This window comes from Olea europaea, unplaced genomic scaffold, assembly GCF_002742605.1.
Source record: "Olea europaea var. sylvestris unplaced genomic scaffold, O_europaea_v1 scaffold204, whole genome shotgun sequence".
Taxonomy (NCBI): domain Eukaryota; kingdom Viridiplantae; phylum Streptophyta; class Magnoliopsida; order Lamiales; family Oleaceae; genus Olea; species Olea europaea.
The window spans coordinates 216,448-288,536 of record NW_019238304.1 but is presented as its reverse complement, the minus strand read 5'-3'; the positions used below and the strand labels follow the sequence as shown (position 1 = coordinate 288,536).

Here is a 72,089-nt window from a genome sequence, read left to right as displayed (position 1 = left end):
ACAAAAATCAAAAATTAGTTACAACAAACTGTTAAAGATATATTAAATTCATTCAATCTTTTAACAATGTAAAAATTATATTAACATCAATCATACAAAGATTTATTAATGACAACTAGACATACGTGGATATGCTTTAAATAAACGACAAAAAGAATAGTAAACAATAATGTTTAAAAAAAATTAACTATACAAATAAACAAGCAAACAAAAATGAGTTGAAAATACACTAAATTTTTTAACTTTTTTAGATGCTTAAACTCATGCTAGACAATTAAAGTACTTGTTCAATTCCCTTGCCTTTTAATTTTATGGTTGTTTCAGCTTTTAGAATCACATCCTAGAACCATTTCTTTCTTACTTCATTGCCTATACACAAAATACCCTACTCAACAATTACATAACTAACATTATAAACCAATATTGCCCAAAATCACTTAAGGGTACACACTATAATAATTTAGTTGAAACAAAAGACAGAAAACAAATTAAACAAATAAAAAATTTGAAATTTAAGAGGATTCACCTTCCAAAAACACATAGTTTAAATATAACTTTTCAAAACTCTCATTATTCTTATATCAAAAATCATACGCAAAATTTTTTCCGTTAATCCAAAGTATTTATAAGTACACGGTTAACAAAATACTCATTCCCTAGCCAATATTTTTATTCTGACAAACTGCATTTAATGCTTTCTTCTTTCTCTACTTTTTCTAATTTTTATTCATCCACTTCTATAATAGATAATGTCCATACACAAAAGTAAAAACATTTGAAAATGTTATTCAATCTATCGTTGTAAATTTCTAAATGCCTAAAAAAATAGTTCACCATATCATCCTTGATTATATGTTATTTCTTTTCATCGTGTTCATTCTAAACTATTTTATAATTCCATCAAATGACTATTGCAACAAAATATTTATTAATGCACTACAAAAACAAATTAATAAATCTTGAACAAAAATTTCAACAAGTCTTCAATCACATAAAATAGCACTCACAAAATTTAGCAAAAATTCATCACTTCCTTGTTTTCCAAAATCATGAAACAGATATAACTGATATATAAATAACCATTACAGTTTATCAAATATTAAGAGAAGTGTGAAGTAAACACCATTTTCAAAAATGAAAAACCCAACAAACAAATTTAGCAACAAAAGGTTAAAACTATTTTTATGAGACTCAATAATGAACAAGTTTGAAGGGAAGAAAAAAGTGAAAAAGAAAGTTCTAGGGAATTCACCTTAGACTTCAACACCTCAATCTCTCGCTTGAACTCCCTTTCCTCCGTTGATAGAAAACCTTCTTTCATAGAATTCTACTTCTTTTTGCAGTTTGGTAGACCGTCCAAAGAAGGAGTAATTATTTTAAAAACAATTTACGGCTTTTATCAAGACAGAAAAATAGTCTTCCTTTCGTTGAAGAGAGATTTCACGGAATTCGGTTCTCTGTAATGAAACCAGTTTGCTCATTTTGAAAGTTTTCTTTCATTTATGGGCTATATATATATATATATCCAACTTATATGTACATATATGTACATATATGTACATACATATATGTACATATATGTATATATGTATATATGTACATATATGTACATATATGTACATATATGTACATATATGTACATTTATATATGTACATATATGTACATATATATATATATATATATCCAACTTACATAAAACAAATAAATCCAATAAAATAGTGTCATTAATTCATTTATATGAATTTCTTTCATTTAAAAAATGAAAAGTACAAATTTGAGGCCGTAAAATCAACAATGAAGGCTAAAAAAAAATTTCTGTCATATTTTGCGAAGGACTGTAAAGTCAACAATGAAGGCTCAATAAATGTTTTTCTCTGACATTTTGGGAACGGGTCTTGCACAAAAGCATTAAATACTCTCATTCATTCATTTTTTTGAATGCATTTTAGCATAACCAGTTTATCTACAGTACGAAACTAGTTCCGTATGAATCATCTAACTCAAAATGAACAGTACTTGAAAGTGTTGGTTTTTATTTAACTTGGGTAAATTTTTGTTTGTTCAGTGATGGACCTATTTCTAAGCAATTAGAAAAGAAAAATGGGGGAAATCAAAAGTATGAGGGCTAAATTGTAACATTTCAATAGTTGATTCAGACCACAAAATGAAGATTAAAGATGTTGCTGGTTCAATTGGATGCAATTAAAAGTCGAAGGGTTAAAAGGGCAAGAGAAAAGATTTGAAAGAATCAAGAATTGAATTCGGGGACTAAAATGTAACATTCGAAAGTTTTTATAACTGGGCGATAGCCCAGTTGTTTAGAGTGGGGGATTGCCCTACATCAAGTAACAATTATCGAGGTGAAAAAGTTAGCCTGGGCGACTGTCCCGGTTTTGCTTAGGCAGTCATCGCGGCGAAAAATTTCTGGTTTCCTTAACTGACTAAAATTCATATGGAAACAAACTCTGAGAGGTATTTTAAAATCCTAAGGCTATTCCTAATCATTCAACACACATTATAACACATTCATAAGGATTTTTAGAGGGGAGAACGAGGCAAGAACGTGAAGATTGACATCAAGATGCAATAATTCAATTCAAGATTTAAATTGGTGATGTCTTTTCTTTATTATTCGATTTGTTTTCTTCTTCACACCATGCTAGGCTAGATTTGTTTGTGCTAGGAGAACGATGAACCATGTGATATGATTTTTTAATTTTTAGTTTTACATTCTTTACATTAAAACACGTTTTTGGAACTTGAATGGTTTATATAAATTTATTTTCTCCACAATTATTGTGCACGTGATTGTGTAAATTTGGTAGCTTGTTTCATGCATTCGAAAAAAGAAAAATAGGTTCAACATGGTATAAATCATCGTAGGGTCCGATAAAGGATAAAAATATACCGCTATGCTCTATGTGAATCTTTAAATGTTCATAAAAATTCATGCATTCTTGAGTATTTGCAGTTGTCATAGAAGGATAATTCTATATGTACATTATGATATCCGTAAGGGTGTCCATAATGTACCTGTGGAATTCTATGAATGAAGGTTGAAAAAACTATTTTTTAACTCTCCAATGATATTATGTCACTTATACATTATGGACATCATTATAGACACCATAATTTACATGTAGCATAACACGTTATAGAAATATAGTCGAATCGTATATGAGAATAGATTTTTACATTACTCGAGAAAGATTGTTGAATAAAATAGGAACATTGATTAGTCAAAATTCAATCCTGTTGTTTAAGTGTAAAATTAAGTTTAAAATGGATTGTTGCATGGGAATTCGCGATCCTAGAACATTTGATATTCATTAGAACACATCAATTTACCTCAATCATAAATTGCATTTAGTTAATTAAATCACTTATAATTGCATACATAATTTAATTTAGTTATAATTTGCATCATAACAAACCCTTTCATTTTTATTGTTTCATTTAAAGTCACGGTAATAAAAATTGAACTAAATCAATCTCTGCGAAATGATATTGGACTCAATTTTCACTTTATTGCTTGTTAACGAACTATACACTTGCGATGTTTTAGATCGAAATATATTTTTCCTGAACAAGTTTTTGGTGCCGTAGTCGAAAATTGAGTTTTAGTTTGATTTTATTTATCTTGGCACTAATTCGGACTTCTACCTATATTCTTGTACTATTATTTTCGTTCTATTTTAGTTTTTTTTTTCTTTTTCTCTCTTTTTCAGGATATATAAACATCAAAAAGATAAAAAAAACAAAAAAAAAAAAAAAAAAAAAAAAAAAAAAGGGCAATGACAAATGGCTAACGAGGAAAACAACCCTATAATTTGAGCTAATGAAGAGGAAGTTGTGGACGAGGGAAATATGTTTTTTGTGAAATTTATGACCCCACAAATCATTCAAAGCCAATCTAGTATTGTGTATCTACCATTTGGGTAGCCAATTTTCCAATTAAAAACCAACGTCATACACTTATTTCAGAATAGACATCAGTTTTAAGGCAAAACTATTTAAAACCCACATACGCAAGTCTCTTAATTCCTGGAAATGTGTCAACACTTTAAATATCAGCATCTCTCAGATGATACTATCAGATTGAGACTGTTTCCACATACCTTGTGTGACAAAGCAATTGAGTGGCTAGATTTTCAACCAATCGCCAGTATTACCATCTGGAATAACTTAGCGCAAAAATTTTGCACAAAGTTCTTCCCATCCGCCAAAATAGCAAAATTGAAACATGACATTTCTATCTTCCGTCAAGGTGACTTTGAATCCTTCAATGAAGCCTGGAATAGGTTCAAGAACATTGAAAGTGTCCCCATCATGGGATCGGTAAGGGACTCCAGGTCCAATATTTCGATGCACGTAGAAGCTCGAGAAATAAAATGAAATTAGGCAATTATTTTATGATGATCTAGCACCACGAGCATAACCCATTCAAGAAACAAGCTATTCAAGTCCAACCCATTTAAAATTTTAAAAGTCCAACAATTTAAGTTATTAAGTTTAAGTATATTTAATTACAAAGATTTAATGAATAACTGGGTTGCCTCAACGGTCATCTACATAGTATTTCCTATAGGAAACCTAGGTTTGAATCACTATGTAAATGTTTTTATAAAACTTTTTTATGAATTATTTTTTATGGCATAAAAATTCTTCAAATTTTTAGTTAAAGATCAAATTTAACAAACTTAATGAATATACAACCCCATTTAATTTTTCATTAAAAAGCAATATTACAAGAAGTGGAAAGTCACTTTTTCACTACACCCCTCATCAAATTCGAATTTCCTCTTATTTTCTATCAAAAAAAAAATATTTCATGTCAATTTAAGCTAAGGAAATAACAAGGGTGAGAAGAAGAAAGGCTTTCTACGCATTTTGTTCTTTGATATCCAAGAAAATTCAATGTAGGTAGATGTGCAAGTGTTTACTTCGTTTCAAATTATGATTTTCGATAAATGTTTGAATAAAATGGTACTTTCGAGAATGGTGCTTAGGCACTATAATAGTTTGAATGATCATTCTTCGGCTCTACATGTTATAATAATACTATAGTAATTGAATTTTTTCAATAATCCATCTACGCGTGATGGTATGAATTTATGGTTTGAAATTTTTAATTTGACAACTACATGCACCAATAATATCTATTGAGTTTTAAACTCATGGGTTAATTCCCTTCCTACAGGTTGAATGGATTTTTCTTGGGGCGTAGATGATGGTAAAGGATGATGCGACATGTTATGGAGAAGCCGGTGAGTTAATATCTTTATTTGATTATGAAACGTTTACGTTTCTCTTAAATTAGATTTCTATGGATGTCATGTGTGGATCTATTCTATGAACATTCTTTATGAATAAATTTGTTTGAAAGTAGATACGTGTCATAAGAATGAATTTACAAATCACCGTTTACAAAAAACATGTTACCGATTTAAAGTTTTGCTGTCTCTTTAAAAAAATTCAGATTCTGTCTCGTCTTTAAAAATTCATAACTCCTTCATTACTTGGCATTTTTATACAAAAGTAGTGGCGTTGGGTAGCCTCATAAGTTAGCTATTGAATGAACTTGGAATCATGTTAATCCGATATCAGTAGAATTTTATATGTTGCATAAAGTAAACTGCACTAGATAGAGTCGCTGTTTTTTCCAGCTTCTGCCTTGACTTCAAAAATTCATAATTCGACCGTTACTTGGGATTTCTGGATAAAACCAATTGGATTTGATAGTTTCATGGATTAGCTATTGAATAAATTTAAAATCATGTGGTTTTGATATTTTGGAATTTTATATATCATTTTAAGTGAATTGCACCGGTTTACCTTTCAACCAGGTCGCTACTGGGTTTTGAAAAAATATTTTAGTACCACATATGATACCAATGTAAGCTAATTTTTTACTATGTCATATTATAAGGAGTTCCTACTTTGCATTAAAATTTGATGAAGTTTCAAGGTCGATAGTTATGCAAACAAATTTGTTTTGATAATTATCATTTGAGATAAAAACTGAAACAGCAATATTACTTTCAAAGTTTTGTAAAATTTCACGTCAATAGTGGTTACATGCATATACGGTATGATGCAAATACGATATGCTGTAAATACGGTATGTTGCATATACGGTATGCGTTAATCCAACATATAAAATGCATATACGGTATGAATGAATTCGATTTTTTTTTTTTTGAAATTGTTTTCTTTTTTGTATTAAAATATAAAAAAAATTAATTCTTTATACCTTTCACAAAAAACAAGTTAAACAAATTTACAGATAAAGTACAGTTAATTTAGTGACGTTTCAATCCATACGGGTCGGGGCGTTACAGCGTGGTATCAGAGCACGAGTTTAGTCGATTCTGTAGACTCATCATTTTTTTTTAAAATAATATTATTTTATGTGCAAGTGAGAAATTTAAAGATGAGAAAAATGAAATATTTAAGGCACTCCATAACATCTTGCATCCATCAGTCGACCTCATCCTACGGCCAAGTATGTTTAGCTAAGCAAAAAAAATTTCTTATGAAACATTTTATGATTCTATAGTTATGTTTTCCATGTTTCACTACATTTTATATTTTTCTTTATGTATACCTTATATGTAAAGATAAATGTAGTTTGGAAAAAAAAAAAAAAAAAAAAAAAAAAAAAAAAAAAAAAAAAAAAAAAAAAAAAAAAGCTATTCAAAGGACATGTATTGGGCTAGAACTTGAAGTTGTGGGTCACAAATGTCAAATGAAAGTCAAAATTCCAAGGAAAATAACCATATTAGTCAATAGGATATAGATATCCGAGCTTACCCAAATTTTGAGATAGACGAATTTATGGACGTTGACAATTACATACGAAATGTGTACCAACATTGACTAAATGCAAAGAATGAAGATTCTAGGATTAATGAATGACAAGTAATAGGTCATTTGCTAGAAACTCTATCATCTCATGAGAAACGAATTGGGAAGCTTATATAAGAAAATAGGCCATCTCAAATTTTGGAAAGTGAACCTAAGCAACTTGACTTTGAGGTTTTTGCAATGCCTATATTTATAATTGGGAGACTAAGATTGGTGATGTTATCTCCCACATGGGATCCAAATAGGTAGTAACTTCAGATGATGGAGTCAATTGTGATAAATACTAACAAAGAAGAAGAGGAAAACCTAGAGGAAGACCAAGAGTGAAATGAGTAGAGATTACTCGTTTATTAAAGAAAATTAATTATTAAATTTTTTGAAGGCATAAATCCATACTTTCAATGGAGCATCTAGTCCACTAGTAGTTGAAGAATGACTTCATAAGTTAGAGTAAATTTTTCGACTCATCGATTGCACTAACGCCCAAAAGGTCCAGTGTACAGAATTTATGTTTACCGGTGATGCGAGCCATTGGTGAGATTCGATGTGCTGAACTAGGACTCCGAAATAGCAATTGGCATTAACTTGGAAACAATTCAAAGAGGAAGTGATGGACAAGTATTTTCCTCAGTCTCTAAGGAATTTTAAGAAGAACGAATTCCTTCAACTCAAGCAGGATAATATGTCCCTAATTGATTATGAGCAAAAATTTGAGCAACTATCAAGGTATGCTCCACATCTGGTGGACATGGAAATTAAGAAGACTCGAATATTTGAGCAAGGGTTAAAACCAGACATAAGTATGATTCTTATGTTGCATCATTTCACATCATACCGTGAGATACTAGAATGAGCTTACACTATTTGGTATCAAAAGGCAAATGCAGAGCAACACCATCAATTGTACAACCAGCAGAACAAAGGACAGGTTAGAAAGAGAAAATGGAATAGTCGAGACAAAGGAAAAGGCAAATGGCAAAATAAGAAGGCTAATACTAGACTTAGTGCTAGTAAGGACATAGTAGCTGCAGTAGCGCCATGTCCTAAGTGTGGTAAGTCTCTTCGTGGAGAATGCTTGTATGGGAAGAATGCATGTTTTCGGTGTGCAAGCAGGACATAGGATTGTCCCATATTTGATCAAAAGAAGGATGGTAACAATGATCAAAACAAGAAGGGGAAAGCACGAGTGTTTACAATGACTCAGAAGGATGCAAAGGAGAACACAAATGTGATAGCATGTATGTTACTAATATCTGATACACCGCTTATGTACTGTTTAATTCAGGAGCTACTCATTTTTTTGTATCAACATCTTTTATTGCTAAATCTAGTATTAATTGTGATAAGTCAAAGAGTACACTAGAAGTTAGCATTTCCTCAGGCAGAACATTGAAGGTGAATCTTAAAATTGAGGGAAAAACATTTGAAGCAAATTTATATGTGATAGAGATGAAAGATTTTGATGTGATTTTGGGCATGGATTGGTTAGGATATAATTATGCAACCATTCGTTGTAGAGAAAGGGAAGTGTCTTTTCAGAAACCAGGAGATGAACAATTTTCTTTCCCTGGAATAAAGACCAAACCCCACCTCCAACTGGTATCGACCTTACAAGTCGAGAAAATGCTGAGAAATGAAACATCTCAAGGATTTCTAGTTAATATCTTTGGAGAAAAACTAGCAACGATAAATATTGAGGATGTAACAGTTGTATAAGAATTTATAGATGTGTTTCCAAAAGATCTACCTGGTATTCCACTAGATAGACAAGTCGAATTTACAATAGATTTAGTTCCTGGGCAGCACCAGTATCTAAAGCTCCATACAGAATGACCCCAAAGAACTTCAGGAATTGAAAATCCAGTTACAAGAACTGTTAGACGTTGTCTTTATTCGACCAAGTGTATCACCATGGGCATACCGGTATTATTTGTAAAGAAGAAAGATGAAAGTATGCGGATGTGTATCAACTATCGGGAGTTTTGATTATAAAGAATAGTTATCCTCTCCCGAGAATCGAGGATTTGTTTGATCAATTGAAAGGGGTTAAGGTATTTTCCAAAATCGATTTACAATTTGGATATATCAATCGAAGGTTAAGAAAAGTAATATACCTAAGACACCTTTCAGAACTCGTTATGGACATTACGAGTTCACAGTTATGCCATTCGGATTGACAAATTCTCTGGCAGTGTTTATGGATCTGATGAATAGAGTATTTCATCAGTATTTGGATAAATTGTTATAGTCTTCATTGATGACATTATAATTCACTCTAAGAGTAAAGATCAACATGAAGAACATCCTAGAATAGCGTTAGAAACATTGCGTAGGGAAAATTTATACGCCAAATTTAAAAAGTGTAAATTTTGGCTTGAACGAGTTGGATTCCTCAGTTATGTAGTTACTGCCCAAGGAATTGAAGTAGATCCGGTAAAGGTGGAAGCGGTAACTAATTGGAAGACACTGACTAATGCTAGTGAAGTTGGAAATTTTCTGGGATTGACTGGATACTATCGGAGATTTATGGAAGAATTCTCCAAAATAGCTGGGAAAATGACATAATTGACAAGGAAATGAGTAAAGTTTCAATGGACAGATAAGTGTGAGCAAAGCTTTTAAAAGCTAAAACAACGATTGATTACAACACCTGTATTAATCATACCTAAAGGTTCAGAAGGATTTGTTATATATAGTGATGCATCCAAACAAGGTTTGGAATGTGTACCGATACAACATGGAAAAGTCATTGCCTATGTGTCAAGACAATTAAAGTAACATGAGCAGAACTACTCGACGCATGATCTAAAACTTGCAGCGGTGGTTTATGCATTAAAAATATGGCGCCATTACTTATATGGACGGAAGTGTGACATTTACACGGATCATAAGAGTCTCAAATATTTCTTTACACATAAGCAATTGAATATGAGACAAAGATGATGGTTGGAGCTAGTAAATGATTATGATTGCACTATTCATTACCATCCTGGTAAGGCTAATGTTGTTGCTGACGCTCTAAGCAGAAAGTCGATGGGACAGTTAACATCATTACCTACTATTTCGATGGAGTTGATCAAAGACTTGAAAAATTTGCGAATCGAAGTGATTACCACACCAGAACAAGTCACTGCTCATTTAGCAACTTTGATGGTTCGACCACTCTTAAAGATTAGATCATAGAAGTACAAGGTAAATATCCATTTTTGTAGAAGATGAAGAACAAGATTGGTACTGATAAGAGAAAGGATTTCAAAATCGCTTCTGATCAGGCACTAATGTTTAAAGGAAGAATTTGTGTGCCTAAGGATGAAGTTTTGAGGAAGGAGATATTGAAGGAGGCTCATTCCACCTCGTACACTGCACATCCTGGTGGTACGAAAATGCATCGAGACTTTTGAGATACATCATGGTGGAGGAACATGAAAGGAAGTATAGGCTTATTTGTGGCAAAATGCATAGTGTGCCAACAAGTTAAAGTAGAACATCAAAGACCAGCAGTGTTATTAAATCCATTGGACATACCTGAATGGAAGTGGGAAAATATCGCAATGGACTTTGTGGTAGGATTTCCAAAGTCAGGAAGAGGACACAATTCTATATGGATAATAGTGGATCATCTAACAAAATCTGCTCATTTTCTTCCTGTAAAAATGACATTTAGTCTAGATCAGTTGGCACAGTTGTACATTAGAGAGATTGTAAAATTACATAGTGTCCCTGTGTCCATTGTGTCTGACAGAGATCCGAGATTTATGTCAATCTTTTGGAAGAGCTTACAAAAAGCTAAGGGAACGAAATTGAATTTCAGTACAGCGTATCACCCTCAATCTGATGGTCAATCAGAAAGGACCATTCAAATTTTGGAAGATATGTTAAGGGCTTGTGTTTTGGATCTAAGAGGTAGTTAGGAATCGTATCTACCTTTAGTAGAATTTGTATACAATAATAGTTTCCAAGCAACTATTAGAATGACATCGTATAAAGCTTTCTATGGTAGAAGGTGTATATCACCTGTTCATTGGGATGAAGTTGGAGAAAAGAGAGTTTTGGGACCAAATATCATTGAAAGAACAGTTGAAACCATTGATAAGATCTATACCAAGATAAAAGTTGCGCAAAATAGACAAAAGAGCTATGCAGATACCAAGAAAAAGACTTGAAATTTGAGGTTGGAGAGAAAGTTTTTCTAAAGATGGCATCAATAAAGGGTGTACTTAAGTTCGGCAAGAAAGGCAAACTACGACCTCGTTATAACGGACCTTTTGAAATACCTGACAGAATAAAAAATGTGGCTTATTGACTGGCTTTGCAGCCTGAGCCATCAGCCGTTCACAATGTGTCTCATATATAAATGATCAAAAAGTATATGAATCATCCTGATCACGAGGTCAATTATCAATCTTTGAAAGTACAAAAAGACTTATCTTATGAGAAATTACCGATTAAGATACTGGATCGAAAGGTACATAAATTACGAAATAAGGAGATTCAACTGGTCAAAGTGTGATGGAATAAGCATGGAATAGAAGAATCTACTTGGGAAAAAGAAGAAAAAGTGAAAGACAAATATCCAACATTCTTTGCAAATCCATAATGTAAATTTCAAGGACAAAATTTTCTTTAAGGTGTAAGGGATGTAAAAGCCCGAGAAATAAAATGAAATTAGACAATTATTTTATGATGATCTAGCACCACAAGCCTAACCCATTCAAAAAATGATCTATGAAAGCTCAATCCATTTAAGATTTTAAAAGCCCAACAATTTAAGAGATTAAATTTAAGTAAATTTGATTACAAAAAATTAATGAATAACTAAGTTGCCTCAATGGTCATCTACATGATTTTCATATAGGCAAACCAGGTTTGAATCACCGTGTAGATGTTTTTATGAAAACTTTTTATTAATTATTTTTTTATGGCATAGAAACTCTTCGAATTCTTAGTTAAAGACCAAATTTAACAAATTTAATGAATATACAATCCCCCATTTAGGTTTTCATTAAAAATGAATGTTACAAGAAGTGGAAGGACTAGGTTGCCTCAATGGTCATCTACATGATTTTCATATAGGTAAACCAGGTTTGAATCACCGTGTAGATGTTTTTATGAAAACTTTTTATGAATTATTTTTTTATGGCATAGAAACTCTTCAAATTCTTAGTTAAAGACCAAATTTAACAAATTTAATGAATATACAATCCCCCATTTAGGTTTTCATTAAAAATGAATGTTACAAGAAGTGGAAGGTCACTTTTTCACTACATCCCTTCTCAAATCTGAATTTCCTCTTATTTTCTCTCAAAAAAATATATTTCATGTCAATTTAAGTTAAGGAAATAACAAGAGTGGGAAGAAGAAAGGCTTTCTATACATTTTGTTCTTTGATATTCAGGAAAATTTAATGCAGGTAGAGATGCAAGTGTTTACTTCGTTTCAAATTATGATTTTCAATAAATGTTTGAATGAAAATGGTACCTTCAGGTACTGTGCTTCTGCACTACAATATTTTGAATGATCATTCTCCGGCTCTAGGTGTTATGATAATGTTATAATAATTGAATTTTGTTGGAAATCCATCTACGCGCGATGAATGAATTTATAGTTCGAAATTTTAAATTTGACAACGAAATGCACCAATGATATCTATTAAGTTTCAAACTCATGGTTTAATTCCCTTCCTACAGGTTGAATGGATTTTTCTTGGGGTGTGGATGATGATAAAGGATGATGCGACATGTCATAGAGAAGCCGGTGATTTAATATCTTTAGTTGATTATAAAATGTTTACGTTTTCTTTAAATTAGATTCCTATAGATGTCGTGTGTGGATCTATTCTATGAACATTTTTTATGAATAAATTATGTTTGAAATTAGATATGTGTCATAGGAATGAATTTACACATCACCGTTTATAAAAAATATGTTAGCGATTTAAAGTTTTGCCGTCTCTTTAAAAAAATTTAGATTGTGCCTCGTATTTAAAAATTCATAACTCCTTCGTTACTTGGCACTTTTATACAAAACTAGTGGCGTTGGGTAACCTCATAAGTTAGCTATTGAATGAACTTGGAATTACATCAATCCAATGTCGGTAGAATTTTATGTGTTGTAAAAAGTAAACTGTACTAGGTAGAGTCGCCTTTTTTTTTCAGCTTCTGCCTTGATTTCAAAAATTCATAACTCGACCGTTACTTGAAATTTCTAGATGAAACCAATTGGATTTAATATTTTCATGGATTAGCTACTGAATAAATTTGAAATCATATTATCTTAATGTCTGTAGAATTTTATATGTCATTTTAAGTGAATTGCACCGATTTACCTTCCAACCGAGTCGCTGCTGAGTTTTGAAAAAATATTTTGATATCTCATATGATACCAATGAAAGCTAATTTTTGACTATGTCATATTATAAAGAGTTTTCTTATTTACATTAAAATTTGATGAAATTTCGAGATCGATAGCTATGCAAACAAATTTATTTTGATAATTATCGTTTGAGATAAAGACTGAAATAGCAATATTACTTTTAAAGTTTTGCAAAATTTCACGTCAATAGTGGTTACATGCATATACGATATGATGCAAATACGGTATGTTTTAAATACGGTATAATGCAAATATGGTATGCTGAAAATACCGTATGTTACATATGCGGTATACGTTAATCCAACATGTAAAGTGTATATACGGTATGAATTCGATTTTTTTTTTTGAAATTGTTGTTTTCTTTTAGTATTAAATTATAAGAAAAAAATTAATTCTTTATATCTTCCACTAAAAACAAGTTAAACAAATTTACGGCTAAAGTACACTTAATCTAGGACGTTTCGATCCATGTGAGCCGGGTCATTACAATGAAGGATTACTACCATCCTTCAAGAGTATAGTTGATTCTTCGTCTAATGGATCACTGTCAACAAAAACCATTGACGAAACATTGAAAGTATTTGCAACAGTGGCTACTACTTCATCCGTGTAGGTGTCAGAATAAGCTGTTCAAGAAAAGGTGACAGGTGTGTATGAAATGGGTGCTTATTCAGCCCTATCTGCAAAAATAGATTCTTTATTCCATAAGGTGGAAAGCATATTAGAGTTAACAAATGCAATACATGCACGGAAACCAAGTTGTAAAGAATGTCAAAGCGAATCACAGTTTAGCAAAATGCCCAATTTTGTCACGGGAAATGGAACAAGTAGAGTATGTGCAATGGGGACAACGTCATCAAAACTATCTGACTCCAAACACTTATAATTTCGATTGGAGAGAGCATCCAAATCTCTCATGAGGTGGTAATCATAATCAAAATCAGAATAGACCTCAGGGGCAATTTCAATAGGAGAAGACATTTCCATTGGAAGAGATGTTTGCGAAGTTCATGGAAAGAACTGATAAACTACTATCCAAAATCAGGGTGCTATAATTAAGTACCTGGAGATGCAGATGGGACAGATGACACTTTCTATGACAAGAAGGGCACTAGATACTTTGCCAAGCAATGCTAAAGTGAATGCCAAGGAGTATTTTCAAGCAATTACTAAAAGAAGTGGGGTTCAATTACCAGAAAACAATGTGAAGATATCAAATGCAGATAAGGAAATAGTACCTCCTGCTAATGAGGAGCAGACTGAAAAACTAGAGAAACAACTACCAAAGAAAGTTCAAATACAACACAAGCTAAAGCAATTGCTCTTGTCAATCCATACGAACCCCCAATTCCATGCCCTTGGAGATTGACGAAGTATAAGATGGATTAACAATATATGAAAATTTTGGAGATCTTCAAGAAACATCACATAAACATTCCGTTAACTGAGGCAATTACCCAGATACCCAAATATGCCAAATTCTTGAAGGACGTCCTATCCAACAAACGCAAGCTGTAGGAGCACGAAATGGTGATGTTGACAGAGAAATGCAGCGCTAGAATTCAGAAAACGTTACCTTCAAAGCGAAAAGATCCAGGGAGTTTTACTGTACCCTGCACTATAGGGAATTGCTACTTTGATAAAGTTTTATGTGATTTAGATGCTAGTATTAACTTGATGCCACTCTCTATTTTCAAGAAGCTGGGTCTGGGAGAACATAAGGCAACTACGGTAACTCTACAGCTGATCGATCACTCGCTCATCCACGAAGAATCATTGAAGATGTTTTAGTAAAGGTGAATAAACTTATATTTCCAGCGGATTTCCTAATTCTAGATATGGAAGAAGACAAAGACATGATGCTCATATTGAGTCGACCATTTTTGTCTACTACAAAAGCTCTTATAGATGTACAGCAAGGTCAGTTAATTCTGAGGACGGGGGAGAAGCAGGATTCTTCTAGTGTTTTCAAAGCAATGAAATATCCTAACGAGTCAGACAGCTGTTTCCGGATTGACGTGGTTGATAGCATAATTCACGACTTTTAAGTTGTAGAACCCGTCAAACGTTTTATGAGCCCTGTATTATGCATTCTCAATCCACTCTCACTGATTTGGAGGAGATTGAGGTATATAACATTGATTTCCAAATAGATGATGAGGTGAAGTCACACTACTTGGAAGAAACAGGGTTGAAATTTGGCAGATGGCTGCAATATGGAACAAGGTCATATTGAGCCAACCAAGCAAGACTCCAAAGCCATATTCAAAGTGCCATGACACCCATGTGCCAAAAATCGAGCTCCAAACTATAAATCGAGCTCTTCATGGGAGGTAACCCATTTCTCTATCTCTTTTCACTTATTTTGATTAAGTATTGCACTATAAATAAAATTTTAGGGATTGCATTAGCATTTATGACCATATTTAGGAACTCATGCATCTAGATGAGTTTTAACATATTTTAGGTAGTATTTTAAAGATTTACATTAGTAACCTAGGCATTTTTATACATTGAGTTCCATTTACTTAGCCTCATCGTTAACATCCTAACATCATGTTGAGCTTACATTGATATGATATGCATTCTTGAGCTTGCACTTAGATTTTAATCTCCAAACGAATTAGAAAAACTTATCTTCTCCTGGTTATAGGATTTTGTGAGGACATATGCTCTGTTAGATAGTTTTTCTAAAAGTTAGAAGATTAGAAATTTTATTATTATTATTATTATTATTATTATTTGTGTGTGTGAATTCATTGCAAATATTTAAACCTTATATGCTATCACTAATATTTATTTTATACTCTTGGAACAACAAATTAAAGCCTAGCAACAAGAAAAAATGGCAGTTATTATGACCTCTACCAGTCGGGTTCGCTTGATCCTTTTACCTATTAACATCTACCCAGCAAATTTCTAATCCTTACTCCTTTACTTTGATTATTTTTGCTCTTACATTGGAAATCATATAATATTTTAGTTTGGGGGTGGATAGGTATTAGGATACTTGAAATACATATTTATTTTTCTACTGCTAATCGGGTTTGTATAACTGCAAAAATAAAAAAAACAAAAACAAAAAAATAGTGTCTAGTTAGCACTAATGACTTGCCGCCTACGATGATGTTTATTTGTTTGAATGGAACACATATTTAGTTAGATGCTGGACAACACCATAAGTTATGCTTTTACTTGAAAACTTAATTATGTTAGATTTGATTATTTGAGCATATAGCCATATTGACTTATCACTTATGTTGGGACATGACTTAATTAAGTAGAATTAATTGTTAATGTTGTTGACCAATGTTTGAATATAAATTTTCCAAGTCCTTCATATAAAAACCAAACTGCTATAAATCAGTTTGGGGATGAGAATGTTAGTTCTTGTTTTCATAGAAGTGTGATGGTTTGGAGTTTTTAAATCATAGCGTTAGTTGAAAGAATTTGAGTTAAGGAGTCTAAAATGAGAACTGTTCGTTTAAATGAAAAAAAAAATCAAATGTCATAGCATCTTTTGATTGTGCTTATAAAAATTAATTTTGATACACATGACAGATGATTATGCTTATAAAGCCCTTGTTTGAGCCACATTATATTTTCAAGAATACATTTTTAAATAGTGTATTGATGAAAAATGTGTGGTTAAAAAATATAAAGAAAAATTTTGAATTTGCGTGTAATATTATTTTATTAAGGAATGTGTGATTGAAATGATATCAAATCATTGTTTAATAATATATATATATATATATATATATATATTTTTAAAAATGTGGCTCAAAACATAGCCAAAAATGATTACTTTTTAATTAATTTACTTTGATTTTGATATAATTATAAATTAAAGATAAAAGAGAGAAAAATAGAATTTAGCTAATAAACTTGTATGTTTTCTTAAGAATCGTATTTTCATATTTATACGAAAGAATTAGGGTTACATGGAATACAAGAATTTTAATGATTAGGACTGTATGAATATGAGAATTATTTATAAATACTACTATATTTAAAATATTATTAATTTAAATTTAAATTTAAATTTTTATCAAACAGGTTATATCCCAACCCAAATTTTTCCCTTTATTTATTTTATAAAAAAGTTACTTGCGTGCTGCCCAATCCTCTACAGTTCCTAGAAAGTCCAAATTCTTTGAAGCCGACAAGAAAAATAAAATAAAAAAAGACCTTACCACGTCAGATTCCTCTCAAGTCTTCTGCTTCTTCGCTACGTCTCTCGCTACCGTACCCACGCTCACGTCACACATCTGACATCTCTGCATGATTCGTTAAAATTATAATTTATTTTTCTTCTTTTCATCAACCAAATATCTCTTATAAAATAATATTAAGAGGGTGGTTGAGCCACATTATTTTGGTAATAATACATTCTTAAATAGTGTATTGATGAAAAATATATGGTTAAAAAATAAGGAAAAATTTTTGATTTACGTGTAATATTATTTTATTAAAGAATGTGTGATTGAAATGATGTCAAATCACTATTTAAGAATACTTTTTTTGAAATAATGTGGCTCAAACAGGCACTAAAGATAATCTTAAAACTTTTTCTCCCTTTTTAACTATTAAAATAAAATTTCAAATAATGGGCCATATTTGTTTATATATAACCCACTGAAACATCACTCTGTCACCATTAACCCATAGCTTCGATTTCGATTTCGATTTCGATTTCGATTTCTCTGCCATTCTCAAAGGCAAACAAGAACCTTTCAATAAATCAATCCAAAATATTTTTGTTTGTGAAATATGCAGTCATTTGGTGAAGTGCAATCAATGGCTTCCAATATATTTTCAGCCTACGCATCTGTTGCAGCATCAATGATGCTGTTCCGATCCTTGGCACATGATGTTATCCCGGAGCCTTTAAAATCGTACATTATTTCTGCTTTCACTCGAATTTTCAGCTATTTTTTCGCTCCGTTATCGACCCAAATCACGATGGTGGTGGACGAGAACACGGGCATGACGCGCAACCAAATCTACGAATCTGCGGAGATTTATCTACACACGAAAATCAACCCAAATACTAAGAGATTTAAGGTAAGCAAGAATCCCAAGAAGAAAAGTATCAGTTTAAGTATGGAGAAGGATGAAGTTGTAACTGATACTTATAACAACATTGAGCTCACATGGCAGTTTGTTTTGGAAGTGCCGGAAAATTCAAAAAATAGTTTCCAGTCGGAAAAAAGGTACTTCGAACTCAGTTTTGATAAGCAGCATAGAGAAACTGTATTGAACGAGTATTTGCATTTTATTATGCAAAAGGCCAAAGAACTTAGGGAAAAAGACAGGAATGTGAAATTGTACACAAGGGATTGTCCATATTCTGACTCCGATGATGATGATGGGGGGAGAAATGTAAGTGGGGTTTGGGGCAGTGTGAATTTGGATCATCCTGTGACTTTTGAGAAATTGGCAATGAACCCACAATTGAAAGAACAAATTATTGACGATTTGGACAGATTTGTGAGGAGAAAAGAGTATTATAAGAAAGTAGGAAAGGCTTGGAAAAGAGGGTATCTTCTTTATGGGCCTCCCGGGACTGGAAAATCGAGCTTGATTGCAGCGATGGCGAATTACTTGAAGTTCGATATCTATGATTTGGAGCTTACAAGTTTATATTCAAATGCTGAATTGAAAAGGACTTTGCTTTCGACTGCCAATCGATCGATTATTGTGATTGAAGATATTGATTGCAACGCTCCCATGCTCAACCGGGATGTTGAGCCTGAACCTTCTGATAATAAGGTTAGTGGACCTTTACAAGTTTTATTCATGGCAGAATTTGATTAATTCCTTTGCCTATATTATTTCTCTGCTTGCTATTGGTGGTGTTCGCAGCCTGGAATTGGATTAGTCCCCTGTTAAAATTCATATTTTTAAATTTAAAAAATAAAATAATAAAAACATAAACATAAATCCATATGTTTTGGATTGAACTCAAAACACACTCAATCCAAACGATGCTCAGGATTACTTAGAAATTAGATTTAAAAGGAAGTTTATAAATTTTGATGTTCATGTTCTATGCAGTTAACTCTTTCGGGTTTGCTCAACTTCATGGATGGACTATGGTCTAATTGTGGAGACGAACGCATCATAATTTTCACAACGAACCACAAGGAGAAGATCGATCCTGCCTTGTTACGTCCCGGTCGAATGGACATGCACATTCACATGTCTTACTGCACGCCTGCTGGATTCGACGTCCTGGCATTGAATTATTTGGCAATCCATGATCATCCGAGGCTTTTTCCCGAGATAAAGGACCTAATCCAGGAAGTACAAGTCACTCCAGCTGAAATTGCAGAACACTTGATGAGAAATGAGAATGCTGAACCAGCACTTGAAGGTGTGGTTGATTTGCTTAAGAGAAAAAAGGCTGAGGCTAATGAAGAGAACATTAATAAGAAGGCAAAGGCTGGAATTGAAGTTAAAGGAGAAGCAAAAAAGGAGGCGAAAATGGAGAAAATTGTTAAATCTTTAAAAAGCTTTAGGAAAAATTCGAGAAGAGGAAAGAGCAAAAGAATGTGATGATGAGAAAAATGATATTATCTAGTACTAATGATGCACCGCATTTGATATGTTCAATTAAACAAATTACATGGTATTGTATTTAAATGAGTCTATCATTAATGTTATACAGTTGTCGTACTAATTAATTCTTGCTATTGGTGGTATTGAATAAAATTTAGAGTAATTTTATTGGTAGTAAAAATTATCGATAATCGTCTTACGTAATATATATGTAATGATTTGTGATTTAATGCATACTAAGTAAGGCAATTATTGATCGTTTTTATTATTCATAATTACTCTAAAACTTTATCAATTAATATATTTACTAATATAACACGCCGCCTTACTTGACCTTGGGAATGTGCGCTTTGCTTTTATATCAATAATAGAGCACAAGATACTTTTTAGTTTCAAGTTGTTCATCGTTGTAGTTTTTTGACTCCTCAAATGCATTGAACTTGACTTGGAAATAGATCCATGGCTTTATGTGTTATCATAACATGTCAAGAACAATTATTTTAAATTTTTATTTTCAAACTCTTTTTCAATTCTGCATTTTCACGATAAAATATTTTTTTTAAGTAAATTTTTTTTTTATTACTTTTAACCTAACATTCTTAAAAATTAAATTATTTCAAAATTCATTTTCACTTATAATGACAGACAAATAGGAGCTAAATCACAGTTAGCTCAAACTTCAAATGGAATATTTGGTTGGTGTAAAAAAGGCTCTTTCTTTAGATTAAAATAATCTTGAACGCCAAATGATATATTTGACCGATGTCAGAAAGAATTTTTCTTTAGCCTAAACACGAATAGGGTGCTTCACCCATATTTAGATAGATTTGTGATTGTTTTTATTGATGATATATTGGTTTATTCTTGCAATCGTGATGAGCATGCCAAGCATTTGAGGATTATTTTACAGACTTTGCGAGATAAGCAGTTGTATGCTAAGTTTAGCAAATGTGAATTTTAGCCAGATAAAGTTGTATTTCTAGGTCATGTTATCTCAGTAGAAGGTAATTAGTAGACCTTAGAAAATTGAAGCAGTAATAAAATGGGAACGCCTTATTAATGTTACAGAAGTACGGAGTTTTCTTGGGCTAGAATGTTATTATCATCGGTTCGTAGAGGATTTTTCCAAAATGGCTCTTCCTCTGACTAGTTTGACTCGAAAGAAAATCAGGTTTGTGTGGACTGAAGAATGTGAAAAGAGTTTTCAAGAGTTGAAGAGAAAATTAGTTTGAGCTCCTATACTTACTCTTCCATCTCCAGGTGAAGAGTTTGTGATTTGTAGTGATGCTTCACGATTAGGATTGGGTTGCGTTCTAATGCAGAATGTGATAGTTGTAGCTTATGCTTCTAGACAATTGAAGAAGCATGAGTCAAAATACCCAACTCATGATTTGGAGTTAGCTGCAGTAGTGTTGGCATTAAAGATTTGGATGCATTATCTTTATGGTGAGAAATGTCAAATATTTAGCTACCATAAAAGTCTAAAGTATATCTTTGATCGGAAAGAACTGAATCTGAGGCAGAAGATGGTTGGAATTGATAAAGGATTATGATTGTAAGATTGATTACCATTCGGGGAAAGCTAATATAGTTGCAGATGCTCTTAGTAGAAAGACTGATTCTTTCTCTCCATCTAGTGCAGTATATGCTTCCTTGATTGGTGAGTTCAAGAAGTTGAATACTCTGCTGTAAATTACTACTTCTGGGGCATTATTAGCTCATTTTCAGGTAAGGCCTACTTTAATTAATAAGGTTAAAAAAGCTCAATCACAAGACCCGACATTGAAAACATTGAAAGTAGAAGTCAGTGGTAGGCTAAGAAAGGATTATGTGATTAGAGATGATGGCGCATTGGCTATGGGTAATAGATTATGAGTTCCAAATATTCTCGAATTAAAGAAAGAGATTCTGGAAGAGGCACACAGTTCTACTTATGCTATGCATCCAAGTAGTATTAAAATGTATCATACATTAAAAGATCATTACTGGTGGCTTGGAATGAAGAGAGAGATAGCAGATTTTGTATCCAAATGTCTTATCTGTCAGCAGGTAAAGCCAATTCATCAGAAAACAGCAGGACTTTTACAGCCATTGCCTATTCTAGAGTGAAAATGGGAGCACATTACTATGGACTTTTTATTTGGTCTTCCTCGTACCCATAATGATCATGATGATGTTTGGGTTATTGTGGATCATTTGACCAAGTCTGCCAGGTTTTTGCCAATTAAAGCCACTTAAACTTTAAATAAGTTGGCAAAGTTGTATGTGGACGAGATAGTGAGCTTATATGGCACTCTATTATTTATTGTGTCTGACAGAGACCCTCGTTTTAAATTTAAATTTAAATTTTGGCTTGGTTTACAGGAAGTCATGGGTACTAAACTACATTTTAGTACATGTTTTCATTTTCAGACAGATGGTCAGTCGAGAGGACCATACAGACTCTTGAGGATATGTTGAGGGCTTGTGTTTTAGAGTTCAGAGGTAGCTGGGATCCACATTTGTCGTTGATGGAGTTTGCTTACAAAAACAGTTAACACTCGAGTATAGAAATGGCTCATTTTGAAGCTTTATATGATAGAAAGTGCAGAACATCAGTTTGCTGAGATGAAGCTAGTAAGAGGAAATTAGTAGGCCCTGAATTGGTTCAAATAACTTTAGAAAATGTGAAATTGATCAGAGAAAATTTGAAAGCAACACAAGATAGACAGAAAAGTTTTGCAGATAGGCGTAGAAAAGATCTGGAATTCGCAGTTGGAGACAAAGTATTTCTAAAATTGTTGCCTTGGAAAGGAATTTTGAGATTTGGCAAGTGAGGAAAATTGAGTCCACGATACATTGGACCATATGAGATTATTGAGCGGATTGATCCAGTTACATATCGATTAGATTTGCCAACTGAATTATCTAGAATCCATGATATTTTTCATGTCTCCATGCTCCGCAAGTACATTGCAGATCCTTCTCATGTTCTAGAGTCTCGTCCAGTTTACTTGAAGGAGAAATTGACTTATACAGAGGAGCCAATGAGAATTCTAGACAGAAAGGTGCAAATTCAGCAGAACAAGACAATTGCACTCGTAAAGGTGCTTTGATAGAATCAGAAGATAGAAGAGGCAACCTGGGAGCATGAGGATCATATGCGCGTTCAACATCCTCATCTATTCGTTACCTAATCAGATGCCAGTTGAATTTCGAGGACGAAATTCTTTTAAAGAGGTAAGATTGTTACAACCCAATTTTATGTAATCAAAATTCAAAGATTGACTCATCAAAGCCAAAGTCAAATAGGAACTAAAATAAAATAAATTATTTATTGGGGTTTAATTTGTATTGAAAAATAATTGGAAGGTTTAAGGTGGATAAAATTTAAAGTCTAGGATTTACTTTTATACTAATAGAAGTTAGAAGGACTAAATGTTATTATAAATGGAACATGGAGGACTTTCTTTGCAATTTGGGAATAGTGGCCGCTTATTATATACAAATAAACCATTTTTTCATTTCAACACACAAAGAGGAACTAGAAACGGCCAGAAGCTGCGAGAAAAAGGGAAAGAAAAGAGGGAAGAAAAGGAGAAAAAGAAGAAGAAGGAATGAGGTAGTTAAATGTTGAACCTTTATTCTCTTGAAGAGGTAGAGAAATTTTATGTTAAGTTACTAGGGTTTAACTTGTAGTTAAATTTTCAGATTTTTGAGATGAATATTACTTGGAGCTCAAGTTATTAATTTTTTAATTTCCATCTGCACTAAGGTAAGGAGATATCAATTTATTTTTTATTTTTTTTTGGCAAACCATAGTTTTTAAATTTGATGATTTTGTAAGGATTATTTGTGGAAATGATCACATTAATGGAATTATTCACTTGGAAGAATGATTTTGGGGAAACAATAGATATATTAATTTGGTTGTAGTGTGATTGGTAGTTTTTCACTAGAATGAAAAGGATAAATATTGTTATGATTGGAATGACGGTAAATTTGGTTAAAGTACCCACGTGTGAAGGTATTAGAAATTAAAATTAGCCTCAATTGATTAAATGAAATTTAGGAAAATTTCGCAAGTCTCAAGAAATTTAGTTTAAGTATTATATTATTAGAGATAAAATGTTTCTTGATTTTTAATAGTGGTTATATTAGTTATTTTGTAACGTATTTCAGGTGATGACGAATAAATTGGAAAAACTTATTGATTGCCATAGTATATAACTCGTATTGTGTGAGTGGATATAAACTTATTCAGAAATTAGTATTTATAAAGATTTTATTAAATCAGAAAATTTATTAATTCATAAAGTTGATTTGACAACACGATTTTTATAATAAAGTTGATTTATAAACAATTATTTTTAAAGTTAAATTCTGGTCAGTTAAATCATTTCATTGACATATTATTTCAGTATTAAATAGTTCAACATATATAAAGTTATTTTCTAAAAACCACCAGAAAGTACCCAGGTGATTTTACCCACTCTAAACTGGTGTGAATGTATTTCCACAGCGTACGACCAGATAGCTCTACGCGTATATGACCAGAATTTCATAATTACAGAGTTTCAGAATTGAATAGCTTTGTCATGTCTATTGGCGCTAATCGATACATTAGTATAGTTATTTCGGGTACTTTTTGGTGTGATTTTTAAATATTATACAGCTTATCAAATTTCAAAATACAGATTTAGCTTATTCAGTTTAAAGAATAAGGATTTTAGCTTAAAGTATCGTGTAATGATATTTTTATTATAAACTAGTTTTTAGAAAGTTAGCGTAAATAGAAAACGTATATTTGTTTACAAAATAATCCACTCACTGAGTTACAAATTCATATATTTCATCTCCCTTTTTCTTATCAGATAGTAGCTATGTTGAGCCGCTTCAGAGCCATTGAATTACCAAATTGAGCCACTCAGTTGTTATTTGTATGTTTCTTTTTGTTAGTTTATACAGCTCATAATTTTTGGGGTAGATACATCTTTTATTAGTATATATAATGGGCTCACTACATAATTTTGTATAAGTAATGCATTTGGAGTCGTCTCGTTTGTAAAGAAGTGTAAATTCCATTCCAACGCACTTTATTTTGAATAGTTGTATTTGGAAGGGTTGATTTACCCTTTTTTAAATTATATGTATAGGTTTGAGAAAGTTGATAAATTTTCAGGTGATTTTAGTCTATATTTTAGAGGATATTCTGTCAAACTTTTCTAAAATTATGTCACAGTCAAAGCAAATCATAGTTGCCTTGGTGGTGGGTTCTTCATTTAGTTGATATCCTTCATCGGCGCATGACACGTGTCGAATCCATTAGGGTGATTTGGGACGGGTCTTGTCAACCACGCCATAGCAACCACCCCCACCAACAAAATCTCCAAACCCTCAAAATTACCAAGACCACACCAAAACCCCGATCGCACGCAGCAGCACGACGAGCGACAACGCGGCTTGGGAGTGCCGCAACAGTGATGTGCCACGTGTAGCGACTATTACAGGTAGCGTGCAATGACTATCACATATAGAGAATGGAGAAGAGATGATAGGAGAGGGAAAGAGAGAGAGACACGCGGTAGTGACGATCTTGGGTATTGGCTGCTTCTCCCCATGTAGAGATGTCGAAGAGGCAGGTGGTGGAAATGAAGAGGGTAAAGAGAGATTTGTGGAAATGTTCTAAGGTTTGTTGGGTAGGTGAAGTAGATGTGGGAGATTAATTATATTTAATAATATTATTAGTATTAAAATATTGAATTTTGATTTGAATTAAGATATCTGATTTTTGTATAAATAAAATTTAGATCTGATTTTTTAAGTTAGTGTTTAAAAAATCTAGTTGGGTGTAATTTCCACATGATAAAATCCTTGGTAAACCGGTAGAGACAATGAGTTTATAAATTAAGAAAAACAAAATTTGATTTCTACCATTTGTTTCGTGGAGTTTAGGAAACTTTTGCATTTTCGTACTTCGATTGAGTTTATGGTCATAAAAAAACAAAAATAGTAGACTTTGGAATGAGATAACAAATGATTGACATATTTGAAGTTTTAAGTAAGCGACTTTTGAAACGGAATTATAGTGAGTTACATGTAATAAAATGTTCGATTTTCACACTTTGTTTTCTAAACGTTTATTATTATAGATCCACAATTTTACCAATTGGAGACGACATATTAACGACTCAACAAAGTTGTATTATAGAATTTTGTTAATAATACTCATATATTCATCAGTTTAAAGAAAAGAAAAAACATTAAACTTCTATTTGTATCGCTTTCAAACGAACTTAAATATGAAAATTGTTATTACTTTTTGGTTACCTACCTAGCTAAAATTAGTTAGGATATTGCTAGGAGGGGACGACAGACCCAGTGCCTGTAGGGGAAATCCCGGGCCTATGTGGCCCCAGGACAAGAGGCATTGCCCAATTAGTTAACCTCTCAACATAATTTGGATTCAATCAAATGGTGATTTATCTTGAATTGCAGTCAGCAACAATTACAAAAGTCACTCAAATCGAAACAACGGTACAATAAAAAAATCTTAGATTGATTAAATTAATGTCATGGTTTGTCCAAATTAAAGAAGACAATTGGAAGGGGTGAACAACCCAACGATCCTGTGGGTTTTTGTTACTTTAGATCACCCTATATAACTCACATTTATCCTTATTTAGATTTGTATCAAACAGTAGAAGAAAATTAGGGTTATTGCAATGGTACAAAAGACTGTTTTGAAGGTTGATATATCATGTGACAAATGCAAGAAGAAACTCCTCAAAGCAGTCTCGGGATTACAAGGTAGCTTCACCTTTGCTTTTCTTTCCTACTTAGTTTTAAATGTCGACTTATTTGGTAAGTTCAATTTGTTAGAATTAAACTATTAAATACATATTCAATTCAACATACCAAACTTTTAAAGTTCATATTGTGAAATGCGAGGTAAGGTGGAACGGGATGTATAGATTTGAAATATTTTGTCATCCCTAACTATATTTTCCAATTGTGCACAACCACTGTACACAAAACAACTGTTTCCTTTTCTAAACAATGTAGAAATAATATCTTCGAACGAAATTAGCGTATAAAAATTTAAATTATGTTAAGCCCCTAATTGATAGGAAGTAAAATTTAGATATTAATCTTATTCGAAGTTAACAGTTAATTTTAACTGTATATTTCATAGGTTTCACGACTGTTAAACCTCACATTTCATCAAAATTTACTAAAAATTCGATTTTAATTCCAACCAAACATTGGCTAAATATGATGGCTGGCGCATTTTGACATGTAAATCTTTTCCTTAATCCTATTCCGTCAATGTAGAATTCGCTTAAAAATTTCATCATAAAATTAAACACTTTTGATCGTTATAGTTATTATGGAACCCTGTTAGATTATTTATTCATTTTATCACTTACAGCCTGATTCCATAATGCATATCTAAAGTACGAGAAGAATAGTTAAAACAATATGCAAGAGCAAAAATTAAACATTCTTCTTTGCAATTTATTACAATGGATAATACGAAGTATATGCACAGTTAAACATTTGGCTAATTTCAAAGTTTTACATTTAATTATAAATTTTTTTTTCTCATTCATGTTTGGCCAATTTTAGTTTTTCTTTTTAAGGTTAGCCAAACATGACTGTCCATTTATATCCTATTTTTCAACTATACGACGAAAGCTTAAATTACGATGAAATAGTAGCAAAATTCTATGTGTATATATTACGTCGACCCTTGTTTATTTTATTTTTATTAATATTATTTTAAATTTGGAATCTTCCATTTTAGGCATTGATAAAGTCGAAGTGGATGGTGCAAAGGGAACGTTGACAGTAACAGGTGATGCAGACCCATATGAAATACTAGTGAAAACAAGAAAAGCTGGAAGATATGTTGAAGTTGTCAGTATTGGGCCTCCTCCAGCCCAACAAAAACAAGATGGGCCTAAAAAAGCTGAAGAGAAAAAGCCCAAAGAGGAAGTTCAGGCCCACATACACACACCCTTCACCTGCCCCATCTGTGAGAGAATTCCAGTCATACCCATGACCCGGTGGGAAGAACCCAGACCACCATGCTCCATCATGTGAAAACACCATATAATGATTTTCATTTGCAATTTTTTCATCGGAAAAAAAAATTCAGTGTTTGAAGTAAAACCAATTTCTGAACGTCGACTCGTTGCTTGAGCGCTAGGTGAGCGGCAACTAAACAATCGTTGATATTTTCATCATAAATTTATCTCCCGGTATTGTATTGAGATTATTCAAGATGCCTCGAAAAGCTAACTCAAAGAGATAAAATCCTTCTAGAATAGTATTCTCCAAATTCAAATGTTCTCCATATAAAATAAATAAATAAATAAATAAAATTCAAGTTACAACCAAGAATTTGGAGCATTACTTATGGGGCTCTTTGACATCCTTTAGCCTTATAATTGCATTCCTTTGATCATATATGATCTTTTTGGACAACTTTGACATCTTAGACTTCTTCGTGACCTATCCTATCAATTCTTAACTATTTTGACTTTGATATAACTCAATAAACTCCCGATACAATTGAACAAGAACTTAATTTTGACTTAGGAAATTGTCAATTATAATTTGAATTTAATAATATCTCCCTTTGACATTTCGTGATAAAATCATTTATTTCAAAGTCATAAGTCCACTAAAATGTACCTAATAGACACTTTCACAACTACACTTCAACAACTTGTCAACCTATTCTCTGAAACACAAGGATATCACAATATCACGTGAAAATAAGACGAAACTAACAAAACTAAAAACGTATAACGAAGTTAAATAAAACAACATAATAAAACATGTGTAACACCAAAACATGCAATATCATGATAATTATAAATTTAGAAATAAATCATAGAATTTTATATCAATATAGACAAAAAAAACAATACTATATCAATAATAAAATTCCAGCAAATATATCAGATGACTCCCCATAAATCATCTATCAATAAAAATAAAATTAAAATTTTTTCATCTAACTCATATAATCAACTCTCTAAAATAAATATACATTTCTCCTTCTTTTTGTCACAAATAACAAATGAAAGACAAGTAATAATCATATAAAATAAAATTTTATGCTTAATTGAATTTGCATTAGATGATAAACTGTATTTTGGGTGGGGTATACGTACAGACATATACATACTGCACGTGTGAATCACAGAAAATAAAATGACTAATTTTAACATCTAATATTTATCTTATTTACTTAAATAAAACCTTAAATTTGTCTTCAACAATTACAATTTCATAATGTTCTTCACATACGACTTTTACATTAAATTACACAAAAATGCACATATTGAGAAAAGAAAATATTTTAAACCTGATTTCTAGGTTGAATCCTAAGAATCGTGAGCACATAATAAATATATAAATATAATTACATTCAAGCATAATAAAGTTATAAACATATCGTACTTAAATTAATAGGTACGTCGATCTTTCAGGGCATTCAAAGTACGTTTCACTATAAAAATATAATAAGTCACGAGAAAAGTAATTATATCAATTAAATAATAGATGCAACATTGATGAGATTAATATAGAAAGACATAATAATGTGAATGAAGCACGTGTTATTATGAAATCCTACCCCTTAAAATAATTTTTTTTCTAAAATTTTCGAGGCATCACACTTTGATACCCTTTAGATTTCTAGTTGCGATTCGGTGATCACATTTTATTTTCTTGAATTTCTTTAACATCTTGGACTTCTTCAAAACCTATACTACAAATTCTTGACAACTTTAATTATAACTCGATAAACTTCTAATACAATTCAACCAGAACTTGATTTTGACTTAAAAAATTGTTAGTTACAATTTGGAGTTAACAGGTTGACTTTAGTACACTGAAACTACTTCAAATTCTCGCCATGGTTAAGGAGAAAAATTCTTTGCAAGTCTTCTGCATTGGAACTGCCGACATGAAGCTCGAATAGCTCCGAGTTCTCATGGAGTTTGTGCGATCCAATTTAAACTGTTCTTTTTTTTTTCTTTTTTTTTTTTTGGCCCAGTATTTGTTTTCTATTTTTCGCATCGATATATTCAGTTGCCCAGTATTTGGTAGATGACCGTTAAATTCTATTATTTACCAATTTTTTTGACCACTAATTTGTCTAGTTAATCGCATGCTTCCATGTGCTCAAATGTTGATAAGTATGTGAATCCACTACCTTTTGCAATTCAAAATAATACGACTCCCAAGGAATATTGCACCATGTGACTGCTTGGCTTCTACCTATGAATAATTTGGTTGAGATCTGTTGTTCATTGTCTTTTATTTTTGTCTAATTTGTTGTCCATTCAATTGCAACTTTAATTATTCATGATATGTCAATTTGTAATTTAGCCCCCGTTTGGCCTTCATTAATTTTCATTTCATTCCATTTCATTTTTTTCTCTTCTATTTTTAACCACACAATCTTTTATAAAATAATATTATGTGTAAACAAAAAAAAATTTCCTTCTTTTTCAACCACTCATTTTTCAAAAAAATATTATTCCACCCATTTTCATTTCTACAAAATGAGGGCCAAGCGAAGGCATAATAAACAACAAATGGACAATAAATCTCAACTCGAATAATTTGGCTTCTACCACAGTCACCAAGTGATTTAGTAATAATAGTGAGCAAACATATAAGTTTTTGTCCAGAAAGTCAACAATTTTTTCCACTAACTATAATAATTAACAAATAATTTATTTAAACTATTTTTTTTAAACATGCGAAAAATATATAACAAACAATATAATTTGCATTTTTTATAGAGTACAAATTCTATTCTTATATTTGAAGAATGAAAATGTGGTATAATAGCAATTCTTAATTTCTTAATATTTTCATAAAAGATAATACTTTTTTTCATTTTTATTTTTATTTTTGTTTATAATGATTTTTATTTAAATTTTACCACGATAATGACATCTATGTTGAACAAAGTTTTAAAACATTTGTACAGAAAATGTGCTTCACAAAATGGCTACTGACAGTCACGTGGGAATGGGCCACATGTGATTAAAATATTGTCCTTAAGAACCACCCACTCCCCCTATTGTGTCTATTCCGTAACACTTTTGTAAGCTCATTTTCTGTACATATAGAATGCTTTGTTGAACAAATGAATTCTTGACAGGATACTTATGTCCGAGTCCGATATTTATGAGTAACACTCACTTTTCAACCACCATTTGCTTTTCAAGCTATGCAACAAGGTTTATTAAAAAAATAAATGTTTAATTGGAACAAATTTCGAAACAATTTAATTGTTCTAAAAATTTCTAATTTTTGTCACAGCTTTCGTGGTCTATCTAATGCATCCGAGAATCCTCAATTGCGATGTAAAATAGATCTCTAAAAAATTGATTTAAATTTTTCTTACTGAAGTAAAAATTGAATTTAGATTTATTGGTATGTAAATAATGGTGCAAAAATAATTTAGGAGATATTAGTTTACACTTTATACCTTCAATGAAGACGCATCATATAAGAGCTAATGGCCCACCACTATCTATAAATCATTGACTTATTTACCTCCGGTGAACTACACAACAATTCCCCATTTGGTCCCTATTAAAATTCATTGTATTATATTTTATTTCTCTCTATCCTATTTTCAACCACATAATCATCTATAAAATAATATTACACGTAAATCGGAAACATTTCTTTCTTTTTCAACCACTCTTTTAAAAAAAATACTATTCCACTCATTTTCATTTTCAGAAAATGGGGGCCAAACGAGGGGCAAAATGTACTATAGAATTAAAAATCATTAAAATTTTATTCTGTATGGCTTAGACATATTTAGTTCTATAAAAATTGATTATTCTAGTTGTACAATCAAATTCTATCAAAATTAATCAGTTATGCTGGCTGTACACACATACACACCCTTACAATATAGAGGGACCACAAATATAATATTTATGTGAGCCCCCTCACATTGTGAGAGGGCTGTATAGTATACAAGAAGTTTTTATCTCTCTATCTTATTTTCAACCACATATCATCTATAAAATAATATTACACGTAAATCGAAAACATTTCTTTATTTTTCAACCACTCATTTAAAAAAAATACTATTCTACTCATTTTCATTTTCAGAAAATGGGGGCCAAACGGGGGCAAAATGTACTATAGAATTAAAAATCATTAAAATTTTATTTTGTATGGCTTAGACATATTTAGTTCTATAAAAATTGATTATTCTAGTTGTACAATCAAGTTCTATAAAAATTAATCAGTTATGCTGGTTGTGCACACATACACACCCTTAAAATATAGGGGGTCCATAAATATAATATTCATGTGAGCCCCCTCACATTGTGAGAGGGCTGTATACTATGGTGTACAAGAAGTTTTTATTGAAAATTAATTATTCTAGTTGTTCAATGGTTGACAACTTGTGAGGTGTGGGGATCCACACCATCTTTTAAAAAAATAATTTTTGAAATGTGCGGTGTGAATGTCTGTCAACTTATTGATTGTAGGCGTAGTTGTTAACTAAGTTGTACTTGGAAAATGTATAAGTTGGCAGACATCATGTCCATTGATTTGAAAAAACTATTTTTGAATTCAATGGCTATGATCTTTGTACTTTACACATTGTTGAACTCATTGTACATATTCATTGAACAAATAGATTAATTCTATTTATAGCCTGTTTGTCTCCCATTTTGAAAGAAAATATTATTGATTTATGTATAGAATATTTTATTGTGTAAATTTGTGGTGAAAAATATTACTATAGCAAACGATTTAATTTGTTAAATGATGACATACATGAACTTAATTCTATATTAAATGTAAGAGAAATAGTAGGAAATGGCCACTATTCTTCATTCATTTTATAAAATGACCACATTTTATAAGTATTAGAAAAATGATCACTTGATAAAAAGTACCAAAATAATATCAATTTATGCAAGACAATTCATCTTGTCAAGGTACTTCATAATTGTCGCAAAGATAGAGAACTATCGTGAATGTTGATTGTTAGGCAACCATTTGTAAAACATTTTGTTGTTCCATGTAGTTCATTGTGTGATAAGAAAGTTTGAATTGTTTTGCAGAAAAATGACTATAAATAAAGCTTAACTAGTGTTTGGTTTACTGTCTTCAACTTGTTTTCAATTTTGAGTTTCGTGAAACACTTAAAATATGTTTGGTATAATATTTCTAAAAAAGTATTTTCAAAATTAAGGTTAAACTTATAACATAAAATTCAAAACGCGTTTTTGATATTTTGAGTATTTTTAGAATGAAAACACTTAAAACACGGAAAACAAGCATTTAAATAATTTTAAAAAAAATAAAAATATAAAATTTTGATAAATAATATTTTAAAAAATAAAAATTTTGATAGAATAAATTCTAAAATTTTGAAAAGCTAAAATTCTAAAAAACAACAATAAAAAATTTTGAAAAAAACATAAAATTAGAAAAATTTTTAGAAAAACAAAAATTATATATAAAAAAATAGATCAAACACTTGATGATTATATATAATAAAAAATATTTAAATGAACACAGGTAAAATATTTTCATTCAATGTGCAATAGAAGCCATACCCTATCGGTCAGGATTCAACACAGTAATGTATTTGAATCAATCAGCAACAAGGCACGAACAACCATGTGACGACACAAGCATCATTAATGCTTGTTGTTTCACGATCTGTCAAAACTTTTGACAACCTCAATTGCTTTATTGTCTGCTTGCCTCTCAGTTGCCTCAGTCTCTTGTTCCAAATGTGAGGGAGTCTAAATAGTAATATGAAATGTGCTGGTCACGAGTGTTAGGGTGGTGCTTAAACATTTGGGCAGGCTCAATGAAAAAGGCAACTGTATTAGTCATTGGATGATGTTGACTTGACAATTATTTCCACAGATGTCTATATAGTATTAAGAAAGAATATAACCAAGCAATGCAACATGGAAAATCGGCATTAACAAGTACTTTAGGTGACTTGATTACGGTCTTCTCACCAAGTGAAGCAAAAGTGACTGAAAGAAAATGCACACCATAAAGTTTATTTGAAGTGATGGACAAACATTAACTCACATATGTGTACAGATCTAAAAAAATAGTAATATAATACCTGCTAATTTTTCATTGTTCTCAAGCTTTATCCACATGGTCGTACTGTAGTAGGGCTTTATCTCCAAACTCAACTTGACGATTGTCTTCATCAAAATAACAATCAAAATAGGATCTGATGACTTCGTTTTTGTTCTTTATGTAGAGAAATTTCAGCTTCTAGAATGATTTTGCATTCAAAAAGTATTTTACAACCTGCAATAAAAGAGCATTTCTAAATTAGCATGTTGGAAAGGTCAAATTTTTACCTAATAAAAATGAATAAATTGTACCTTAAAAATGTAAAACTTTCTAATTGAGATATGTGCACACATAATTAATTTAATTAGTATGGTTCTAAGTTCTAATCCAACACATTCCTCTTCTTTCGAAGAAAACCATGACTAAAAAGATGATTTTAACCCATGTAATAAAAAAAAAAAAAAAGGACCATCTAATGCAAAGTCTACTCTCTCATTAGCTATAGATCGGAAAATAGAGTCAAAGGATTATAAGAGGAAAACCTTCCAAAATGCTTCAGATGGGCTTGTACAAAAATGCTATGGCTAGTCTTTTAGGGTAATGATTTTGTAGTATATCGATAGTATCTTGAGCAGAGTTGATGGGGACATTGTTGCTTAAAGACCATCATGTGAAGTTTATCGACCATGCCATCTGTTTTTGACTTTCTGGAAGATTGAGTATGGCATTTTTTATTTATGTAGCGATACCATATTCTGCAAAGATATAACAGATTCCATAATATTTTCTTTGTCTAAAAATAGAGAGACGAGAACTTCATTTAGATATCTACATTCCAAGTCTTAGAGTATGAACGGTTCTCCCATGACTAAAATGAAAATTAGCTCTGCATACCTTCCCCGTCTCATCTTTAATTGCAACTTCAGGCTAGCAGATTACAAGCATTTAGATGATCGATAACATATGAAATATGATCGAAATCCAAGGATAAACAATATCATCATTGATACCGCTCATTATAAGATACAATAGGCATTTAATGAAATTAAAATTTGAGGGTGATAAATACACATCAATCAACATCATTTCAAGAACTACAAGCAATACGAATAGGAAAAAACTATTTCTACAACAAAAAAAACCAGCTAGCTTACTCTAAGCATCCATAAGTGTTAAATCCCTAAGCTTTATAGTTATCTAACAATATAAGAACAACGGATGTGATTTGACATTTTCAATAGAGAAAAAAATTTAAATAATTTAAATAAAACTATGACAAATGATGACACTCTGTGATTATAAAACAAAGTAGCATAGTTAATGTTAGTAACCATTATAGTATACGGGACTCACACTCATCTACAAAATGAAAATGGATATTCATGCAAGCACACATTATATAGCATGCCTTAATTTTATTTATTTTTTTTTGTTGATTAAAGCATTGATAAAGTGGAATTGTAACATACCAAGTGAACATACTACTTCAACTGCACAATCTTTACTGTATTTGTTCTGTTTCATTGGACAATGAATTGCAAAACATGTCACATAATTAGACAAAATACATAGTTTTCCGCTTTCATTGGCTATTATAAAAAGCAAACTTGGTGCATATTTTGTACAACATCCTTTTTATTATATCCATTGTTGAAATTCTGCTCAAGATTCGGTGCACAATATCTCCCATGGTTTTCTTCTGTCATATATTAAAGAATAGTGAAGAGAGACAATCAAGCATCAAGTATTGAGAAGACAAGGAAATTCAAAATTTAAAAGAAAAAAAATTATAATCTTACACAGGTATTTAGCCATGTGACATTAACCATTCCAATTTAAAATACACAAGGTAATAGATACAGATGATACATTCATATGAGCAGTTGAAAACTAAGATAAATAAAAAGATACATTCATATGAGCAGTTAAAAACCAAGATAAACAGAAAGGATGTTCATTTTCACAAAAATCAAAGCTAATTACACAATTTTTTTTTGCTCAATCAAAGGACGCCTGCAAGGCATTGGTTTTAACATTGGCCAATTGGAATTTTATTTGCATTTAAGAAATCACAACAAGAAAGAACTATGAAATGTTTCCTTTAGAAAGAATGAATGAAAAATCGTATTTCGTATCATAAATTTTACCTTAAAACAAAAGCCAGTAGCGCAACTTTCTCAAACCACGCAAAACAAATACTTCGTCGACCAGGGACATGTCGCCTTCTGTACAAAAAGGGACGAAACGAAAGTAAAGAAGAAAGCTACAGGCTGTGATACAATAAAGGTAGAGGCAACAAGTTCCCTATAGCAAGAAAATAAAAACTGAACTAAAATTGACTTAAAAATATTTATCTTGAACGAAACAAAATTACAATCGATATAGTTCAAAGAGCCTAAATATAAATTGAACGCCAAAAAAGATAAATTGAATGAAAGATTAGAAAAAGTCAGTAATTTTTACCTATTTACAAATTTCATTGAAATAATTTGAAACACACAATAGAGCATGGGTATGAAGCGTACGTATGATTGGAGATATACATAGGAGATTATAATATAATTTTTTCCTTTTAAGGTCTGATTTGATTGTGAAGAAATTGATCCAAAAGCAGAGCACATATGAAAGTTTAAACATAATGTTGAATAACAAAAAAGAAAAATTAAACAAAAGATCAATAATTATTGTAAATTATCCTAAAATGCGTGAATAATAAACAAGTAAAATTTAACTTTAGAAGCAATTAAAATTACAGAAGTGTTAATTAATGCAATAGATAAATGTGTAATGGTAAAAGTTAAAAAAGCATAACATTAAAATTATAGAACGGTTTAAGAGATTTATCAACCTTATTGAGAAATTATTGATGCTAACCGTTATTAAAATACATTAATTTGCTCCTTTATAAAATGTGACTCTAACACTTTGAAATCTCATGTGTTAAGTAGTGTCTCAAATTTGCTATCGAACAACCTATATTTATTCTCATGTATAGAAATATTTAAAATAAACAATTTTAAAGTTATGAATATAGTATTTTACATTGAATTATGATAAAGGAATCTTACTATATTTTAATAATCTTACTGTATTTTGATAATTCGTTAAAATTAGGACAAACAGGGACGTAAAAAATATTTATTGTGACAGATATTTGATGCAATTTTTCGTCTGTATAAATTTATCTTCTTTGGTGAAACTGATTCTAATGGATATTCGAAAACGAAGTATTCTATGTATTTGAGAAAGAAAACTCCAGAATTTGGCGTATGAAAAAAATAGTTTGATGTTAGATTATACTAATACTGTAAATATAAAATAAAATTAAATATTATAGTAAATTATTGATATGCTTACTCATTCTTTTGACAAAGTAGATACAGTATGATTTTCAATTTCATATATTTATTTCTATATTTTCTTAAACTTGGTTTGCTGAAGAAAATGTCTGTAGAGATTAATAATGATTCCACTATAGTCAATACTGGTTCTGCGTGCTCTCATTTCTTTCAATGTATGAATGTTGTGGCTGCAATCATATATATGATATTTCCACTTTCAAAAATCAACAAAAAAAAAAAAGAAGAAGAAACCAAGTGTTGCCTGGATATGCTAATGGAATTAATAAATAGTTGTATATTATTCACGGTCGAGCAGATACAAACAATTCTCCCTTTATGTATTGTTGTAATGCTTTGAAATTAGTTGCAGAATGACCAGTTCCTTCTTTCATATTTGTATACCAATGAACACATTCAGTTTCGAATCTAAGGTCCATGATTGCATATTCTTTAGAAAGCAGGGGAGAACCGTCGGTAATAAGTCTTATCAATAGCTTTAATTCTATATCAATATGCTAGTAAAAAAAATGTAAATTAGATATTTTAATAATAGAGAAAAATGAATTATGATTATTAAATTTTAATTACCACAATATTTATATTTTTTGTTTAATCTAGTATATTTTCTAGCAATTGTCTTTCGTACAGATTGTCGATTACATCGTTCCAACATGCACTGTATAAGAGAATTTAAATTAGTGTTAAATGAGTAAAATACAAATTATAATATTTAAGTTAACAAGGTAAAATTGAATATCTTACCCTGATGGATTTTGTAATAACCATTCTCTAATGTTTTTGTACGTGTCGATGTTATAGTTTTCTAAAGTATTAGTTGGCATTGTTGATGAAGATTGTATCTGTTTTTCCTTACCTTTTTTCTTTCATCGACCTTTCCACGTCTTCAATATATTCAGATGTTGAAGGGATTTCGAATTCAATTGAACTTGTATGAGGAGGTACATCTCATTGTATAGAGCTGACAATCGTTTCCATGTGTGATTTCCAGTTGGATAACTGATTCTGCATACTTTGATTTTATTCATCAATGTAAGATTTTACTGAACTGGAATTGGTATCCACATAAGATTGCATGCCCTGAAAGTAGTCTTGTTGGCTTTTTTACTGATGTTCAAAAAATTGTTTTTGATTGTCAAGAATCATTTGGCAGTGAGCTTCTTGCTTTTCAAGAATTGCATGATAGCGAGTCTCTTGTTTTGTTGATTCTTCAATCATTTGTGTTTTTAATATGTCATAGAAACCAAATACATCTGACACTACTTGTTGTCTGTATATGTTGAACATCTGATTCATATCTTGTTTAGTTATATAGTTTGAGCTACTAGAAGAAGTAGATCCAATTCCAACTGAAGTGCATATAGTTGTTTCTTGCATATGTATGTTATTAGCTGGAATTTGTTGTGTTACATTGTCGAATTCACCATTGACAATGCCGTCTAGTATATGATGTTGGTAGTCAGCTGGTAGTGAAAGATTTGTATACCAGAATGGTTTTAATTCTTCTTCAGTAGGATTCAGTACTACAATTACTTCAATCTATAATTGTAATAAAATATTAGATTTATTTTTTAAAATTTATTTATAAATAATTAAATACAGATTTAATTATAAATTAAAATAAATCAAACCCCTTGAATAGCCAAAAATTGTTTAATGATTTGTTCCGTTAATACTATTTTGGGCTTCCATTTATGTATTCGTGGACACTGTAAGCTTTTACGGGTACGACGTTCAAATTGCCGTCCAATTTGAGGAAAAACTTCATATATCCAATACTGAAATAAAAGTAAAAAAGAAATATTAAAGTTTTTATATGATTAAATTATATGTAAGAGAGAAAAAATACCTGGAATGCAGTGGATAACCATGTAATGAATATTTACAATCTGTTTGGGCATTTGTTGTATCATTCGTACTCTTTCGAGGTGTGATTCTTGCAATGAATTTAATAAAACAAAATATGTCTCACGTCCCCATGGATACATAAGAAACTCATCAAGTTGTTCAACCATTCAAAGAGTTCTAAAATTGATGTGCCTTCCATTTGGTTTTAAAAAGGCATTCGACAAGCATAACTAATCCTAACTTGAATTTATCTTCTCGATCTTGACACGTGGAATAATTCAGAAAGTCTTTTCATAGTAATTCTTTTTGTACCATTGAAGTATTCATCCCTAAGTCGAGTATTACAAAAATTGAGATCAACAGCAACTTCATCGCATGGTAACCCAGTGATTATACAAAATTCTTGCATGCTAAAATGGGCCACATGATAGTCTAATCGTACCCAAACTTCATTATTTTTGACGTAGTTGATAAGTCTCATTATGAACTCATGTATTAATTTGCTACTAAATTTTTCATTTTGTTCTTTATACATACTTCCATAGATAAATCCGTGAAAGTGACTGCAAAATAAAGAAGCTTGATCGTCTCCATCTATAAGTTCTGCAAAATCTTTAAAATACTGATGATTTGCAAATTGAGTAATGGTAGCAGGGAACCATTGATCTGGAGATAATATGTATTATAGCGAAATCTGCAAAAATTATTAAAAAACTATTCATTAATCATAAAATTTATATATATATATATAGAAATCTAACCTAATTTTTGTACATGGCAATAAAAAGGTACATGATAAGAATCACATATGCTTGATAATAAAGAACCCTAGTATTGAATATTTTGTTAAAGCACGGACAACTATTTACATTCTTTGGTTTAACTCCCAATCTAACTTACTCACAAATTCTTCATCAATGGCTATTTTCCTTAATGGAACGTTGAGTACTCATTACAATGTGGTTGTTTGAAAACACTTGGGTGTCCATTTGAAATGAGGAATTTGAGCAGTGTAACTTAACTTCAAGGCATTGTACTACTGAACAATGCTCTAATAGATATTTCATTAACTCAAACTCTGTAAAATTCAAAAACTCCTTAATCAATACTACATGTAGTTATATCCAATACTGAGGTTCAATATTTTCAAAATCTAGAAGCTTATCCTGCATATGTATGCTTCTGATAGTACCTAGAATTTTCTCGTCCACTTCCAAGGAAGGAAGTGAATATTATAAAAATGAAGCTCTTCTTCAAAGAAACCAACATCTTTCAGAAAATCAGCCTTTTATTACATAGAATATTCTAAGCTAACGTTGTCAAGTGAATAAACTGATTGTTGAATCTTAAAAAGATTAGGTAAAGTAACATCACAAGTAGGCATATCCTGTAAGAAGTTACAAATACACATACAAACTAACAAGTGATATCTTTATTCTTAGATTGGATAAAAAGCATGTGATCAGTACTTCGAGAGAAGTGGACCATTAGAAATCAATAGAAGGTAAAAATGTTATCTACATTGTGTATATATCTAAAGCATTAAGCCCTATGAGCAACAACTACTAAGATAGTTCTAGAAACGCAATTCTCAACAGGTAAAAAAAGACCCTAGCATTTTAACAAGTTTGAAACAAATTGCTTCCTTGGGATAAACTATAATGCAAGATACTTACAAGATACCACCCTCCTCCATTGCCTTCCCTACTACTACTATTTGAAGTAAAGATAAAGAAAACTCATCATTGCTGTAAGATTTCTCCTCATATGTAAATGGGTTTCTTCTTTTAGATTCAATTACATAGTTGGTTTGGTGCATTTTTTTCCTACCAACTTTTGTCCACAGATGATCGAAGGTTGTCAACCATTTTCTAGAAGACAGGAAATTAAGGTCGCCAAAGCATACATTGCAAATGAGTGCCCTCCTTTTAGAGCTCCAGTGAAACTTTATGCTCGACTGCGAGCGTAAGCCTTTGAAATTTATTTAGTTTTCAATACATCTAAGATGGATTTACATTTAGTATGAGCTCCAATGATTTCAAGTAGAGACTCTATCTTGTGCTATAGAAATGAAATTTAAGCTTTTGTTCACAATCGATTAATGACTAATTTGCTTGGCAAAGTTACAATGAGATTGCATTTCTTTTCTTTATGTTTTTTAAGTACAATCAATTTATGATGGAACACACCATCTCCTTTCATCTCTACATCTTATCTTGAGATTTTTTCTAGTCTTTCTAATTTTTTATGTTCTGCTTGAATTAGATTCATTCGTTCCCATCGGCTACCAAAGATTGAACATTTAATAAATTTATTGATTGGTCAAATTTCTCTACTCTTTGTGTCAAAGTGATTCTCCCTCTTTGTTTATCCCTAATAGCTTGGCCAATGGAATGTAGTAATTTCAGGATTGGATTTGAATTTTGATTCATAATTAAGGATTTCCAAATATTAGTTGTAGATAAACAAGGCAGACTCATTTCATGTTATTTTCCTTATCATCTTTCTAATTGGAATACATGAATCCATAACTTATAGTTCCTTTCAATCAGATTTGTGGAACAGAGAAGTTCTGTATTAAAAGTTTAGATTTAGGATTGGGATTCATTGCCATTTTTTAATCCATAATGCCATCCAAAAGAAGGCAAGAAGTTTTTACCCACTCATTCAAATCTTATGCGTAAATAGCATCCAAATTCCAACATGTGAAACAAACTTTCCTTCAGTTTTCTGATCGAGATAAGTATACTTATAATAACATAAGAACCCCAGTACCTCAAATCTTAGTTTTGCTTCTTTATCTTGTCACTTGTGTTTGTGGATGCTTGTAAAAACTTCAAGTTAACATGACACATTATGCTTTCCTTGGTTTATTTCTATGAGGTTAGAATCAATAGTTTCTGTCAGTATAAAAAAACCAAACCGTCAAAAAAAATTACATACCAATATGTATATGAATACAATTACTCATACATCTATTACACAAAAATAAATGTAATCTGTAATTGTTAAAAAAAAATATTATTTTTAAGGCTTAACAATACCAAATTCATGAAATCAACAAACATGAGCTAACTAAAACCGTCCAAAATCATTCCAAACTAATCATAACACTGGAATAAATCGACAAATATGAGCTTAGTTGGAATTTTCAACACATTAGGAAAGAAGATGAAGAAAGATACTACTTACTGGTATATGTCTCATTTTCCTTAGATTCTTTCGAACAAAAAAATTAAAAGAAATCGCAGATTCAACAATGAAACTCCAAAAAGCGGAAACTATGTACAAAAGAGGAAGAAATTGAAGTAGAGAAGATAATAATTACTGGTATATGTCTCAATTGCCTTAGATTCTTTTGATTTTCTTTGTATGATCGTGAGACAAGGCAATTAAGGTTAAGTAGTAGAGAATATGAGTGACCAATGGATGCCCTTTTTTGTATGCTTTTTTATCCTCAAGTAGCAAATTTTCAACCAAATTTTCAACTGAACTTTAAGAATTATGCAATATATTTGGACATAATGTTATAGAAGAATTTAAGAAATTGGAATAAGTCAACAATGATGAGTAATGATAGTTATTAACTGTAGATACGCATAAAATAGAGAAAAATGAAAATTTGATTGAGTTCATTATTTTCATTTTTACAGAAAATGCTCATTAATCAAAATGTGCCATTTTCAGAAATTAAAATGATAATATCTGCCTTTCTGAAGAGCTTTCCAATAATTAAGTTAATTATCCAGAGAAAGACAATGGCACAATGTAGCTAAGGATTATGTTAAGTGAAAAGTCAGTTAGTTAAACAAGAAGATCTTCTAGTATTGATACACAAATAAAATTTTTGACATTAGGTCTGTTGTTTGATCTTAGAAGATGCATTCTATTAATTTCGGTGATTTTTTATTCTTTTGAACCTTCATAATATTTATAAATTGAAAAAATCTAGATTTAATATCGAAAAGGGATTCAAATAATTTTTTTAAAAGAAATGTTAAATCTTGTTTGTATATCATTTATTCAGATCCTCATCAGTATTTAGGTATCTGAGATCGTACCTAGAATACAATTGGAGAGTGTTTTCTAAAGGGCAAGATTAGTCCTATAGTGTGAAGTTCAAATATTTTATGAAAAGATACGAGTCTCATTAGTTTGAACAAGTAGTCCAACTGGTTAAAAAGTTTATTTACTTTACATGAATATTTAGTTTTCTTTAAGTAAAATATGTAAACTATAGTTACGTTGAAGTCATGACAATTACTGGATATTAGTTTTCTGCCACAGGTTGAGTAACAGTGAGGTTTCAGTCGAACTCATAATCTTGAATCTGAAAACAAAACAGGATAATAAAATCAATTCAATAGAAAAAGAACAATAATAGAGATTAATATATAAGAAGAAAATGAAAAAGTAAGTAATAGAGCAACGGGGTGTCTGTCAAATAATAATTAGTAGACTTAATTACTAACATATTTTTATAAAATTAGAAAAGTTATTTCTCCATACAACATAGTTTAGCTATTCATGCCACTAAAGCAAAATTAGCTAAATAATGAAAAATACGCTTAGAGAAGTCAAAGAAACAAAAAAACATGGAGAGCTAATTATGTAAAATATTGATGCTGGATAGTCACTGAATAAAAACACTATGGCGTTTGCCAATTTCATAAGCTTTTTCTGTTGTTAAATATTCATTTCAAATAAAATCAGCTTGAGGAAACCAAAATTTTTAGTAAATAAGTTTCCGCAAAATTGTATTACGAAGAAGGAAAACATAAATTCAAAAGAATGCACCAATATAAGCTTAAGTCGTTAACAATTATCTAGAACTCAGCAGATAAAAAAAAATTACCAAAATAACTTACAAAGAAGCATCAAATCTGCAAAGATCATACTGGGACTATTCCTAGATTTTTCTAATTAAAGAAATAGGTGGACTTATGTTTGATTGGTTGTCTACGAGAAAAATGAATTGGGGCTAAACAGAGGAAGATATTATATTGGGGTTTGCTTCAATAGCATTTTATTTATATTTCGGCTGCAAGTATTTGGGCTATATGTATGCATTTTGCATAAATATAAAATAAATTTTATGCAAATTTAATTTAATTTTTGAAAATAGAACTAAAAAATACAGCGAAATTTGATTTCATTTGATATTTTTTACAATAATGTTGAAATTTGAAAATGGATTAAAATGTGATATGTGCTATGTGTATGAAGTAATTTTTATTTTTTCTAAGTTTATTTGACATGTGCATGTGTGTTAAATGATATTTTTTTTAAGTATATTTATTTTTGTTATTTGTATTGTAGTTATTGGGAAAATTAGATAGATACATGAGAAGCTTTTCCATTCTTGAACACAAAAATTTAACATTAAAATGATAAATACAAATACAGGTATATTTAGCCAATATTGAGGTGGGATTTGGGACAAAGTGTTATTGAATTTGTATTAGTGTATGTATTTAAGCAAAATAAAGTTTTTATAGAGATTTTGATATTATTATATATAATTATGTGTATTCGTTACAAAATCGTCATAACTCTATAAATTGTACAATATTATTGTCTTCATGAAAATTTGGTTATTTTTTCTTAAGAGTATTACGAAAATGAAGTGCGGAGTGTCATTGGTTCGCGCATCACGGAGTGACTCTGCGCTGGGCGCAATTTGAGCACTTCGCGATATGTGAAGTGTGAGCACTTCTGGAGTCTAAGCACTCCACGCAACATGGAGTGCCTTACTCCGTGCAGCGCGGAGGGCCACACTTCACGCAGCGCGAAGTGTGGGCAATACTTCGTGCTGCCCATAGTGTTCTCAACAAACACTTTGAGCAGCGTGGTGTTTAACTTTGTCCTCGGTTAACAAAAAATGTTTAAAATAAAAACAAATTAAACAAGTCAATATGGCTATTTTATTATAGGTTGATGTTAGTGTTTCAACTTAAAATTTTTACTATCACATAAGAACCACTATAGACTTAAGTTTGAAATGCAAAAAATTTAAAGACGGTTTTATGTTTTGCATGGCTTTTTAACATAATAGTATTGGCTAAACTACACATTCTTTATACCATAAATACATTCTAAATTTATTTTCATCACATATTTTTTGAGGATTACCTTTTTCGGTGGTTGATTAAGGGAGATGCTAGTATTGAAAGCTTGCGAAATGAAATGCTTGCCAAAAAGAGAATGATTAAATGGTTGAATGTGTGTAGTGTTTTGAATGTGGGGTGAATAAATGTTAGTAGTTGGAATGTGTAAATGTAAATTGAATTTGAATATAGTTTGTTTTGATTCTTTTAATTAATACATTGGAATTTAAGTGTTCTTATTGTATTTAAAGTTGTATAAATTTGGTTGTTGCATAGCAAATTAGTAATTGGTAAGTTTATAAAGATAGAAAGAAGCTACAAAATTTAATAAATTGTTGAAGTGTTGTTTTGCAAAAATACAAGTTTTATACATTAGCAAAAGTAATAGATTACATATTTAATGGCTGAAATTTGGATTTTTTTTTAATTTAATGTTTTATAACTTTAGCCATTGAGCAAAGAAGCATTTGTGTAATTGAAGCTACAAAATGGAATTTTACAAAAATATAAAGATGGTCCGCACAAGATAACAGATTACACATTGAAACTTCCTAACTTTCTAAAGTAGGAAACTATTCTTAGTTGACATATTCTTGCTGGGAAACTTATTATTGAGTATTGCACTCAAAAAGTAGTCAACTAATCCAAAAGTACAAAAGTAATTAGTGATTTTCAAGTTTCCGAAGTTGGCTCATCGTTCGTTTCATAGCTTTTGTGAGGCTTTTTTGACTTCCGAGTTTGGTTCGTCTGCTGTTTGAAAAAGAAACATTTTCACATTTGTCGTAGTTATTTCTTTACTTTTTGAAGAGAGTGCAGTAATACACATCTTTTCTTTGCCTTTTATATTTTTTTTCTCCGAACTTTCCTGTAGTTCAGCTAGATTGCTTTCATCAGTTGTGATACTCGTAGTTGTAGGAAAGTGCTCGTTTGCAATGATTGTTATGTTAAAGTGTTGAATGCAAAGATGATTTCAAAGTGGTATTCTGGAGGGTTTTGGCGTTTGTGCGTAACCCTCAGATAAAATTGTGCTTCATCTTCACTTTCAATTTTGATCACATTGTCGATTTCTACATTTGATTCCTGTAACAGAACTAAAATGTTAGAGTATTGAAGCAAATATTATTAAAGAATGTTAGAATTTTAATATTACCTTTTCAAAATGGGTCATTATATCATTGGCAATAGTTTCCAATAATGTTTCTGTCGTATCCCCAATAATGCTTGCATTCAACCATCCAGATTTGTCCTCAAGATGAATGAAAGCATTCACTCTATGAATTTTTTTTCGGAAAGCATAGCATGTATTATATATTTTTTCATAAAACATTAATATACATAAAAATTGAATATATGTTTCATAGCATAAGCTACCTTGGAACAGCTTTTGCATGTTCGCATTTGCAAAATTGGCATTTATAAACTTGTCCAAAGTCTACGTTGGATGTTTTCTTGCAGTTGTTGCAAGCCATATACAAAAAAATTTATTTTTGGAAATGATTTTCTACTATGCTTTGCCCCAGTAAAATTTTTTCTTAAAAAAAATATTATTTATAATTAACAAATAATAAAAGGACATAGCTTTGGCAGGCTGACAACAACAAATGACTTATTTTCTACAACTTTCTCAAGTCTTTCTTTGTTAGCCTCCATCTTGTAAAAAAAAAAACATAAAAATATTAATAAAAATAATTCGTTTATTAATTAATTTATTATTATTTTTTTTGTATTAATGAAACATATTTTAAGAACTAGTTTTTATAGTCTGCAACAGCTAATTTATCAGAATTAATAAAGATAGCGCTATTGACTTTGGTTGAAAGAGTAACGCCTGTACAACAGCAAAAATATTAATTAATATATAATTGTAATTTTTAAATGTAGCAAATGAATAGGTATGTAAGATTATATCATTGAATGAAGACACCTTAGCCCATATAATGGGTCTATTTGCAAGATTTTCATGAATTGTAATACATTCTCGATCAACAAAACTATCCCAAGGGTTAGCATCATTGTCTGGCATTGTTTGTCCATCAATATAACATCCTGAAGAGTGGCTTGTGTACCAAAATGGGTTTGAATAATTCGTTTTTGTCTAACGTCCACAGCTACACCTATAACACCTACAAGGAAAAATATTTTTGTGTATATCACATATAGTTAATTTGAAGATGATCATAAGATAACTGTAGAAGATTGTAAAATACATGACAATAAAGCGAAGTATTATAAATCTTACTGATGTTGATATTTTTATCCATATGTTGATCTAATTCATCAAATGGAGTAAGTTGATACTGTGAGAAGACAAAATTCTAGTTATTCTCGTGCAATTCTTCAATTTTTGTTCTTCCTGTGATGATCTAGATTTTTTCATCAACAAAGCTTCTAAACTGACTTTTGTTATCTTTCACTGTTACATTGGACAGGACATTTGTTTTCCCCAAGTCCAGCTGATTGTTAAGTGCAGTAATATTTGCATCATACAATGTTGCTGTAACTTGATTACCCTGTTTCACATTAGTGAAGTTGGAAGGATTTATAAAATATACAGATATAATAAAAGTTTAAAATTATGAAAAATGTTATTACTTATGTACCTCTAAATCCATGAGGACAATACTTTGGTATCTGGTAGTTGAATTACGAGCAGTCTTAGGTGATTGCTTTCCTACAATGACTACTTTTGTAGACCAATTCATTCTTGAAGTTCCAATCTGTGGGATTAATTTATATGATACACAGACGAAAAAGTTTTTTTTTTTTTTTTTTTTTTGGAAGAGTTGATAAGTAAAGATGAAGTGTATGTGCATGAACTTCAATAAGGTATGTATGCTATTTATAATAAATACTTGTGACAAAGAGATATTTAATAAATATTTTGAATTTGTTTATACACAATTTGGAAAGTAATTGTAGTTACGTGTCGGTTCAAAAATCTATTATGTGAAGCTAACTATACTCAGATAAGTTATTATTATACTTGTTTATTCATCATTTAATAGAAAGAGAAGATATAATTATACTTGTGTATTCATTCAAGGAATAAAAAAGATCCTGCTATTAAATATCTAATCTAATTTTTTAAAGTAACAACTATATTAATTAAATAAAATCACGTAAATTTTGTTTTATTCTTGTTTATTTATATTTTATATTTATTAATTTACAATTTTAAATATCAATATTTGTAATTAAATATTTATTTTTTTACATACGAAGGAACGATAGTTATTTTGTTTTTGTTTATTTATATTTTATACTTTATTTGTTAATATAAAAGTTTTAAATATTAATATTTGTAAATTGAGATTATATATATGTTATTTGAAAAGTACAATTTAAAATTTTGTATAAGTGAATATGTAAAAATAAAATTTTTATTATTATTTGACATAGAACGTTTATTTTTTACTCCTCGATTCAATTACTATTATTTAGTTAGAGTAATAGGTAATACAAAAAAATTATATAGAAATAAATATTACTTATTATTTATAGAATAATAGCAGAACAAACATTACATACTTACAAAATTATAAGAACATTAGAAGATTGTTTTATAATAAAAATAGGAATGGAAATAAAATTCTCTTCAATTACGAAAAAGAAATTCGACATAAGAACCAATAGTTTACAAGTTCAATATTTATTAGCGGCAGTCGTCGTACAAGTTACGACTATTTGAAACAATAAGAAAGACATAAAAATATTTAAAGAAACCTTTGAACCGAAAAATCTTCATTAATCAAATACTTAGTTGACGTTTAACTGAAGACTCAACATTAGGCTGCCACATTTGCACATTACGTGGACGGATATGCTGTACAACTATTTATTTGTCAAAAAAGAAATAAGGATTTCTTTAGTCACCATTTTTTCGAAGGCAAGAAAGTGAATCTGCAGCAGTTGCTAACATGATAGAGCTGGTGAGGAAAACCTTTTCAGAGAGTTCAGTGCCTAATCATTCAAAAAAAATTGTAGATTGAGAAGCCCTTTTCATCTTTCATTTTTACTAAACAAACAAGGTAAGTCAATATAAACGAGAACCAATATTTATTATTCAAGAGCAATTTCCTACTCACAAGCACAAGCATAAAACTGAGACACTGCATTTTGCATTCATTAAATTTAATAACGATAAATAGATGAACGAAGTGTTAATTTATCCAACTGATCAAATTTGAAACTTAAGTAATTCATAAAATTAAAACCAAACCGTGCCACAGTACAGCCATAAATCCTTAATAATTACTTTTTAAAGAAAAAAACAACTATAATAGCAAAGAATTTTATATAAGTATATAGCATATTACATTTTAATATAAGTTTAAGGTTAAAAACAATAAAAAAAAACTTTAAATTTGAAATGATTGTCATTAATTGCTAAATTTTAACCACGAGCCATGTATAGAAGTATCTATATATATGAACAATTATTTACAGAATTAGAATGAACAAATCAAGAAAATAATAATAATTGATTGTAGTAAGTAGCCTATCAATTTGCGAGTAGTATTCTACTATTTTCTATTTACCCCTTTATTGTTACAACAAAGGACTTGGAGTTCCGCCTCATAAATTCAAGCTAACAGCATGACTAAGGAAATTGTCGAACACATTGTAGGTCTACATACTATTTAAAAACATGCAAAACTATACTATATTTAGTTTGCTTAAAATCATTTTCATCGTAACTCGAAAGTTTTGATTAATCATGGGGATATTCATTTTTTTCCGCTAGCATGTAACTGTAGGGAAAAAAGTGTGGAGAAATCGTTAATTAATTGTAGGCAATATTTCCTTTTATTTTACAATATAGAAGCAATTTGCCACTAGTTAAGAAGAATAACAACATTGTAGTCACTACAAAGTTTGATGCAACAAATATAAAATTGTGCGTATTCCATTTCCATAAATAAATGAACAATAAACAAGTAATAAAAACGATAGACTAACATTGAAAGAAAAAGTTATATGCTACCTGCAAAAGAGGCATGGCATAGTAATATTTTTGCATTCAATTGATAGTACAAAAAAGAAAATAATAATTTGAAAAAATTACTAAATACTTATTGTATGTGAGTTCAATAACGAAGTAAGAATTTTTTGGCCCATATTTAATAAATATGTATGTATATTTTTCATCAAAAATATTTTGTTTCCTATGCAATTTGATATTCAACACAACTGAATTAAAATCTACAGCCAGCATTTAATTATATCTATTTAATGAATTGTTAAAAAAATAACTAAAAAGCTAAGAGAAAAAATAATTAATGAAAAAGAGAGGAGACATACTTTATTGTGTTTAAACCCTTTACGTAGTAAAAAACATGTAGCATTCTAATCTCATCTTTCTTAACCCGTTATAAAGAATTTTGTTGAGTAGTAGTAGTATTTGCTTGTAGTATATTATATGTTGCAAAAACTGCTATGCTGCGGCCCTATCCCTTTAACAATTTCGAAGTCTTAAGGTCGAAGCATTATAACTGCAACACGGCTCAAAAACATATAGATTAGTAAATAAGCAACATTTCTGATCTAAGAATTAGCTACAAAAGAAAATAAAATACAAAGGCACACTTTCCTATATTGATTGAATCTATATGTCAGCAAAAAAAAAATGGCACAGATTATAAATATTAAATCTGTATTCAAAACTAAGTTTATGAATATTATTACAAGTATAACAAACCTGTATTGCTTCAACGATATCTTCTATGGATGTATAAACAAAAGAATTTCGTTATACACTACATTTTTAGTGTATCTGATGTGCAAAGTTTCATCAGTTGATAGATTAATTAAAACTTTTAGAGACTTGCATGTTTTAACTCTTGACAGTGCTACATAAAATTGACCATGACAAAAAATTGGCTCTGAAAGATATAAACCAACAAAATCAAGCGTTTGTCCTTGTACTTTATTTATCGTCATTGCATATGTTGCCTGATCTAATTTCATCCAGAATGACATTTTTCTCAAATTTTTGACAAGTTGTGTTCCGTTGCATAACCCTTCAGAAGAATTGATGTTTCGCAACAACATGACATAACAATTCACTTTAAGTTTTAACTCATGTGGTAGAATACCATTTGAGGTCAAACTATTAAGAAAATCTTCTTGTGAGCTTTGTTCTAATTTATCGATTCTTTCATCAAAGCTATAGTATGTAAAAATTTCACCAGGATTCTATTCTAACAAGATCTTGTTAATATGATCAACACATTCATTTTTAGGCGTAAGAATGACTCGATTTGCCATCGTATGTAAATTGTCAGCATATGTTTCTATATTTGGAAAAACATAATGTATTAAAGTTTTTAAAGATTTTATTTCATCCTCAAACTGTACAATTATACTGCTTGGAAGCTGAATGCAATTACAAGAATGTTGTTGCCCTGTTTCGTTTCTAATTCTTAACAAGTAATCACAAAATGTAGGATCAAACTTTGTCCCCCATATTTTCAACTAATGGTAGACGTAATAATAGAGGCCATAAATCAATGAAGATTAAGCTTGCTTTAATTATGTCTTATTTTTTCCCTCTTGGTACTACTTGTAGAACTTGTCGAAAATCCCCCCCCCCAAGAGCCATAACTTTACCATCGAAAGGTAAGTTACAATCGTTAATATCTTTTATCCATAGCCTCAACAGCACACCAGTTTACCATGGGAGTTTCATCCCAAATTATTAACTTGCACATTTTCAACAATGTTCCTAAAACATATTGTTTACTAACAGAGCTACTTATTTCACCTACTGTTTCTAAAGGAATTTTAAATATTGAATGAGTAGTTCTACCTCCAGGTAGAAGGAATGTAGCTACTCCAGAAGACGTAGTTGCCAAAGTGATTGCATTTTGAGACCTTACAGCACTTAGCAATGCTTTATATAAAAATGTTTTAACTATGCTACCTGGACCATTGATGAAGAAGCACCACTTGATCTCAATGTTATTTTTTCCATAATCATATCATATGCAATTTGTTGTTTGTTATTTGAACTTGCTGCACAAATATAATTTTCTTCAATATTCAGATTTGTTGTTTCATCTTCAACCATTCTCCTCAATTTATCATTTTCGTACATATCTACATTAAATGATACTATTTTATAGTCGTTTATATTTTTACTTAAAGATTCTAATATACAACTAATATCCTTTAAAGCCCGAAGTTCAGCATCATGTGAAGGAATATTTTCATGTATATAATCATCAATCATACAAGATTTGAATTTATTCCACAATAATTTTGGATCATTAGGGCTGCTGCAGAGGGTAAGAAGTGTAGCAAAGACACATCTTAAAGAAATAGGCATTTCATAAATAATAGCTTCAAATAGACATTCTTCACAATTATTATCTCCACTCAATAAACCATGTAGAAGCACTGCTTCTCGATACATAACAACAGGAACTCCATTTGAAGTTCGTAAATTTTGAAACGATGTTGGACCTCGAATATGATTCAAAAGAACACAAAGAAAATATCGTTCTTCTTCAGATGGATTTACCATGACAATTTGTCCTATAACAACCTGTTTCTTTCTGCGAGTCCAAATTTTCTTATTTGTGTTCCAAACAAAATATGCTGGGAAATCTCTATACAAAAGTGTACGTACAAACTCATTTTCTTCATTCATTCGAAAAAATTTCGTCAACATTGTTCTTTTTTATTTTTATTTTCAACAACAGTAGATAAATCATCTTCATTGTCATATGTTATTTGCTGATGATTTTCGATACGAAGCTGTAAAGAATAAACTGCTAGACAAATTTCTGGCATATTAAAGAAAAAAAATCCTCCACATAGTTTTAGGTGGAGATATCCATCTAGCAGATTGATAAGTAGAAATTTCATCTATATCCTTCTTTGTTTCATTTGTAAGAACTGAAAAATTAATACGATCATATCCTTTGTAAACATACTTATACAAATACTTTACAGCTTTGATAGAAGAACATAATTCAACATTAATGTGACAGTCAAATTTCGCACTTAAATAAGGATTGTATGGTACAACCCATCGGTTATCTAACATTTGGCCCCTAACTTGAACAGAAATATTAGTATCACGATACTTATACAAACGGATATGTTTAACCAAATACAATAATACTTCAAAAATCTCTAGGGTATTTATATTTACAAATTTATTTGCCTCCATGCATTTTTAGGATTTAAATTTTCACAAGGACCATACACATTATGTCTAACAATAACAGAATAAAGATGAGGGTATTTGTTTTTGTTAGGAATTTCACACGATACTATCCTATCAACTTCTTCAGCACAAATAATTTTATTTCTAGAGTTAAATATTAACAACATATGCGCATGAGTAAGTTCTCTTTTCTGAAATCCAATCACGTATATATGTGCAATAACATGACCTAAGATACTTGCTTTGGATAAATCATGTTTCAATTTTTCTAATTTTGCTCTAAATATACGTATAATTAAATCTGGTCGTTTTTGAACTTCATCATTGTTTTTTTGTTCTTGTTTAATCTGTGGCCAATTCGAATTATATGTTATAGTAAAAATATATCCGCTTTTCCATAACGTTGCACAAAAGTCATTACATCCATATATCTTCTTAGCACATCGCGAGGCCCATATGTTAACGATTGTGGTAAAACAAAATTTCTTCCAACTTAGCTTCCTCTTGTTTCCCCATATTGAACACTATCTACAATACCTTGGTAAAGTTCAGCATGAATTTTTTTTTGTTATTACGAAAATAATCTAATTTAGTAGTTTCAATCTTAACGTACATATCTACAACATATTGTTAAAATAATCTACCGACGTGAAGCAACATAGACTTACTAGAAGACCTAATCTGTAATTTATATGAATAATATACTCGACAAGATACCTGAGTACGTTTTTTTGCTTCATTGAGCACTACAAAACTCAAAGGAAAACTAAATTCAATATTTCTTGATAACATAAGATAACGTTAAACATAAAACATTCTAGCAAAAGATATATTTACAAACCTTCATTCTCTTTTTCCATAATTTCAGCTACAGAAGTAGTTGTGTTAGAAAAAAACATCCAATGTGGACATACGTTCAGGCTAAAAGTACATATTTCTACGTCTCTCAATACCTTCATGCCAACCAAATTCCCCATATGGAAAAAGTAACGGATAGTCCATCATAACACCCATAATAGTAATGAACTTTGTGTGAATCATCAGAATGACCATATATAGTGATATCACGAGCACAAACATTAGCATTTGCATCATCTTCTACCCATATAGCAGCTACTTGAGATGCTGTAAGAGTATTGAAAACTCTTTGATGAAGTCTTGGATCACATCGTATCTATATTTGATGATTATACAAGTCAGTCATATCACTTAAAGATCTAAAGAATTAACTGTATTGATTTGTTTTTAAAATTTTGATTAAATCAATCAAAGTAGATTCAACAAAGTTAGATGAAATTTTCATACGATTTTCAACTTCGTTTTCTATATCGTAAAAATATAACTGCATATAAGAAGGCGTATTATTTTTTTGCATAAGTTTGTTTATATAATGATGTACTTGTCCTTGCTCTGAATATGTAAATACTTTTATATGTTTTAAAGAGTTCTTTATCGTACTTTACATCAAATGAAGTGAAAGCAAAATGATTATTATCTTTAGAAGTAAATAAATTATATAGTTGAACTGGTGAATCACATATAAAAAGTTTAAATTTTCCATCAGAACAACAAAAACCATTACTTTCTCTATAAAATTTGCGTGCATTACAATGTTTACAATAATTGGATGTTGGCAATACACGTGCAATATTATGTGTTTTTTGATTTGAAGTTGAAGCGTCAGAATTTTGATGCATTATGGATTCATGTAGCTGAGTAACATTAGAATAATTATTTTCAGATAACATAGGATCATTTCTAATTTTATGATAATCACTACAATTATTTCTAACTCTTATTCTCATTTCTCTCTCTCTCTCTTTGAACTCGTTGTTGGCGATTGAAGGTTCTATACAACTCATTCCCACTTTCAAACGCAGCATCAAAGTTAACAATAATATGGTCTTCATGAATAGACGTTTCCAAAATATTCATCACGATAGCAGAAAGAACTATTAAATATTTCAACTCCAATCTAAGCTATGATCTAAAATAATTCATAAACATTATTAGCAAATGTATTAAACCATTCATACACAAAAACCAAAATATACAAAAATTAAAAATTAGTTACAACAAACTATTAAAGATATATTAAATTCGTCAACCTTTTAACAATGTAAAAATTATATTAACATCAATCATACAAAGATTTAAATATTAATGACAAACAGACATATGTGGATATGCTTTAAATAAGCAACAAAGAAAATAGTAGACAATAATGTTAAAAAAAAATTAACTATACAAATAAACAAGCAAACAAAAATGAGTTGAAAATACACTAAATTTTTTAACTTTCTTAGGTGCTTAAACTCATGCTAGACAATTAAAGTACTTGTTCAATTCCCTTGCCTTTTAATTTTATGGTTTTTTCAGCTTTTAGAATCACATCCTAGAACTAATTCTTACTTCATTGCCTATACACAAAATACTCTACTCAACAATTACATAACTAACATTATAAACCAATATTGCCCAAAATCACTTAAGGGTACACACTATAATAGTTTAGTTGAAACAAAAGACAGAAAACAAATTAAACAAATAAAAAATTTGAAATTTAAGATGATTCACCTTCCAAAAACACATAGTTTAAATATAACTTTTCAAAACTCTCATTATTCTTATATCAAAAATCATACGCACAAATTTTTTCATTAGTCCAAAGTATTTATAAATACACGGTTAACACAATACTCATTTCCCAGCCAATATTTTTATTTTGACAAACTGCATTTAATGCTTTCTTCTTTCTCTACTTTTTCTAATTTTTATTCATCCACTTCTATAATAAATAATATGTCCATACACAAAAGTAAAAACATTTGAAAATGTTATTCAATCTATCGTTTTAAATTTCTAAATGCCTGAAAAAATAGTTCACCATATCATTCTTGATTATATGTTATTTCTTTTCATCGTGTTCATTCTAAACTATTTTATAATTCCATCAAATGATTACTGCAACAAACTATTTATTAATGCACTACAAAAACAAATTAATAAATCTTGAACAAAAATTTCAACAAGTCTTCAATTACATAAAACAGCACTCACAAAATTTAGCAAAAATTATCACTTCCTTGTTTTCCAAAATCATGAAACAGATCTATGAATAACCATTAGAGTTTATCAAATATTAAGCTTGAACTCCCTTTCCTCCGTCGATAAAAAACCTTCTTTCACAGAATTCTACTTCTTTTTGCAGTTTGGTAGATCGTCCAAAGAAGGATTAATTATTTTAAAAACAATTTACGGCTTTTGTCAAGATAGAAAAATAGTGTCTTCCTTTCATTGAAGAGAGATTTCACAGAATTCAGTTCTCTGTAATGAAACCAGTTTGCTCGTTTTGAAAGTTTTCTTTAATTTATGGGTAGTATGTGATAAAATCATATATATATATATATATATATATATATATACACACATATACATATATATATATATATGTACATATACATATATATATGTATATATATATATATATATATGTATATATATATACATATATATGAACTATATTTAAAGTTGAAGTACGGTATTTCAGTTAAAGATCTTGTTATTGTATTCTTGCCCTAGATCTGCATTTTCTACTCTACCCCCATTCCTCTATTGGGATAGATGATTGAAAATCCTGCTTAGAGATTGCAACTATAGTCAGAGTAGTAGTTCCCATCCATCATCTCCGTCGAGGGATACTGACAAGGCCAAAAACCTTTCTGATATGAATTCGGGGGCTCGTGCTTCCTTTTCCGCTTTGCGGGGGCTTTTCTTAACCATTGGACTTGTTTTCAAGGCCTTCCTCACAGCAGAGGCCACACCCTTTATTACATATATGGCTCCTTCGGGCTCCACGCCAGTGTCTTCGGTCCTCGAACCGAGGCGGTTGATGGGGAGCTTGTAGTTTATGGTGCTTCCTTCCCTATCTACTATGTACGATTTTCCTTCTTTTTGACCCAAATCTTCCTTTTTTCAAAAAGTAGATGAAAAAGTGGACGGGTTTTGAATTGTTCTTAGCTTGGCACGCTTGCTTCCCTCTAAAGAAGCCCAACCGTAAGGCTTTGAAGTGTTAGGTGAATCACTCAATTCTTTCCGTACAGCCCTCTCTCGAAGCAGTATTTCCCTCAGCAGCATTTCCAGTTTATTCTGAACTAACATATAAAGTTTCTCCTAAACCAAAGGATCCCTTTTCTCTTGCGGATTCCGTCCCGAATCAACATCAAAAGCTTTTTAGCTAGGTCAGTCATAGGGTTATTTCCAGTCTAGAATCAACACCAAACAAAGCTTCACCTTTCGGTTTTTCGGTCATCCAGAGGTGTATATTCCCATTCTGCCTGGATCCGGTATCACAAGTCATATCGTTTCTACTTTTTTGGGAAAATCGATTTTCGGGTATCTAGGCATGGTTTATGCCATGATCAGTATAGGCGTCCTTGGATTTCTTATTTGGGCTCATCATATGTTTATTGTGGGCTTAGAGATCAACTTTACGAAGGTCCTATTGTATTCTGGAAGCTCGTAGCAATGGTCCTGATAAACCCCAATTTAGTGCTTCTTCTCCTCCAATAATGCCCCAAAAGCATTTTTTTTTATCGACGCCGAGATGAAAGAAAAGATAGGCAATTTGTCTTTTCAGAGTTATCGCCCCAATAAAAAAAATATTCTTGTGATAGGGCCTGTGCCTGGTCAGAAATATAGTGAAATCACATTTCCTATTGCAAGGGACTAAAGATCTATTTCAGAAGGGGGGCCGGCGGAAATCAAAAATTCTTCGCTACTGAGACCACTTCCAAGTAAGAGCGCAAGCCGACCATACCATCTTTGCTGCGGAGGAACCTACATGTGAAAAAAGAACCGATCATCCAGAGAAAGCCTTGGGAAGGCTTGCTGCCTATGCCAGATGCTCCTTTCTTTGACCAATTGAGATATCTTAAAACAATATTTTTTATTATTTCTTCATTCAAATTCGAAGTGGCACTAGGTATTTGACCAAATAGGATCGTCCAGTTCCTATAGAACCTATCACTAAAATCCCCCTAGAGGGGGATAAGGCTAAGCGGAGCATAGCAGGCTTTTTCTAACTTCTAATGAAAGGACTTTTTCTTCGATTTTTCAATAAAGACGAATTTGAACTTCTTTCTTCCTTATAATAGAAAAAAAGTCACTTTCTCCAAAACCCTCTAATAGCTAAAGGCGTGGGCAATACGACTTTTTGGCCTATTCTTTCGGATTTCTCATAGTTGGTGCTGCTGCGCATTCAGCCATCTTTATGGTAAGAGACTATGATCCAACTACTCGATACAACGATAAGGCCAACTATCCGGAACTATCCTCTTCTATAGACCCTGCATTCGAATAGAACTAGCGCTATGGCTTAGCCGATCTCTGCTACAGTTGTCTTATGCGCTTGGAAAAGATGGACTGGCAAGAGGAGTTAAATGGTGAATCGGGAAGCTAAGCCTTACACACAGGAGGCGTTCACGAGTACTCTCTTTTCTTTTGAGACGACCAATCTTGCTTGGACAATGGAAAGAGCCACAGGTTTATCTCTCCATCGAATCAAATTGGCCAAAGGTGTGCGTTCATGAGCCCATGCTAAAGTTTCAATCAATTCCTGCCAATATCCACGCCAGGAAATTAAGAACATAAATCCAGTAGCCCAAACAAGATGTCCAAATAAGAACATCCACGCCCAGACCGATAAACTATTCATACCAAAAGAATTAAATCCATTGATAAGTTGTGAAGAGTTTAACCATAAATAATCTTTTAGCCAACCCATCAAGTAAGTGGAAGATTCATTAAACTGTGAAACGTTACCCTGCCATAATGTGATGTGCTTCCAATTTTGTCGACTAGCCAATAGGTGATTCAGGATTCAGGAGTCACCAGATAAAAGAGAGCAATCACCAGTGATGAATGTCCTAGTTCTAGTTCGAGGAGAAAGGAAGAACGAACAGCTATTGAAAAAAGAAAATAACTGAAATCAATAATGAAGGCTGATTAAATTCATTTATGTGAATGACATTTTTAGCCATCACAAAATATTTTTTGCAGCTACAGTAACCAACTTACATAAAACAAATAAATCCAATAAAATAGTGTCATTAATTCATTTATATGAATTTCTTTCATTTAAAAAATGAAAAGTACAAATTTGAGGCCGTAAAATCAACAATGAAGGCTCAAAAAAAAAAAATCTGTCATATTTTGCAAAGGATTGTAAAGTCAACAATGAAGGCTCAATAAATGTTTTTCTCTGACATTTTGGGAACGGGTCTTGCACAAAAACATTAAATACTCTCATTAATTCATTTTTCTGAATGCATTTTAGCATAACCAGTTTATCTACAGTACAAAACCAATTCCGTGTGAATCCTCTGCCTTAGGATGAACAGTACTTGTTTGATTCCCTCTTTTAAAGAAAAGGGAATAAAGGGTAAATTTGACATTATACATGTAATTGTGTCGACTTGGAAAATTTGTTTGATGAATTTTGCTAAACGACTCGCACCGTTCACCGCACCGATGACCACATCCTCACATGACGCACGGGTCCCACCTGAATAAAAAAATACCGACCCTATGTGTATGTGTGTGTGCAGTCAAGCGGGGTCCTTGTTTGATTCCTACATAGTCCTAAAAACTGTGAGAATAACGTGCTTATTTTTCAGGGCCCCAACAAAGCCACCAGGCCCACCACTTGCATAATTATTCACCTCTTCATTAATTCATTATCAATCTTTTTTTATTCCTCGAGGTGGCCAAATGATTGGATGGAGTATAGATGCTGAAAATTGGTTTTTGGTCCTCCACTCGTATTATCAGTTCACCATTAATTAGTGCACGTCCGGTACGTAGTCATTTCCAGTTGGTTTATATGGTCATCACATTGGCTTTGATATTAGCAGTGACAACTACAATTGTTGACAACATTCTTTGCTATGAATCTAATTTAGGGTGACTAGTGTCATAAAATGGAAGATAATTGGTTGAACGACAATATGGTGGTGTACATGGAGCGACAAATCCTCCCTTTTTTAATTTTTATTTTTTATTATTATTTTTTTAACAAAATTGAGAATGATGCACTCTTACAGTGCTTTCAAAATATGAGATATCAAAGTATGTAGTTGTCCGAGCTTTCAGAAATGGAGTCAGGTTATATCATGTATTTGTTGTTGTATTTTTATCTTATTATTTTGAGTTGTATTGGATTATATTTTCATATTTATATGATTTTATGTCTTAGTTCATTTATATATTGATTGAAGAATTTTTATTTTTTTTAATTAGATAGTAATAAACAATATCATTATTTTGTTCGTTGACGATCAACAATCAATGGTCAATGATCATTCTAGCTCACTTGAAATCCTGAATCGATCCCTGACTATGTCATCAGTCAGGTGGACGATCCTATTACATAGTATGGACCGAGCTCCATGTACATGAGCTCTATTCATAGGGGCTGTACAGGCCCCCTCACTGTAGGGGGTCGTGTCCCACAGCAATTAAAAAAAAAAGGTGAGGCTCACCCCCACCTCCTCTCTCATTTTGCAAGAGTATGTGAAACGGGCCCCTGTAATTCTATCTTTTTCCTACGCAGTATTGTCACGCCAAGTTTTCTCAACCTAAAATTGAGAGAAAAATATCATTTTTCAAATAGAAATGCACCAATAATTTGAACCAAAAACTAAAACTAAAAATTCACTGGATTGGATTGTAGAAATTAGCTATTTGGTCCGATTTGATTCCATTTTAGCTCTTAAAATTAAAGGTTAATATAAAAATTTTATCTATTGTCTATTTCTTCCAATTACAAAGAAAAATACATCCAACTCATTTATGCATAGCCCAAGTAAATCCATTAATACGAAGACGGCATAAATGCCATACAAAGTAATAAACTTTCAATGAAATTTTAATTTAGGTGTACTGAACTCTAATTTATCTCATTTGAGTTATTGAATTTCTATTTAGTTTCGAATTAGATCAATCAACTTGAGTAAGGTTTCAAATTGTACATACTCGTCACCTTCTAAACTCCAGATTAAGAATGATTACTGAATTGTCAGTCATAGCTCAACGAATTTTTCACGTAACTGTCAATTTATTGCTATATCACATTTAAGAAATATCAAAATAATAAACACGCTATTTAACCTTATTTCTACAGATCTCATTTTATCATTTAGTTTATGGTGCCACGTAGTGATTATGTGGATGATCAATTAGAGTATGATCTACGCAATTTTCATTAGTTTGGGAGACAATAAGCGATGAAAAACAATGGGGTTATAAAATTTTAAATTAAAGTTTAACCCCTGTTTGAGCTCCATTATATTAAATTATATTACATTTCATTTTTTTCTATCCTATTTTCAATCTCACAATCTTTCATAAAATAATATTACACGTAAATTGAAAAATTTTCATTTTTTTTCAATCACTCATTTTCTAAAAAAATATTATTCTCCTCATTAATTTTTTCACGTAATGGGATCAAACAGGGGCTTAATAACCTAGAGCCTGTTTGGTACCCATTTTTTTTAAAATGCATTTTTCTCTCTCTTCTTTTCAACCACACATTCTTTATTAAAATAATATTACACGTAAATCAGAAATTTTTCCTTATTTTTCAACCATATATTTTCCATCAATTTACTATTCAAAAATATATTTTTACATAAAAATATCTACCAAACACCCTCTAGATTGAGGCAAATTAAACTCGATTGACATTTAGTTTAAAGTTCTTTGAATTCCGACGAATATACATGTGACAATGTGGCACGTGGCAAAATTTTAAAGGCCAAAGAAAATATAAAACTTGACTTAGCAGCCTCAACATGACTTTTGGGTCAGTAAAGAAATTTCGTAGAAATTTCATTGAAGCTATATCTGTATATATATTAATAATTTAACAAGTCATTTCAAAGTCCACGCTTATGAGTTTCAAATTCTTAGACTTGCGCCTCACTCGGGTCTTGGGTTCACAGTTGGATTTGAATTTATTGCTTTAGATTCTTCCCAACAAATTATAAATTGAAGGATATCATCAATCTCTCTCAGCTGAATTCGACGTATTTTCTTCTCACATTAGCCATAAAATATCCAAATTCTTGGGCAAATCTCAAATTCAGTTTAAAAATGACTTCTTCCGAGTCCAATTTCGCGACTGCAAAGACCGTTTTGTCCACCGTCGGCTCCATCGCGGCCACGGTCGTGGTGGTTCGGAGCGTCGTGCAAGATTACCTTCCTCATGAATTCCGAGACTACATTTATTCCGGCTTGAGAAATTTGTTCAGCAAATTCTCAAATGAACTAACTATGGTGATCGATGAGTTTGACGGTCTAGTCAACAACGAAATCTACGAGGCTGCCGAACTCTATCTCGGCACAAAAATCACTCCCAACACGCGTCGTCTCAAAATCAGCAAGCCCGAAAAGGAAAAGCATTTCAACATCAACATGGAACGCAATGAGGAAGTAATAGACACATACCAAGGACAGAAATTCAGATGGATTTGGGTATGCTGCCAGATTGAATCAAGAAACTTTTACAACCCAAGAGACATGAATTCGACTCTGAGATCCGAGGTTAGATCCTTCGAACTCACTTTCCACAAGAAAAATCAAGATTTAGTCATCAATTCCTACTTACCATACGTCATAAACCAATCCCTTATTTACAAACATAAGAAAAAAACTGTGAAAATCTTCACAGTGGATTACGAAAACATGTACAACATAAACAATATGTGGAAACCCGTAAGCCTCGATCATCCCGCGACATTTGAAAAATTAGCAATGGACGCTGAACAAAAGGAGATGATTATGAAGGATCTTGATAGGTTTGTGAAGAGAAAAGAGTATTACAGGAAGATTGGCAAGGCATGGAAAAGAGGGTATTTGCTGTATGGCCCTCCAGGGACTGGAAAATCTAGCTTGATTGCGGCGATGGCGAATTACTTGAATTTCGATATATATGATTTGGAGTTGACTGAGTTAAGAAGGAACTCAGATTTGAGAAAATTGCTAGTGGCTACGGCAAATAAGTCCATACTGGTGGTGGAAGATATTGATTGCACCATTGATTTGCAAGATAGGGAGGCTAACAAGGATAATACTCCGCCTGTTTATTATCCTCAGGAAGAAACCAAGGTTGGTTACTTATTATTTAGTTGATGAATTTCTACTTTCTCTAGTTTGCTTTAATATAAATTTTGGATTCATATTTTGTGATGTGTTTCCATGTTAAAATTTTGTGAGTCTGCTTTGATTAGGATAAGCCCAGAAAACATTTGGCAAATCTTGCACCAAATATAGGTTTTTTTACAAATAACGTAGTAGAACATAGTATTACGAGGGTGTTTGATGGAGATTAAAATTAGATTTTTTAGTAAATTGTGATTGAAAAATTGTAAGATCAATGAAAGATATTGTTTGACTTTAACTTAAATTAAAATAAGATTTTAATTTAAATCAAACGGGATCTGCCATGGTCTTGAACTGAACTCCTGTCATTGTACACCCATTTCAGATTTTTCCATAATTTGGTTCAACATAGTATGTCTCATACTGTTCGCACTTTGCTGTCAAGAAAGTTTATCTTTTTCCAAGTCTTTTAAACTGGCCGTGTTTAGGCTCCATTTAAAATGAGAGTTTGGAGAATATATGTTTTGGAATATTGATTTTTAGAAGACTGCGTGGTTCAAAAATAAGTTTTTTTTTTTAAATTTATATGTGATATTATTTTATAGTAGAATATATGGTTGAAAATGAGTGCTGAAATAATGAAACTCAAACTGGGAAATATTATTTTTTGTAATTTCTGGAAAAAAAAAAAAAAAGTAAGAAATTACTATAACATAATGCTGTCCAGGGTGGGTGGGAGCTATCAACACTTTTTTGTTTTCAGTCGAAGTAAAGAATAATAAATAATAAAATGTGGAGTAGTTGGAGAACACGTCAATCAATCACAAAGACTTTCACCTCAAAACAAAAAGCCAAAAGTGCTCTAGAAGAATTGATACCAGAGAGTAATAAAAATCCAGACTGACTTTTGAGGTGGATCATTTAATTCTTTCTTTTCTTTTTGGCGTGGAGGAACGGAAAGATCATTTGCAATCTTTAGCCCTGTTTAGAAATTATACTTTTCAAAAATAGAATTTAGAATAATGACTTTTGGGAAAATATGCAGTTAAAAAGTAAAAAAAAAATTTACAGTACGTGCATAATATTTTATTGTGTGAATGTATAATTGAAAATGAGTATATCAAAAAATGATTTTGCCACTTTGACCCGAAAATTGTAACGCATGCAGTGACATAATTTTTGTTGGCAATAGATGATTTGATGGGGAAGTTGACTGTGTCATGCAGTATTATGTTAGAATAAAGCTACTCTTACAAAGTAGCTTTACAAAAGTGAAGATGCCAAGTGTGTTGGCAAAATGTAGGCCACTGATTTGAAATGATTTAAAAATTTGTTTTTGAAATGATTGGTGTGGATGTTATTTTGTAACCCAACTTTGTAACCTAGCTTTGTAAGTGTAGCATGACTCCTAATATTTTAGCCCTTGTTTGAACTCCATTATTTGGTAAAAATAGATTTTGGAATAATGATTATTGAAGAGTGTGCAAATGAAAAGTAGAAAAAAAAATTAGATTTATGCATAAAATTATTTTATTAAGAGAATGTGTGATTGAAAATGAGTTTGGGGAAAAATGTATAATTGAAAAAAAGGGATCAAACAAGGGTTTACCGTTTGTTTGGCACAACTTATTTGAAAATAATTTTTTTTTTTTTCAAACTCATTCTCAACTACACATTCTACTAGTGAAATAAATCTGTACGTGGACCCATAATTTTTCACTAGATCTGATCACACATTTTAAAAACTAATCATTTTTCACTTCAAATTATTTCTCCTTATCCCAAAAAGACAATTAGTGGACCATTTGTTTAGCCGTTCACAGTATTGAACACGATGGAATGATGAAAGCGTTTTTTTTTTTTTTCTCTTTAATTTGATTGCTTATAAGTGCATGTTCTTATACACATTACACCAACTAATCAGCAAGTTGCGTTTTTCTGATGGTAAATGGGTTCTTTGAAACTTTTAAGAAATGGAAAAAATTAGTTTACTAACCCGATTTATTTATGGGATTTCTTGTCCTCTTTCGAGCGTCGAAAAGATTTAGTTAAGACATGTTCATTCGTAGTATTTGATATGATCCGACAATGTAATGGAAGATTAGATTTAACTTACTTTCTTGCTTAAGGCATGTTGCAGCAAATTTTGTTTATATGATGGTAAACGGTAAACGAATTCTTGTAGGTGACACTGTCTGGTTTTCTCAACTTTGTTGATGGCTTATGGTCAAGCTGTGGGGACGAGCGTATCATAATTTTCACAACAAATCACATAGAAAAACTCGATCCAGCATTGTTGCGTCCTGGTCGAATGGATGTGCATATCAACATGTCATATTGCACCCCCTGTGGATTCAAACTTCTGGCAGATAATTACCTTGGTCTCAAGGATCATTACTTGTTTCAAGAAATAGAGGGTTTGATCAAAATTGTTCAAGTGACACCGGCTGAAGTAGCCGAGCAGCTTCTCAAGAGCGATGACAATGATTCTACTCTTAAGGGTTTGATTGAATTTATTCATTCGAAGAAAAAAGAAAATGACGAGGCTGAGGCTGAGGCTAAAAGGGCAGAAGCTGAATCATCCAGTAAGCAGGAAAATTCACAGGAAGAGGATAGCCAACAAGAAAATTTCAAGGAAGAGAATGGAATCTTAAGCCAAGAAACTCAAATTTAATAATTTCTGATAATTTTGAAGGTCATTCTTAAAGAGAAACAAAAACGTCAGATCAAGTGCTAGTGGTGAATGTTTGAAACCTTAAAACTATCAAGTTTTAAATTCGTAATTGAACCCCTATCACTTCATAGATCTTTGTTACTATTATTATTATCGTATTGTATGTAGGTTGATTGAAATGCCCAAAAACTTTATGCAACTCTCTAACATCTCAATCCCAAATATTGACTTACATACTTAGGGTATCATAGGGTTGCCACTTGCCAACAAAAACTTTAATTTTATTACTTGATGCAGAAAACTCATATTTCATAAAAACCTAGAAATCTTTAGTACTTCGTCATGATGATTTGTTTTAAACCCCTAAACGATCGTTAAGTTTCAAAGATTGAAACCCAGGTTTCAGACTTTGCTTTTCATTCCCATATCAGTATCTTAGTTCCATTCCTTGGCTTTATATGAAATGCATTTTCTTATCAAGGTAATACTAATAAGTAATATCTAACATTCGAAGAATACTTGTAAAAATATGTCTTTGATCACTAAAAAAGAATCAGTATTATCACATGGACACATTACTCTAAGTTTTAACAAACGTTAATCAAGTTGTAACAATTTCATTAAAACCTTTACACGGAAAAGAATTTCAAAGTTGTAACATAAACTCTACGTTTAAATATTTTCGATATTGTCATACATTCGTTATGATATGATAAACAGATGAAATTTTAGAAATTATAATTTGCAGAAATATTATAATTTTATACTTAAGGTTCCAATACTATATAATGCATAAAATGATAAATAATTTATAATTTGATAAGTACATTTTGTGCACTTATTTGGACCATATTACTAAGTCTTTATGTCATGAAACTATTGGTTTTTATTTAACTTGGGTAAATTTTCGTTTATTCAGTGATGGACCAGGTTCTAACCAATTGGAAAAGAAAATGGGGGAAATCAAAAGTATGAGGGCTAAATTCCAACATTTCAATAGTTGATTCAGACCACAAAATGAAGATTAAAGATGTTGCTGGTTCAATTGAATGCAATTAAAAGTCGAAGGGTTAAAAGCGCAAGAGAAAAGATTTGAAAGAATCAAGAATTGAATTCGGAAACTAAAATGCAACATTCGAAAATTTTTATAACTGGGCGATAGCCCAGTTGTTTAGAGTAGGGGATTGCCCTACATCAAGTAACAATTATCAAGGTGAAAAAGTTAGCTTGGGTGACTGTCCGGGTTTTGCTTAGGCAGTCATCGAGGCGAAAAATTTCTAGTTTCCTTATTTGACTAAAATTCTTATAGAAACAAACTTTGAGAGGTCTTTTAAAATCCTAGGGTCATTCCTAAGCATTCAACACGCATTATAACACATTCATAAGGATTTTTAGAGGGGAGAACGAGGCAAGAACGTGAAGATTGACATCAAGATGCAATGATTCAATTCAAGATTTAAATTGGTGATGTCTTTTCTTTATTATTCAATTTGTTTGCTTCTTCCCACCATGCTAGGCTAGATTTGTTTGTGCTAGGAGAACGATGAACCATGTGATATGATTTTTTAATTTTTAGCTTTACATTCTTTACATTAAAACACGTTTTTGGAACTTGAATGGTTTATATGAATTTATTTTCTCCACAATTATTGTGCACATGATTGTGTAAATTTGGTAGCTTGTTTCATGCATTCGAAAAAAGAAAAATATGTTCAATATGGTATAAATTATAGTAAGGTCCGATAGGGGATAGAAATATACCGCCATGCTCTATGTGAATCTTTAAATGTTCATAAAAATCCATGCATTCTTGTGTATTTGCAATTGTCATAGAAGGATAATTCTATATGTACATTATGATATCTGTAAGGGTGTCCATAATGTACATGTGGAATTCTATGATTGAAGGTTGAAAAAATTATTTTTTAACTCTCCAATGATGTTATGCCACTTGTATATTATAGACATCATTATAGACACCATAATTTACATGTAGCATAACACGTCATAGAAATATAGTCGAACCGTATATGAGAATAGATTTTTACATTATTGGAGAAAGATTGTTGAATAAAATAGGAGCATTGATTAGTCAAAATCCAATCCTATTGTTTAAGTGTAAAATTAAGTTTAAAATGGATTGTTGTATGAGAATTCGCGATCCTAGAACATTTGTAATTCATTAGAACACATCAATTTACTTCAATCATAAATTGCATTTAGTTAATTAAATCACTTATAATTGCATACATAATTTAATTTAGTTATAATTTGCATCATAACAAACCCTTTTATTTTTATTGTTTCGTTTAAAGTCACGGTAATAAAAATTGCACTAAATCAATCTCTGTGAAATGACACTGGACTCAATTTTCAATTTATTACTTGTTAACGAACTATACACGTGCGATGTTTTAGATCAAAATGTATTTTTTGTGAACAAATTTTTGGTGCCGTTGTCGAAAATTGAGTTTTAGTTTGATTTTATTTATCTTGACACTAATTCGGACTTCTATCTATATTCTCGTATTGTTATTTTTGTTCTATTTTAGTTTTTTTTTTCTTTTTCTCTCTTTTTCAGGATATATAAACATCAAAAAGATTAAAAAAAAAAAAAAGGCAATGACAAATGGCTAACGAGGAAAACAACCATATAATTTGGGCTAATGAAGAGGAAGTTGTGGATGAGGGAAATATGCTTTTTGTGAAATTCATGACCCCACAAATCATTTAAAACCAATCTAGTATTGTGTATCTACCGTTTGGATAGCCAATTTTCCAATTAAAAACCAACGTCATACACTTATTTCAGATTAGACATCAATTTTACTATAGAACTAATTCAAACCCACATATGCAAGTCTCTTAATTCCTGAAGATGTGTCAACACTTCAGATATCGGCATCTCTCAAATGATGCTATCAGATTGAGACTGTTTCCACATACCTTGCGTGACAAAGCAATTGAGTGGCTAGATTTTCAACCAATCACCAGTATTACTATCTAGAATAACTTAGCGTAAAAATTTTGCACAAAGTTCTTCCCATCCGCCAAAATAGCAAAATTGAAACATGACATTTCTATCTTCCGTCAAGGTGACTCTGAATCCTTCGATGAAGCCTGGAATAGGTTCAAGAACATACTTCTTAAGTGTCCCCCATCATGGGATCAGTAAGGAACTCAAAGTCCAATTTTCTATGCACGTAGAAACTCGAGAAATAAAATGAAATTAGACAATTATTTTATGATAATCTAGCACCACGAGCATAACTCATTCAAAAAACGAGTTATGGAAGCTCAACCCATTTAAGATTTTAAAAGTCCAACAATTTAAGATATTAAGTTTAAGTAAATTTAATTACAAATATTTAATGAATAACTGAGTTGCTTCAATGATCATCTACATAGTATTTCATATAGGCAACCTAGGTTCGAATCACTATGTAAATGTTTTTATAAAACTTTTTTATGAATTATTTTTTATGGCATAGAAATTCTTCAAATTTTTAGTTAAAGATCAAATTTAACAAACTTAATGAATATATAACCGCCATTTAATTTTTCATTAAAAAGGAATGTTAAAAGAAGTGGAAAGTCACTTTTTCACTACACCCCTCATCAAATTCGAATTTCCTCTTATTTTCTCTTAAAAAAATATATTTCATGTCAATTTAAGCTAAGAAAATAACAAGGGTGAGAAGAAGAAAGGCTTTCTACGCATTTTGTTCTTTGATATCCAAGAAATTTCAATGCAAGTAGATGTGCAAGTGTTTACTTCGTTTCAAATTATGATTTTTGATAAATGTTTGAATGAAATGGTACCTTCGAGTATGTTGCTTAGGCACTATAATAGTTTGAATGATCATTTTTCGGCTCTACATGTTATGATAATGCTATAGTAATTGAATTTTATCGAAAATCCATCTACAATGAATTTATGGTTCGAAGTTTTTAATTTGATAACTAAATGCACCAATGATATCTATTGAGTTTTAAACTCATGGATTAATTCCCTTCCTACAGGTTGAATAGATTTTCCTTGAGGCGTAGATGATGGTAAAGGATGATGCGACATGTTATGGAGAAGCGGGTAAGTTAATATCTTTATTTGATTATGAAACGTTTACGTTTTTTCAAATTAGATTTCTATGGATGTCATGTGTGGATCTATTCTATGAACATTCTTTATGAATAAATTATGTTTAAAAGTAGATATGCGTCATAGGTATGAATTTACAAATCACCGTTTACAAAAAATATGTTAGCGATTTAAAATTTTGCTGTCTCTTTAAAAAAATTCAGATTCTGTCTAGTCTTTAAAAATTCGTAACTCTTTCATTACTTGACATTTTTATACAAAACTAGTGGTGTTGGGTAGTTTCATAAGTTAGCTATTGAATGAACTTGGAATCATGTTAATCCGATATCAGTAGGATTTTATATGTTGCATAAAGTAAACTGCACTAGGTAGAGTCGTTGTTTTTTCTAGCTTCTGCCTTGACTTCAAAAATTCATAACTCGATCGTTACTTGGAATTTCTGGATAAAACCAATTGGATTTGATAGTTTCATTGACTAGATATTGAATAAATTTGATTTCATGTGGTTTTGATATTTTGGAATTTTATATGTCATTTTAAGTTAACTGCACTGGTTTACCTATCAACCAGGTCGCTACTAGATTTTGTAAAAATATTTTAATACCACATATGATACCGATGGAAGATAATTTTGTATTATGTCATAATAAGGAGTTTCCTACTTTACATTAAAATTTGATGAAGTTTCGAGGTCGATAGCTATGCAAACAAATTTATTTTGATAATCACTGTTTGAGATAAAAATTGAAATAGCAATATTACTTTCCAAGTTTTATAAAATTTCACGTCAACAGTGGTTACATGCATATACGGTATGATGCAAATACAGCATGCTATAAATACGGTATGTTGCATATACGGTATGCATTAATCCAACATGTAAAGTGCATTACGGTATGAATGAATTCGATTTTTTTTAAATTGTTTTCTTTTGGAATTAAATTATAAAAAAAATAATTCTTTATACCTTTCACAAAAAACAAGTTAAACAAATTTACAGATAAAGTACAGTTAATTTAGTGACGTTTCGATCCATACGAGTAGGGGCGTTACAGCGTGGTATCAGAGCACGAGTTCAGTCGATTCTGTAGACTTGTCGTTTTTTTAAAATAATATTATTTTATGTACAAGTGGGAAATTTAAAGATGAGAAAAATGAAATATTTAAGGCACTCCATGGTATCTCATATCCATCAGTCGACCACATCCTACGGCCCAAGTATATTTAGCTAAGCAAAGTTAAATTTTTTCTTATGAAACATGTTATGATTCTATAGTTATGTTTTCCATGTTTCACTACATTTTATATTTTTCTTTATGTATACCTTATATGTAATGATAAATTTAGTTTGAAAAAAAAAAAGTTATTCAAAGGACATGTATTGGGCTAGAACTTGAAGTTTTGGGTCACAAATGTCAAATGAACATCAAAATCCCAAGGAAAATAACCATATTAGTCAATAGGATATAGATATCCGAGCTTATCCAGATTTTGAAATAGACGAATTTATAGACCTTAACAATCCCATACGAAATGTGTACCAACATTGACTAAACGCAAAGAATGGAGATTCTAGGATTAATGACTGACACGTAATAGGTCATTTGCTAGAAACTCTATCACCTCATGAGAAACGAATTGGAAAGCTTATATAAGAAAATAGGCCATCTCAAATTTTGGAAAGTGAATCTAAGCAACTTGACTTTGAGATTTTTGCAATGCCTATATTTATAATTGGGAGACTAAGATTGGTGATGCTATCTT

At 31.0% G+C, this 72,089-nt stretch overlaps 3 protein-coding genes and 1 pseudogene across 3 annotated transcripts; 3 read left to right on the top strand and 1 right to left on the bottom strand.

Annotated features, from left to right (window-relative positions):
• Positions 1-17,893: 17,893 nt before the first annotated feature.
• LOC111379831 (AAA-ATPase At3g50940-like) lies at positions 17,894-19,938 on the top strand. Its single transcript, XM_023003266.1, has 2 exons — positions 17,894-19,015; positions 19,301-19,938. The coding sequence occupies exons 1-2, from the start codon at positions 18,014-18,016 to the stop codon at positions 19,799-19,801; spliced, it is 1,503 nt and encodes a 500-aa protein (XP_022859034.1). The 5' UTR covers positions 17,894-18,013; the 3' UTR covers positions 19,802-19,938.
• Positions 19,939-26,508: 6,570 nt separating this feature from the next.
• On the top strand, positions 26,509-27,994 carry LOC111379825 (heavy metal-associated isoprenylated plant protein 7-like). Its single transcript, XM_023003260.1, has 2 exons — positions 26,509-26,593; positions 27,591-27,994. The coding sequence occupies exons 1-2, from the start codon at positions 26,509-26,511 to the stop codon at positions 27,887-27,889; spliced, it is 384 nt and encodes a 127-aa protein (XP_022859028.1). The 3' UTR covers positions 27,890-27,994.
• Positions 27,995-33,961: 5,967 nt separating this feature from the next.
• Positions 33,962-56,996, bottom strand: LOC111379844 (annotated as a pseudogene).
• A 5,326-nt stretch (positions 56,997-62,322) lies between these two features.
• On the top strand, positions 62,323-66,360 carry LOC111379828 (AAA-ATPase At3g50940-like). Its single transcript, XM_023003263.1, has 2 exons — positions 62,323-63,558; positions 65,738-66,360. Exons 1-2 carry the CDS (start codon positions 62,545-62,547, stop codon positions 66,224-66,226), a joined length of 1,503 nt encoding a protein of 500 aa, XP_022859031.1. The 5' UTR covers positions 62,323-62,544; the 3' UTR covers positions 66,227-66,360.
• Positions 66,361-72,089: the final 5,729 nt, after the last annotated feature.

What these genes read in the sequence shown, in the direction of transcription:
- LOC111379831 (XM_023003266.1), top strand. Translation starts at nt 18,014, where the DNA reads ATGCAGTCATTTGGTGAAGTGCAATCAATGGCTTCCAATATATTTTCA. An exon ending in CTGAACCTTCTGATAATAAG is followed by an intron (nt 19,016 to 19,300) that starts GTTAGTGGACCT and finishes TGTTCTATGCAG; the next exon opens with TTAACTCTTTCGGGTTTGCT.
- LOC111379825 (XM_023003260.1), top strand. Translation starts at nt 26,509, where the DNA reads ATGGTACAAAAGACTGTTTTGAAGGTTGATATATCATGTGACAAATGC. An exon ending in AGCAGTCTCGGGATTACAAG is followed by an intron (nt 26,594 to 27,590) that starts GTAGCTTCACCT and finishes CTTCCATTTTAG; the next exon opens with GCATTGATAAAGTCGAAGTG.
- LOC111379828 (XM_023003263.1), top strand. Translation starts at nt 62,545, where the DNA reads ATGACTTCTTCCGAGTCCAATTTCGCGACTGCAAAGACCGTTTTGTCC. An exon ending in ATCCTCAGGAAGAAACCAAG is followed by an intron (nt 63,559 to 65,737) that starts GTTGGTTACTTA and finishes GAATTCTTGTAG; the next exon opens with GTGACACTGTCTGGTTTTCT.